The 72,089-nt window shown below is 41.7% G+C and overlaps 1 protein-coding gene across 2 annotated transcripts; it reads right to left on the bottom strand.

Annotated features, from left to right (window-relative positions):
- Positions 1 to 49,436: 49,436 nt before the first annotated feature.
- Positions 49,437 to 58,972, bottom strand: LOC135546740 (mucin-15-like). Of its 2 annotated transcripts, none has more exons than XM_064975402.1 (4): positions 58,847 to 58,972; positions 56,624 to 57,447; positions 51,055 to 51,228; positions 49,437 to 50,914 (listed from the first exon to the last, which is right to left on the bottom strand). In XM_064975402.1, the coding sequence occupies exons 2-4, from the start codon at positions 57,429 to 57,431 to the stop codon at positions 50,793 to 50,795; spliced, it is 1,104 nt and encodes a 367-aa protein (XP_064831474.1). In that variant the 5' UTR covers positions 57,432 to 57,447; positions 58,847 to 58,972; the 3' UTR covers positions 49,437 to 50,792. The 2 variants fall into 2 exon arrangements, with proteins under 2 accessions (XP_064831474.1, XP_064831468.1); XM_064975396.1 differs by having other exon boundaries at positions 56,624 to 57,452; positions 58,847 to 58,970.
- Between the last annotated feature and the right edge of the window lie 13,117 nt (positions 58,973 to 72,089).

Below are 72,089 nucleotides of genomic sequence, written 5' to 3'. Positions count from 1 at the left end.
TATTGAGCTGTTTGTCAGTGTCAGCAGAGTAGGCTAGCCTGTAATTTTTGTAGTATTCAAACAAATGCGTGCGCGCACTTGGGTGTCCCGTACGCGTAATAAATTCAATATACTTTCACCCCTGATAACACCAGTATGCCATGGTCAGCCAGTGCATGACAAAGTATTGGTTGGTGAAATTGGAAGGAACCGTCAACTGCGCCGTGATTCTAAAGAAGCTAAATCTACAGTGGACGATAGGGATTTATGCTTCAAAGATTGTCCATGTATTTGCTTAAAATTTCCAAAGCAAAATGGTAATTTCACAATAATAACGTATTATTTACTTGTCTTTCGTCAGAAATGTGCCTTTGAGATATTTGACCAAAAAGTCATTATCTGGAGAATAGTATGAATTTGAGGTCAATATATGACTGATTACAAGACATGAGACCAGGTAGAACTTAATGTATTTCAATACCTTAGAATAAGTGCTATAATTAAAGACATGCAGTAGTGAAATGTCAATTATGTTCTCAAATCAAAATTAGTCCATAGGGTGGAAGACACCACAACGTCTCCTTTATTTGAGTCATTTTCTTTCCCCTCTGTTGTCCAATTACCTTTGATCAGCCTCCATCCTTCAGTAGCAAAAAGCACATGTCTAGATACTTGCTCAACCCTGGAGCCAGCATATCATAATCTAGGCATGTTGATAGTGCTTTGATAGTGGTGTACATTTACAGACACATCAATCAGAAATTGATCTAACATTGAAAAGGGAGTGTGTAAAAAAAAAACAAGCCTTTATTGATCACTTGCAAAACCTGCTGTAATAGATTGTCCATATTCCCTAGAGCACAGTGTAAACTGATTCTGGGAACATTTTTGATGATATAATTAGCCTGCATCCAAATCACAATTCATTGCTGAGCCAACACAAAGGGAGTGTATCAGCAGTAGCAGAAATCTAGCCTCAGCACTTCCATATTTTCCCTGGAAGCCTGCATCCTACAACACAGCAGGGCATTCAGGTGTGGTTAAGCATTTGTGCCCAACCCTAAAGCTCCTGTACCCTGAAATTCAGAGCACCCAGATAAAGCACTTTCAGTGGAGATTCTCCATTGTGTATGCTGCCATCTCAGGAGCAGGCTCAATCTGGGTTCGGGAAACCGAACACTAAGTGTTTTTCCATTAAACTATTCCTTAACTTGACAATGTCACAGCTGCGTATGTAGTCAGTAGTGGAGTTTTCAGAGTGAGTGGCAAGTAGGGAATGTTTAATTAGGGATCAAGAGGTTTGGATCAGGGGTGCAGGGAGCCATCATTCATTCAATAGATGTACCATACTCAATGGAAAGGACTGTGAGCTGCAGGGATTACATGCATTCAGATGAAAACCACCACAGTAGTCAACCAAAAGCCTTTCCAAAAGCCTCTCCATGGCGCATAGCAATGAATGTCTTGCCTCCTTCCATGTTGTGGGGGCTATGGACACAGAGAACCTCTCGCTCAAAATTGTGCAACGACTCTCCTTGAAAATATGTTCAGTATATAGTTCAAGTTTGACAATGCGAGAAGGTGTGCGTTGTGGGGGACTTAAGCACGGTTGTGATGCAGTCAAAGACACAGGGTGAAGCTAAAATAATACTGTTGACCAGCACAGCCACGATAAAATCCCCATAATGCATATAACTATTTAATGTTATCCATTATTCGTTATCCATTGTAATATGGCTCTACACTGAAAGCAGGTATTCTGATTATAAATGAATTATTTAAATAAGATTCCCTACATAGATCGCATACCAAGATTTAAACAAACGCAGATAAAGAACCTGTGCACTGCAATTGCTTTGAAGGTGATTTCTACTTGAGCCAGCAACCGCAATATTTACATTGAGGGTAATCTCTACAAACATGTGGGAAATTGCCTTTAAAAGTCTACTGCGCGTTAATCTGTGTTGGATTGAATCACAGCCTGTATTTGTTTCAGCCCTCCACAAATAAAAATTGTTTGGGGGTCCGAAATATGCGAGGGTTGTCATTTTTTTTTATTGCTTTGTGGAGTTTTTTTTTATTTGGCACACGGAGGGTAGTGAGTTTTTTCCCTGGTTTATAGTAGCTCTTTTTCAGGTTTTACTAGGCTATAACATTTCTTCCATCCTAACCAAATTTCCTCATTTGCTTGCATGCACCTCCCCTATATCAAGGTGTTTTGGTATTTCCCTTATGCACTAGGCTTTTCCATATTTAATATATCACAGGTCAGTATAGTCTACCAGTCTAACAGTTTATCCTGCCCAATATCCACCATTCAGAGTGACAACAGTGGGAGGTGGATCGTTTGTCCAGATCTGCAATACGCTAACTAGCAATCATACCACACATAAAAACATTCAAAGCTGCATTCATTTTGAATATGAATTGACAAGAACAAATAGGAATAGCTGATAGGCAGTGGAGAGGCCAGGTGCATCATTGCGCATGAAAGAACAGTGAAGACATGAGACACACAGCTATAAAATGTACCTTATTGATCTTGTTTCGGGACAATACAATTATCCTACCTAGACTACCTACAACACCACAATGCAATGAATAATTGCATTATTGTTTTCAAGTGAGTACAACATTCTACTCTAGACTGCAGTGAAAATGTCATTTGAATAACAATGCAAAACATTTGAATGTTTAATTTGATTTGGATCAGTTGTGGGTCTACATCCAACCTTTTATGTGATTAAAGTAGCCTACATGTCTGATAAAAAATGGCACCACATCATGGGAAAGCATACAGTTTATTAGACTACAGATTAAATAAGTTACGATGAATTTCACAGGGTGGTGAAAGTGCACAGTGATAAGGTTGATGCTCCTTTCAATAAATTTTGAGGGTCATATTCTGGTGACATGATGATCCATGCTTGGCTGCCATTTCACAAATATAAAGAATCGGTTGATGAGTGAACAGCGTTTGCCAGCAGCAGGTTTGGCAGCTAGAAGGCCGGCTGCGCCGAACAGCTGAACTGGACAGAAGGGGGAGCCAAAGCGAAGGCTTATGTGACAGTACACCCCGAAGCGCTGCTCCAGCAGCAGGGTGCCGCCGACCTTGGGAATGACCCCGGAGATGCTGTGCGGGTCGGTTGGGACGACTCCTGTGGATGTCCCGAATGAGAGAACGGTCCAGGACGTTCCGCGCCAGTACCCAGCACCACTCTTCGGGACCGTGCCCGAAGCCAGACACTGTCACCGGGGTGAAATACCGGGGCCACACTGTGGTGACGATAGGCCTGCACCTTCTGCCAGAGGACGACGCGATGGAGACGGGTGTGCGTTGTGTTCCATACCTCCTTGGCACACCGGAACCAATTGTCCACCGCAGGAGCCTCGATCTCACACCGGTGCCAGGGCTGGCTGATAGCCTAGAACACACTGAAAAGGTGTTAAGTTAGTGGAAGGTGTTAATTTTGTGCAGAAATCCAGCCCACTCCCCTGGCCGGTCCTGACAGTAACTACGAAGGTACCTACCCAGTTCATGATTTACCGTTTCCACCTACCCATTAGATTGGGGACGGTACCCGGAGGTGAGGCTGACCGTGACCCCCAGGCGTTCCATGAAGGCTTGCTCTGTGCGCAGCTGGAGCAGGAAGAGACCTAAACCCGGAGATCCTGGGCCAAGGTGGGCCACCAGTACTTGTCGGAGAAACAGTTGATAGTACAGGCTATACCCGGGTGCCCCGACACAGGTGCTGTGTGTGCCCAGGTAAGGTCACATCCAGCACCTGTGTCTGGGCACCCGGGTATAGCCCGCACATCAGAGGAAATGTAGGTATGTCCCTCGGGACAGTGGGCAGGTGAGGGCTCCTGTCTCAGGGCTCAATGGATGTCATCGTCCACATTCCACATGGCAGGAGCTGGGACAAGGGATTAACGGGTGTCAACTCAAGATCCCCCACGTCGTAATTCCGCTCCACAGGCGACAGCTTCCGTGAGTAGAAGGCGAATGGATGGAGTTTAGGCAGTGATCCAGTGCGTTGGGAGAGAACAGCCACTACTCCAACCTCGGAGACATCAACCGCCACGATGAAGGGCAGAGACGGGTCAGGATGAGCCAGAACAGGTGCGTTTGTAAAACGTTCCTTGAGCGCACGGAAGGCTTCGTTGGCCTCCTCAGTTGAGCACAGCTGTTGAGGACCTCCCTTCAGGAGGGAGGTGAGAGGGGCCACCGCTGTGCTGAAACCCCTAATGAAGTGCCTGAAATAATTGGCAAAACGTAGTAAGCGCTGCACCGCCTTTATGTTGGATGGAACAGGCCACAACCATACTGTGCTGACCCTCTGCTCTTCCATCTCCACTCCCACGGTGGATATCCAATAGCCCAGGAAGGAGACCCCTGCTGGAAGAAAAGGCATTTCTCCGCCTTGGCGTACAGCCTCTCAAAACGGACTTGACATGAAAGACATGTTGTAAGACATGCGTGTAGTAGAGTACACCAAGATGTTGGTTATGTACACCACTACACAGCGACCCAACATGTCTCTAAACACCTTGTTAATGAAGGATTTAATACACCCTGTATTCGTAGTGCCTGGTACGCACCAGGTTGTAGGCATTGCGTAAATCCAATTTGGTAAAGTACTGAGCACCGTGCATCTGTTCGATAACAGTGGATATGAGACGCAGGGGATAACTGAATTTAACAGTTGCCTTATTCAGTGTCTGGTAATCGATACAGAGGCGGAGACCTCCATCCTTCTTCTTCACAAAAAAGAAGCTGGAGGAGGCCAGAGAGGTAGTCGCATGGAGGAATACTTGGGCCAGCGCCTCCTGGACGTAAACCTCCATGGCTTCATAAACCTCCATGCATACGAGAGAGGGTAGATGTGCACCCGCAGGAGGGTAGAACCAGGGAGTAGGTCGTGGCATGTGGCACGAGTCTTCAAAAAAGCAACCTGTAGGTCCCGGTATTCCTCCGGGATAGGGACGTGGGTGGCCTGGTCCGGACTTTCCACGGGGGTGATACAGATAGACACAGAGATACACCTCCCCTGACACTCCTGCGACCAACCCAACAACCTCCTCTCTGTCCACGATATCCTGGGGTTATGCAACTGTAACCAGGGGAAACCTAAAACTATGGGGTGTTTTCATGGTCTGGCATACCAGTCCCGTTCCTAAGGGCATGGACTGGGATAGGGGGTTGTGAAGCGACTAGAGGAATGATAAGGCTACTGACCGGTCTAGGAAATTGCCTGCCGAACCTGAGTTCACTAGGGCACGACTCAGTGGGGGGCCAGGATAGTCCAGGAAGGTGACAGGAAGGAGGACGGGCTGGGTAGACAGAGAGGAGCAAGGCAAGTCCTCGCCTACCTGAGAAGGTGCAGGTGCGCTGCTCGGCTTGTCGCCTGGTTCTCCTTCTGGGACAGGTGTTCCAGGGGTGGTCCGACTCCCCGCAGTAGGATCAGAGACCCTGTTGACTCGACGTTGACGTTCCTTTGAGGGAAGGTGCGTCGTGCCTACCTCCATGGGCTCAGTCTCGCTGGAGGTTCCTGGGTGAGACCCAAACACCCGGGATGGGCGACGACGGGCATTCAGGAGATTATCCAGGTGGATGACCAAGGCGATGAGCTGGTCCAGCGTGAGCCCATCATGACAGGCCAGCTTGCTCTGGACGTCTGCCTGTAGCCCGCTGCGGAAAACCGTCAACAGGGCCTAGTTGTTCCAGCCAGTGGGCGCAGCCACCGTCTGGAAATCCAGAGCGTACTCAGACACTGTCCTGGACCTCTGGCATAGACGGAGGAGACGCTCACCTCCCTCTCGGCCCTCTGTAGGGTGGTCGAATACGGCACGGAAGAGTTGGGTGAAGTGCTCACAGGACTGCACTTTTGGACTGTCCTTCTCACAGACGGCGTGCACCCACTCCAGAGCCCCGCCTGTCAGCACCGAGATCACCAATGCCACCTTGTCCCCCTCGCAGGCCGTCCCGGCATGTCGGGCAAGGCGGAGGTCACACTGCAGGAGAAACCCCCTACAGTTAGCTGGGGTGCAGTATAACCGCTCCGGGAGGGGCAGGTGGACGTTGCTGATTGGATCGGTGATGTTGATGGTGGTGGGGTGGCTGGAAAGACCGTGGGGAGTTGGGAAGGTGATGGTGTAGCCAGCAGCTGGCGTGCAGTCGGGAGCACCTCCTCCATGGCAGTCCCAAGGTGCTGCAGGCACGAGTCGTAGTATAGGAACTTTCTAAAGCGGAGAGGTCGGGATGTCCTGCTACTTCTTGTTCTCTTGGCTCGGTCATTCAGTCACAAGTGTAGAGAGGAGTAGGCAGGAGGCAGTCACAGGTTTAAAACTACTGAATTTGTTAAAGCACCATATATAAAAGCGGGGCGAATCCCAAAGTGCAAAATAATAAAGCACTCAGAAAATAGTAGGAGAGATTTCTCTCTGGAAAACAAGCAACATCAACAATGACGACAAAGACAAATGACAGAGGGAGTATATATACAGTGATAGAGTGGGGATTGGGACCAGGTGTGTGTAATGATGACGAGACAAGTCCAGGGTTGATGGGTGAAGGGCGTCTGCCAGCAGCAGGTTCGGCAGCAGCTAGAAGTCCCGTGACGTCGAATGCCTGAGCTGGGGGGAGCCAAAGCGAAGGTTGGTGTGACAGCCCGTGCCAATACCAGAGTTTGCACATTCACTATACCTTCGCAAAAATGTTTGTGACAAAACCTTCAGTAGACCTCGACTTGAAAATGGGATGGAAACCCATTTAACTTTTATTTGGGAATTTAACCTTAAAAGTTGTTTTTATGTGCACTACCTATTCACAGTACCCCTCCCCAGATCTGTGCCTCGACACAATCCTGTCTCTATGGACAATTCCTTTGACCTCATGGATTGGTTTTTGCTCTGACATGCACTGTCAACTGTGGGTCCATATATAGACAGGTGTGTGCCTTTCCAAATTATCTCCAATCAATTGAATTTACCACAGGTGGATGCCAGTCAAGGTGTAGAAACATCTCAAGGATGATCAATGGAAACAGGATGCACCTGAGCTCAATTTCGAGTGTCATAGCGAAGGGTCTTAATACTTACGTAAATAAGGTATTTCTGTTTTTATTTTTACTAAATGTGCAACAATTTCTAAAAACCTGTTTTCGCTTTGTCATTATGGGGTATTGTGTGTAGATTGCTGAGGATTTTCTTTTTTTAATCCATTTTAGAATAAGGCTGTAACATAACAAAATGTGGAAAAAGTCAAGGGGACTGAATACTTTCTGAAGGCCATGTATGTATTTTTCCCCCGGACAAATAGAATTAATCAATCCAAGCTGCAGCAGCAATTTGATGAATGGAAAGAGACATCTGTTACAAATACCAAAACATTTAATGACATTCAAGAATGTCAATCCAAGCCTTCAATACTGGGTAAGCCTACAAGGTAGGGATGGATGTGTTTTCTGTTTGTCGAGATTGACACAGTATATTCATTGTGGTGTTGAAAATACAAACCATGATATTGAAGTGCCCAAAGTTGGTATGTTTTGTTTATTTGTTGTGTGATGCATTGGCAATGAAACCTGTTGCTTAATAATTTGTTGCATGTATTTTATATAATTCTAAATATGGCATCAAAATGTTAAAAATCAGACGTCCTCCTAGCTCATCATTGTCTGCAACTGGCTCTGATGTGAAGTAGGCTAATATAACAGGCAGGGAGCGTGAGTGAGCTCCTCTGTGGTGGTCGGCGAACCCTCAACCTCCTGGCCCATAGCCCTGCGTGGCATCGACTGTGCCACAAAAGAAAAGTAGATATAGACGTTTATAAACACAGGGTCACTGTGTTTATAAACGGGGTGAGGGTGTTCAATGTATTTTACAGTCCAAGGGGAGGGTCATGTGAAAATATTTGTAACGTTGGGGGGGGGACTGTTCTAGTGGTTGTTGTGCCTACAGAGCCTTTTTTTCCCAGTCCTTCAGCCATCTAATCCTATTTTATAAATATTATTGTGTCATGTTTTTCGTTGGCTTTGAGTTCATGAAGTTTAAACAAACATAGTAAACCTGGATGAATTAAAGTCAGTAAAATAACATAATGCTGAAAATAGTAAGTCAGCCAGTCAGTTAGTTAGTTAGTCGCTAGTTAGTTAGTTATTTCATTTGTTAGCTAGTTAGTTTTAGTTTGTATGTTAACAGTTTGTTAGTTCACTAGTTATTTAGTGTAGCTTCCAACTCCCTGCCCTTTTCCAAAGTGTAGCTTGGAGAAAATGCCCTTTATTTAAATGAGGGCATTCTTTCTGTCCATCTTTGTGGGGCAACAGATGCTCTACCATGCCGGAACAAAAATGATAGAAATGAAAAGCCTGATGCCATCAAAGTTAATATATAAAGAATATAAATATATTTTCAAGTGATCTTAACCCATAATGATGAGGAATGTTGTGCTTGCCAGTAAGAATGGGACTCAGGAGGCTCTAGCCAGGTCTCTGGCGAGGAAACACATAATATGACAGTTAACTATGGATTTTTTGATTTTTTTCATCTGCAGTAGAGCAGAGAAAATGGCTAAATTAATGAAGGAATGGAGCAGACTGGCAGATAAGCAAACAGGCAACCCAGAGAGATGGAAAAATGCAAATGTTGGTGCTTAACTAAGCTCCCTATTAATATGTACATTAGATGATCACACAAATAAAAGATATGAATTTAATACTTTAATCGTTCTTAATACTTAAATGGGTTCTTTGATCATGATGTAGGATAAATCTCATATGGGGTTTTACAATGAAATAATTGTTATACTAATGTACATTTAGTTATGTATATTTTTTGCAACTTGTTTGTATGCCAAAAATATGTTCCTCCAAAAGCTATCCCACTATCCACACGCTTTTTGGTTCACTTGTGTTTTACTTGAAAATAAGTAATTATTTTTGTTAAATGCTTGTCATTACAAATAATTTTTTCACCTAATTTCACTGAGCATCAACAAAACGATGAACAAAAACAGTTTAACAAGCAGCTCATGCTGAAGACAACCATGCTTCCCATCACCAGATTGAACAAAAATATGTCATTACGTTTATTGTACCTGGGCAACCAATGTCAACCATTGGCAACCTGATATAAACCGTTTTTTACATCAAACATTCACCGTATCAGTTATATAATGCTGCTGTAATAGGTACTCTGTATTGATGGGCTTTATGGTTTTTATTTAGCCTTGTTCCCAGTTGTAAGGTAATAGTAATTATAATATTTTGCATTACTGGTGTGTTTTAACAGGTAAACTACATTCAATAAACTCAATGGATACCATGTGAAGAGTTAAAAGATATTTCCTCAAGACAGGTGAACAATGAGACTAATGAATAAAAACTAACCCTTAGGCCTCCCGAGTGGCACAGCAGTCTAAGGCACTGCATTGGTGTGTTGTGGCATCACTACAGCCTGGGGTTTGATCACAGGCTGTGTCATTACCAGCCATGAGTCCCATAGCGCAGCACACAATTGGCCTAGCGTCATCTGGGTTAGGGGAAGGTTTGGTCGGGGATTCTTTACTTGGCTCATCGCACTCTAGCGACTCATTGTGGCAGGCCGGGTGCCTGCAGGCTGACTTTCGGACGTCAGTTGAACAGTGTTTCCTCCGACACATTGGTGAAAGGAGGGAAAAGGGCTACCTAAGTATGGTTCCCAATCAGAGACAACGATAGACAGCTGTCCCTGATTGAGAACCATACCCGGCCAAAACATGGAGATGCAAAATCATAGAAAACAAAACATAGAATGCCCACCCCAAATCACACCCTGACCAAACGAAATAGAGACATAAAAAGGCTCTCTAAGGTCAGGGCGTGACAATAGGAGAGGAAAAAGAGGGTAAAAATTACACAAAAATAATAATAATAATTTTAAAGAACTAACCCTTGGCCTTGCAGCCATAGAGCTTTACATGGGTTTTTGTTCTAAATTATGAATAACAGACATATTTTTACTTTCCAGGAGTGGGCTGTCAGATCAGAAGGGTCTGTTATCTTGTATTCTCTTTTGTATGAAACAAAGAAAATTAATGATTGCTGTTGTGAAGAGTCACACTTTATTGTTTTATTCCCTTAAAGTATAGGAACCAAGATGTCGTGACACATTGTGAAGTGTAGGTCACGAAGGTACCCGGAGTAATGTTGTGGGAGATGAAGTGTCCTGCTTTGTGGAAGCCCTATTTCACATAAAGTCACATTAGTATTCTGCTGGCTGGTTGCATCGTGGCCTGCTAGCTTGTGTAGAGTGGAAGAGAGGCCTATCCAAGGGGCCTCTTGCGAGAGGGGGCAGCATGGTTGACTCTCCGGGTTAATTGTTGCGTTGTGTTTCCTCATGAGAACGGCTTGCAATTACCGGGGAGAAGTTAACCCATTTCATATTCAGAGGATAAACTCTCAGTGTAAGTCTGGAACTCAGAGCCATGCAGCAGCCCCCACAATTAATCTGACCAGGAATCTGGGTTTAAAATGCTGTGTGTTTCTTTGAAGGGTTGTAGATTGGATGTGCATCCCTTCCACTATGCAGTTATAGTTCTTAATTCCAGCACTTTGGTCAGGGAGTCCACCAACCCATTATTAATGACAAATCAGTCTTTAGCAATGTGGAAAGCAGTCTACTGTACTGGCAATGAGAGAGAGAGGAGAGGACACAGGAGGAACTCAGCGGGTGGTGGCAAGGTAGTGACTGGATAAGTAGGTATTGTTCTGGCTCAGCTGTCTATACAGTGTTGGTGGAGACAATTTATGATTTTCTCATATACCATGGCCTTCAGCCAATCAGCATTCAGGACTCGATCCACCCCTTTTATAATTATATGATTTTGTCATGGGTTATATAGCTCAGGACTGGTTTGGAGGTAGCCAGGTTGCAGTAACTACTTTATCTATTGTCTTGATGTCTTCATTCACAATCATGGATTTTAATTAACAGCTTGACAGCCCAATAGTTTTTTCTTTGGCTTTTATCTCCATAGCAACCAAAACAGAATTTTGGGATTTGGTGCTAATACACATTATTGTGGGGGCGATACCATCATATCTAAGCCAATATGATACCAATCTCGATTAAAAATCAACTTAATTGGAGGTATACGGCACACTCCCCGCCTCTCGTCATGAGCCGTATGTCCGTTACCTAGAACCATTACCTGATTTTTAACCGTTTTTTTTTCTCTCCCAGAACTACCTCAAATATTTAGGCACCGGATAAGAACGAGACCTTTAGACTTGTGTGACCTTTAGACTTGCCACCTTTCGAACTGAATACGTTTGTATAATTTACTGCTCTCACATGATTGTTTCTGTTCATTAAGAACCAACGATGTGGTACCTTGTTGTATCATTTTCAACAATGTTAACATATTTTTTGCCAAAGCTCAGAGTTCTAACACCGGGTCGGTTGCTCAGCAACAACACAGCTGCTTGCACCAGGCTGCCAGTCATAAGAAGTGTATGGGAACAAACCTAGGCTGTTAGCAAGCTATATGGTGGTATTCTAGCCGAGTTTATTAAATGAATGCAAACAAGCTAGCTAGCTAACAAACAGGCAAAGAAAGGTAGCTAGCCAATTAATGTGGCTTGGTTTTGATTAGCTAGCTAACATGATGTTATACCAATCAGATGAGAACTAACATTGGCTAGGTAGTTAACCAACAACCAAGGAAAGCTAGCTATATAGCTAGCTATATTTAGCCAAGTAAGGTTTTTCATATAAGGCCAAAGACACCATGTGTAAACTACTGACCTAGACACTTGCATGTGATCAGAGCACAAACAAATTTGCACAAAGCGTAAAAAGGAGAACATGTTTCTGAGAGAAGTCTTACTTGAAATACAGACTAGATCTATGCGAGAAAAAAAACTGGTATTTACCGGTATTAAAGAAAATTAGGGTGAAGATCCTGAGAGAGTGGTGAAAGAATTCCTTCTAGCAGATCCCAGGCTATACTGTCGACAAAGTCAAACTCAAACATGTACACCGTTTTGGACAGAGAGGACAGCGATACGAGCGCCCAATCATTGCCAAATGTGCATTCTTTAAAGATAAAATAATGATAAAAAGCCTGGGCAAAAGACTCACGTGCACGAAAATTGGTGTGAATGATCAGTTCCCGAAGGAAATTGCAGAAGTTCTTGTAACTCCCGCAGTCTGTAAACTGTACCTTGATAACCAACTGTTTCGAGATCCCAAGACTACTCCATGACTATTCTGAATAGTACAAAGTTCCCATAGAGGAGTTGAATAACAAAACTCCCAATACTATCCATGTAGGGATTGTAATAAAAAAACAGGAAAACATTTAAATACAACAATTAATGAAGAAATAATCTACAAATACGCTATACCATTCACAATAGGGAATGTTGTAAAATAATCAGTATCTGACTTTGTATTTATAGTATTTATAAATAGATAAAAGACAGCATTAGAAGAAAGGATAATTATTTAAATAATACATCTTCAAATATATGGAAATAGAACACAAAATTACTCAAAATCCCCAAGTTAGGTAGGAATCTACACGGTAGGCATAAAAACACAGCAAACAGAGGACAATAGAAGACACAGTATGTGGGTAATTAATCTTAATGGTTGTACAGTCGTCTCAAATAAAACTGTGAAGGACCTCGGCGTTACTCTGGACCCTGATCTCTCTTTTGAAGAACAAATCAAGACCATTTCAAGGACAGCTTCTTTCCATCTACGTAACATTGCAAAAATCAGAAACTTTCTGTCCAAAAATGATGCAGAAAAATGGATCCATGCTTTTGTCACTTCTAGGTTAGACTACTGCAATGCTCTACTTTCCGGCTACCCGGATAAAGCACTAAATAAACTTCAGTTAGTGCTAAATACGGCTGCTAGATTCCTGACTAGAACCAAAATATTTGATCATAATACTCCAGTGCTAGTCTCCCTACACTGGCTTCCTGTCAAAGCAAGGGCTGATTTCAAGGTTTTACTGCTAACCTACAAAGCATTACAAAGCTTGCTCCTACCTATCTATCTGATTTGGTCCTGCCGTACATACCTACACATACGCTACGGTCACAAGACGCAGGCCTCCTAATTGTCCCTAGAATTTCTAAGCAAACAGCTGGTGGCAGGGCTTTCTCCTATAGAGCTCCATTTTTATGGAACGCTCTGCCTACCCATATCAGAGACGCAAACTCGGTCTCAACCTTTAAGTCTTTACTGAAGACTCATCTCTTCAGTGGGCCATATGATTGAGTGTAGTCTGGCCCAGGAGTGGGAAGGTGAATGGAAAGGCTCTGGAGCAACGAACCGCCCTTGCTGTCTCTGCCTGGCCGGTTCCCCTCTTTCCACTGGGATTCTCTGCCTCTAACCCTATTACAGGGGCTGAGTCACTGGCTTACTGGGGCTCTCTCATGCCGTCCCTGGAAGGGGTGCATCACCTGAGTGGGTTGATTCACTGATGTGGTCATCCTGTCTGGGTTGGCGTCCCCCCTTGGGTTGTGCCGTGGCAGAGATCTTTGTGGGCTATACTCGGCCTTGTCTCAGGATGGTAGGTTGGTGGTTGAAGATATCCCTCTAGTGGTGTGGGGGCTGTGCCTTGGCAAAGTGGGTGGGGTTATATCCTTCCTGTTTGGCCCTGTCCGGGGGTGTCCTCGGATGGGGCCACAGTGTCTCCTGACCCCTCCTGTCTCAGCCTCCAGTATTTATGCTGCAGTAGTTTATGTGTCGGGGGGCTAGGGTCAGTTTTTTTTATATCTGGAGTACTTCTTCTGTCCTATTCGGTGTCCTGTGTGAATTTAAGTGTGCTTTCTCTAATTCTCTCTTTCTCTCTTTCTTTCTCTCTCTCGGAGGACCTGAGCCCTAGGACCATCTGACATGATGACTCCTTGCTGTCCCCAGTCCACCTGGCTGTGCTGCTGCTCCAGTTTCAACTGTTCTGCCTTATTATTATTCGACCATGCTGGTCATTTATGAACATTTGAACATCTTGGCCATGTTCTGTTATAATCTCCATCCGGCACAGCCTGAAGAGGACTGGCCACCCCACATGTGCTCTCTCTAATTCTCTCTTTCTTTCTTTCTCTCTCTCTGAGGACCTGAGCCCTAGGACCATGCCCCAGGACCACCTGACATGATGACTCCTTGCTGTCCCCAGTCCACCTGGCCGTGCTGCTGCTCCAGTTTCAACTGTTCTGCCTTATTATTATTCGACCATGCTGGTCATTTATGAACATTTGAACATCTTGGACATGTTCTGTTATAATCTCCACCCGGCACAGCCAGAAGAGGACTGGCCACCCCACATAGCCTGGTTCCTCTTTAGGTTTCTTCCTAGGTTTTGGCCTTTCGAGGGTGTTTTTCCTAGCCATCGTGCTTCTACACCTGCATTGCTTGCTGTTTGGGGTTTTAGGCTGGGTTTCTGTACAGCACTTTGAGATATCAGCTGATGTACGAAGGGCTATATTAAATTAATTTAATTTAATATGTGAGGGTGTATTGTAATGGAAGATGGGGTGTTTTTTTGTGTTTTGAAAATTGTGGAGTTAAGTGAGTGAAAATGGATGCAAATGCCAGAGCCCATGTGTGTCTGCGAGTAGGAGTTATGACAGACAGAGCCTTCAATTTTTTGCAGATATGGGATATACATTTTAAAATAAATAATAAATATGTGACACGTTTCAAAAACTTGGCGTATGTCGCGGGTCGCGGGTTTACGTGCACATGAGTGAACATAAACTTTTTTATCAAAATGCATTTTTTGGCAGAAATGCCTTTTCGAACATGTGAACTTTCATGTGCCTTAATAACAAACTTGTATGCCGTCTGTAAATACAAATAAATGTGTTAAATTACGAGCCTAGTTTGTTTAGCCACATAAAAAGGGAGCCATCTTCCCGCTAGCCATGATTGGCTGAGATAGTGAGTGGGCTGCACATGCCAAGAGAGGAGTTTGGATTGGTCTGCCATATAGCATGCTTCTGTCTATTTGAGCTGGTCAGTATGTGTAGGTTATCTTGTCTAATGGGGCTTTTTTTAATGCATTGCGTAGTAAAACTTAACAAAATTGTCAACTAAGCAAGTATCCATTTCAATAGAATTTCACTGTAAGAACTGTTTCAGAGCACTCTCGTCTGAGTGTGCCAGAGCGCAGAATAACTGATGAATTTACGAGCGCTCATCACCCGATGGATATGGCCGGTGTCCGTAAACGTAGTCAAAAAAAGTATAATTAAGTTGTTGCCAGGAGCACAGTTACAGTCACCAACACTCTAGATATCATGAAAACAGCCTAACCAGCTCTGCTATGGCGAGTAAAATGGTCAGAGTTTGGGTGGGGGCTAAAGCTTAAGATGACTCTAATAGCATTGTACACGGTTAGTGTGAACCAGAGTGACTTGACACAACACTGGGCCAAGCAAGCTGTACAAACAAAACAGAAATGACACAGGATGTCTTATTTAATGAAAGGGGCTGCAGTCTGCAGTGAAGCGTTCATCCATGTATACAGGTAAGAGTCTATCTACAGTTTCAGATATTATACATTTCTAATTTTATCAGAAAGTTGTTTTCATTACAAATTAAAGTTTACTGTTAACTAGCTAGCTGACTTTAGATGGCTTGCTCGCTAGCTAACATTATGTTTATGATCTGTGTGTAGAATATGATCTCAGAATGCCATTTCGCATTGCTAGTTATAGCCTAATGTTAGCTAGCTAACTAGCTAACGTTGAACCTATTTGGTTATGGATTAGGATTATGGTTCATTGTTTAGCTAATATGTCTATACAAAAGACTCCACTTTGCCAGATGATTACATGACCCATCAAGTTGGCCAGGTGTGTCTGACAGTGATTACGGCTATCTATTTCATAATAATGCCAAAATGTTGGTATCAGGAATTTGTCTTTCAGCATCTGTAGAACAGGCTTGACTCTCCTCCACCAGTCATACAAGGATGATGGTCAAATGCCTCCCATCAAAAATAGAGCTGGACCAAACAAGAAGAGGACACACCTGAAGCATGAGGACTTGCAGCGAGTTGAGAACATCAACAACTACGCAGAGGATAATGCAATAGTATTACCAGGACACAAACACTTTGTGGAAAGTTGCTGCCATCCCATGTGACAAAAGTAGCGGTGTGGCATCTCTACAAGGAATCGATGACAACACTTGGTATGAAAGGCATAAACAACAGGTTTTGATTATTTAATTTAGCTCCAACATGACTGGCACTACTTTTATTGATCTCACATCAGTTTTTTTGTTATTTCCTGTTTTATAGATTTGTTGCTCTGGAGCCTGGTGTTGTTGTTGTCAAGGAGTGTTCGGACTCAGCCAAGACCAGGTTTCATCTGCTGCGCAACGCTGACATCCTTCCTCCCATAGATGGTCTGCCTGTACAATCACCACCAGAACTGGACACAGCTAGACAAATTTATATTTTTGAGAAGATCAGGGAGTTTTGCGACGAAGAGGCTATGGACATCACATGCCCTGCACCAAAGTCAAGGACAGAAACAGACTCTGCGAATATAGATTCCTTTGTTCATTCATGGTTCAGATGGACTAGTTCATCACTGGGGGCAAGTTCCCAGTCATCAGCACTATCTGCAGTGTCTCTATTCGAATGACTCTCTCCTAACACACACGTCATACGTTGCTACTACTATTTTTTTTCATCCTGCTGCTCAGCCACTTTACCCCTGATTGTATGCATATAACTACCTCATCTATCACTGATATCGTTATCGTTATTGATATTGTTCTTGTTCTTGTACATACTGTATGTTGTATTATTTATATTGACACTCTCTATTTCTGATATTGCTACTATGCAAGTAACCATTTCACTGTACTGTTTACACCTTCTGTAGAGACCCATCCACTTAGCAAGATGTGGCTTGGGGTTATAGCATTTATTTCACATGACCCATCAATTTAGACAAGTGTGTCTGGGTAAGAATCATCTAATATTTAGAACATATTTTTTATCTGCATACTTTCAGTTTACCTGGAATTTTTCCTTATTGCACAATGCTTCCTCAATTAAAAGTTATGAGATTATGAAGTAATTTAGAAGTCATTTGTGGTTTAGTACGTTACCCCACATCACTGCTTCATTGCTCCAGACCACAGCAAGGGGAAGATAGAGCACTGATTATGTTTTTGGGTTCAAAGGCCTAATGTGTCTCTACCTGACAATGAATGGGCGATATAAACCAAATAGAAACTGATAATTGTGCACGACTTCAAAATTGAATTTCAATTAACTGAATGAGGAGGATGAAGAAGGTGATTGAATTTAGGAATGGAAATGTTAAATTATATTCCATGATATATGTGTTGACTGAAAAAAAGCAAGTGATGCTGGCTAAATAATCAAGTTGATGGTCCAGTTATATAGCCATGAGTGACTCACTCATGGCTTTGGATCAAAATAAATTAGTACCAACATTCTTTCTGAAAGTCTTTAATAAAAAAATGTTTTGGTTATCCTGACCGGGATGCCATGTATTATAGTCTCTAAAAGGAAAAATATTACCACCATCACTTACGCATGTCATTTTCCAGATTTGCCCTGTTTGATTGCCAGGCGGCATTGGCGGAGTCAGGTGGAGAGCGACCTGTTTAAATTATATGACCAAGAAATATTCTATTTGATTTGGAATGGCAAGCCAGACAAAATTAAAAGGGCCTATTATCTCACCCCATCTTCAAGAATTGCCTTTTTCCCTTTATTCAGATTACAACCACTCACTTTCGGTTATTTTAAAATGAAATCATCTCCAAAATATAGTTATTTTTTAAACAAGGACTTGAAAATGAGATTGTGAACTATGCAAACGACACTTCCAGTTTTCAGTTGATGCCGAACAAGTTCGATGCATGTAGAGATTTAAAAAATGTTTTTAGATATACTGTAGGTCTACCATAGGTGCTGTAGGTCTTTAATTAATTAATTTTTATTTAACCTTTATTTTACTACATAAAGGTCTACTTACTCTGCTGGCGTCTTGACACAGTTTATGCCCTCATTTGTAATGCAAACCCGGGCGGCAGTGTGTTTCGGTCCGAGCAGACCCTTTTCCGGCTTACAGACAGTTTTCATCAAGCGAGCTTCTTTCTATGGTGCTACCCATTGCAGGGTTAGGACTGGAGTCTCACGTGCGCATTGTTCCACACTTCCTCAGCATGTCGGAATCACTTATCTACCGCAGGAGCCGTGGTGTGGGCCGGAGTCCATGGGGCTAGGACCGGCTGGAAACCCAAAACACACTGGCAGGGGGTCAATCCAGTGGAGGAGTGACGTAGAGAGTTCTGGGCGTACTCTCCCCAAGGAAGGAAACGTGCCCACTCATCCTACCGGTCCTGACAGTGACTCCTCAGGAACCTCCCCTGCTCCTGATTCATCCTCTCCATCTGCCCGTTAGACTGAGGCCGATACCCGGATGTGAGGCTAACTGTGACCCCGAGTTTCTCCAAGAAGGCCCTCCATACTCAGGATGTGAATTGGGGGCCACGGTCCAAGACGATGTCCACCGTAAGGCCATAATGCCGGAAGACCTGCTGGAAGAGTGCCTCAGCGACCTGGAGAGCAGTGGGGAGACCAGAAAGAGGGTTTAAACAAAATTACCTGGAAAATCTATCCACTACCACCAGAATGTTGGTGAGACCATCAGATCAGTAACAAAGTCAACGGATAGATGGAACCAAGATGGCTGAGGCACGGGAAGTGGCAGGAGCTTCCCTGCTGGAGCATTCTGCGGGGACTTGGTTTGAGCACACACGGAACAGGAGTTGACATACCGCGTAACATCCTGCACCAAGGTGGGCCACCAGTATTTCTCAGTGAGGGAATGGACGGTGCGTGAAATACCTGGATGGCCAGCGACGCCAGCTGTGTGTGCCCAGGTCAGCAGCTGATCCCTTATCCCTGTGAGAATGTAGATGCGCACGGGAGGACAATTCCAGCGTGCAGGCTCCCTCTCTAGAGCCTGGTGAATGTCCACATCTACACGTCCACATCCCAAACCACTGGACCCATGACTTGGGAGGATGGGATTATGGGTTCCCTCTGAACAGGACCCTCTCCCGAATCGTAGATACAGGACAGGGCATCAGCCTTGATGTTCTTAGAAACTGGGCGATAGGTCAGCGTGAAGTTGAACCTGGTGAAGAAGAAGGCCCACCTGGCTTGGCACGGATTCAGTCTCCTCGCTGTCCATATGTACTCAAGGTTCCGATGGTTGGTGAGGATGACGAATGGTTCCTTGGTGCCCTCCAGTCAGTGTCTCCACTCCTCTAGTGCCAACTTTACCTCCAAGTGCTCCCGATTCCCGACGTCGTAATTCCTCTGCGGGGGACAGTTTCTTGGAGAAGGAAGCACAAGGATACAATTTGAATGGGTTCCCCTGTCTTTGTGACAAAACTTCCCCCACACCCACCTTCCAATGCATCTACCTCAACCACAAATGTGGCATGGGATCCTGGTGTTTGAGCAAGGGGGAGAAGGTGAACACCCCCCTTGAGGAGATGAAATCCCTAGGTGGCTGCTGGAGGCCAGCCCAACCGACGCGGCCCACCCTCGAGGGAGGTGAGAGGGGCGTCAACGCCGCAGAAGTTCCTGATGAAGCGGCAGTAAGAGTTGGAAAACCGGTGGTTGGGACTGGCCATGACCTTACCACATCTACCTTGTCCTCCATCCTCACCCCCTGCAGGCTGATTTGATAGTCCAGGAAGGAGACTGCCCTCTGGTGGAATTGGCACTTCTCCGCCTTGACGAACAGGTGGTTAGACAAGAGGCGTTCTAGGACTGCTCGAACGTGAGTGATGTGATCTTCCAGGTTGGTCGAGAAGATCAGGATGTCATTGATGTACACAATCACCTGACATCCGAGCATGTCCCTGAACAACGTGTTGACGAATACCTGAAACACTGACAGAGCATTGGCTATATCAACATAACCAAGTACTTGTAGTGACCAGACATCGTGCTGAACGCCGTCTTCCACTCATCCCCCTCCCGGATGCAAATGAGATTGTAGGCACTCCGCAGGTAATCAATACAAGTGCGTAATCCTCCCTCCTTCATGGCCACGAAGAGGAAACCAGCGGATGCAGGGACGTGGACCTGCTGATGAAACCCTGTTGGAGCGCCTCTTGAATGTAGTCCTCCATGGCCTGGGTCTCAGCCACTGACAGAGGTTAGATGCGTCTGTGCGGAGGTGTAGCACCAGAAAACAGGTCAATGGCACAGTCTCAGGGGCGATGAGGAGGGAGAGGTAGCGTGGGTCTTGGAGAATACCTCCCTTAGATCCTGATATTCCTCCGGGATGTGGGCTGGAGGGCAACCACAGGACTCTCAACCAATGTGGAACCACAGGGAACAAGGAAGCAGGCCATCCGGCATTCAGGTGACCAGTCGGTGATTCTCATCCTCGACCTTGAGATGGTAGGTTTATGGCGCTGAAGCCAATGTTGGCCAGTTTATTTTTATTTCACCTTTATTTAACCAGGTAGGCCAGTTGAGAACTAGTTCTCATTTACAACTGCGACCCGATGTGTGTGATGGTTCTGGATCCTAGTCGAGATCTTGAAACGGAAAAGGAGAGGAGAGCAGGTAGGTAGTAATATTGAGAGAGGGGGCAAAGTTTCCCACGGTGCCGGAATCCACTAAAGCTGTAGATACAGGGCATGAGGGACAGTCAGACTTCTCGGTGGAAGGAGGAAGCCACGGCATTTGGATGATGTTGCGTCATATTTCTCCGGGAGGGATAGACGGACATTGCTGACCTGAGCGGGTTGCTGGATGGGCTGGTGTGCTAACTCGTTGTATAGACTGACTCTAGAATATCCTCCGCTGTTGAAACGCTGTAGACTGCGGAGAACATCTTCCATGGCCGTCCCCAGTTGAGCCAGCTGATCATGGTGTTGTTCATCGATCGTCTGGGAGATGTCCGGTTGTCCTGCTGCTTCCATATTTTAAGTTGGTATTCTGTAATGATGGGGCGGTGAGTCGGAAGCAGGTACAGGTGAAACATTTTAATAAAACAACAAAACCAAGAACACGACACTGACATAACGCAGAACACTGATACACAAGAACAATGCCAACTGGTGAGTGAACATGGGAGAGTGACATATAAAGTGGAGGAAATGATGATGGTAATGGAGTCCAGGTATGAATCATAATGATTAACAGGTGTGCGTAATGATGAGTACCAAGTGTGCGTAATCATGAATCCCAGGATCGCTGGTCAGTACTCTGGCGATGTCGTACGCCGGAGGGGAGGAGCAGGAGCAGACATGACATAAATATTAAAGTATTAGACCTCTCACTAAAAGGCGTCAGTCCTGCAAAACATTCATAGATGACCAACAGGGTCAAATAATATAAACAGTGGTTATAGTGGGTGCAACCGTTCAGCACCTTAGGAGTAAATGCCAGTTGGCTTTTCATAGCCGAGCATTCAGAGGTCAAGACATCAAGTGTGTGCACATGTGCGAGAGAGAGAGAGGATCAAAACACACACAGTAACGTGGAATATAGCAATAAGAATGTCAGTTTAATATGCAGATCACCTCCTATTACCCTTCTCAAAGTTATACGAATTGTGTGGGTTCAATTATTTGTGACATTGTTGCATTTAAAGCGTATTGAAGATAGAAGCAATAGGATTTGATGCAATAGCCTACCGGCGTGTGGTCAACTATTTCAGCACCGTTTCGCGCTACTCTGTGACAAGCATGGGGACTGGTCTTGGTAGATCAATTCGATTTCTTATTTTAACTGGGTATTGGTTAGCCTACAATTAGGGAGTAAAAATGTTAGGATTATTTTGCTCTTACTAACCTACTCCCGACCGGTCATGAGTAAACCTGAGGGTTTCATTTTCCGTGTAATAGAAACACCATAATATTCAATCAAATTAATTAAACTACATTTCTTAAAATCAATCCCATATACTATGTTCTTACAAAAAAGGTTTTAAATTCTCTAGTACAGCCAATATTACAAAAATTTGCTTCTCAAAGATGCACTCTGGTAGTCAAACTAGCACTAACTAGCATTAATGGTAACAATGGTTGACACTATAATTTGCCATATAATTCTGCGGCAGCAAGCAAGGTGTACTGCAGTATGACACCTTTTACAGGAAGAACCACTGTAGGCTACTACTTTTTATTCTTAATCTTTACTACACTACTCATTGTTTAGCACATGACCTCACGTATGAATTCTTAAAGAGATGGGTGGGGCTGGCTTAAAAGGGTGTGAACAATGCTGGATGGGTATAGACAAAGGAGAGCTCTCCAGAAAGTACCAAAACATTCAAAGGCCATTTTCCAAAAGTGAGGTTACAAGTTTATCAACTCTCAAAGCAGAATTACTTTCCCATTGTTCCTCAGATGCAGTGTATGATAAACCATTTTGTAGCTCTGTGTCTCTGCTTTTATCCAACGTAAAAAACACAATTTCAAATTTTGCGACATAAGACCAAATCAAGGCGGTCGGTCACATATAGTTTATTTATTTATTGTCCTATCATGATGGAATAGTCCCCACACCTGTATCCCTGACACTCATCTGAGCGACCCACACACTAAGGAAAAGTCCTTATCTGTTTTATAGGCCTACTGCAAGTATCCTACATGCAGCCAAGACAGAAAGATAAACGTAATAAGATATCCACTAAAGAAACACCGCCCCCTCAAGAGTTTGAGCCTTTCTGGCAGGGTTGGTCCAACAAAGCCAAAGCCCACGGATGGGTGAGCATAATATGCAAGACATTTCTCAAAGCTGCTAATGAGAACCTTGACGACCTTGTACCTAGGGAATTCTGGTGGGGTGCCCCCACTCAGGTAGTGGCAGTGCTGACAACACTAGCTGTAGTAACCCATGGGGAGGTGGTCACACTTGGACAATCAGAGAGGGGGCAAATTATTGTGGACCTGCCCTGGTGGCACAAAATAATCAAAAGGTCCAACTGCACAGAGATGCTTGAGTAAAGGCTCACAATGGGGGACCAGCATGTTTCAGGGGAAAGGGGTGTATCTGAGTTCTATCAGCTAGGACTTGACATTGGTTAATCAAATCTCCCCATTCTCGCAAAATTGTGCATGCCTTCTCAAACAGCTACAACTGTATATGCATTCGCACATTAAGTCTTCTCTTGAGTTGGGCTCTGGGGTGGAACAACTCTTGAACATCTGTATACGTGTGTGTGTGTGTGTGTGTGTGTGTGTGTGTGTGTGTGTGTGTGTGTGTGTGTGTGTGTGTGTGTGTGTGTGTGTGTGTGTGTGTGTGTGTGTGTGTGTACAAACCATGGAAATTAAAAACAAAAAACTATGTTTTAAGTGAGAACTAGGTATTGGTCTGAAGCCGAAAAAGAAAGGAAATTTACATGAGCACTACAATGCTTATTCCACCCATGCTCTACCAAGGTTTTCCAGCACACAGCTTTGACCTACTATAGTCGCTCGGTTGGTATTGTACTTCAACCTATGTGTAGGCAGGTTGCTTAGGATCCAAACCTTCTCAAACAGCCTAATTCATATAAGGATAATGGACTTTACAGTGTCCTGCTATAAAAAACAATGATGTATACCGGTATATATATATATATATAACATTTGGCTGTATGTATTTTTAGATATAGTAAATGTGTATTATTATCTTGTGTATTGTTATATTGTAATTGTGTGTTATTGTTGCATCTTCAACATAATTGCAAAAATAAATAGAAGTAGAAACATAACTTTAAGCTACATATTATTTTGACAGAGGTAATAAGCTTGATCAGCACAGCAACTGATGAAACAGGTTCTGTGGTTCTGATCTTATGTCAATAATACACAGGTAAGCTAACAGTTACAGAAATCTATCTGAGATGTTGTGTCCAACACAACACCACCTGTCATATATTGCTAAAGTAAAGGTTTAAGGAAATATAGGCACGCACCATATTAATACAAGACAAAACAGCTCAGTCAAGCCTGATGGTCTTGTAAGCATAAAAGCAAGGTAGAGTAATGGGTTAATGTCTTACTCTGGTGCGTGAAGAATCCAATACTTTACCTTGTATCTGGTACAAATCACATTATTGTGTAAGCACCTCCTCTAAGAGTATGAGTTAGCCTGTTTTGAGAAGGTTTGAATCCCAAGCAACCAACCTACACATACAGTAGTTTGAAGTACAATAACAACATAGCTACTGTAGTAGGTCAAAGCTGTGTGCTGGAAAACCTTGGTAGAGCATGGGTGGAATAGGCATGGTGGTGCTCGTGAATTGTTTGGCTTCAGACCAATGCCCACTTCTCACTTAAAACATTGTTTTTTGTTTTTAATATAATTAGGAATTAGAATACTTCTCAGTGATACACATATTCCCATCACTAATTCAGTAACAGTTCGTGATTCGTTATTGCTTGATGGATTTGTCACGGCTTTCGTCTGTAGAAGGAGGAGTGGACCAAAATGCAGCGTGGTTGTTATTCATTTTAATAAAGAAACTATACATGATAAACTAACAAAAGTGCGAAAACCGAAAACAGCCTATACTGGTGCAAACTAACACAGAGACAGGAACAATCACCCACAAACACACAGTGAAACCCAGGCTACCTAAATATGGTTCCCAATCAGAGACAATGACTAACACCTGCCTCTGATTGAGAACCATATCAGGCCAGACATAGAAATAGACAAACAAGACATCCAACATTGAATGCCCACTCAGATCACACCCTGACCAACCAAACATAGAAACATACAAAGTAAACTATGGTCAGGGTGTGACAGGATTAGACAGAGGAAACTACAAGGGAAATGTGACCATAAAAAGACATGCATCTTTGTTGGTCCTTTGGGTTCTGTCAGAGGATGTGGCTGTCAGAAAATTGTTATTTTAGCATGAAAAGCATTTTCGGGAACCATTTCATTAGCAAATATCAATAGGTACATTTAAAACAAAATGCTGCTGTTTCTAGAACCATAGCCTTAGATTCAGGAAAATGCCAGTCTACACAAGGATTGTAGACCTGCGGCTATTTCTCAGATAAGATTTGAGGTGAAACTTGTCTTGCAGGTGATTGCAGGTCTTGCAGGTGACAAAATGACAAAGGGTGCAATTTATTAACGTGGAAATTAATTTAAGTCACACAAACGAGTCCATGGGATGCTGAATTCGGAAGTTTCCATCTTTCATGACATGAAAAACACACATTTTCAAAACGATCTCTGCACACACTACGCTGCATCAGCAAAAAAACCTGTGTAATTTTCCTCATATCTAGAAATTCCCACACTGATTTACTCCTTGCTGTTTAATCTACACCCCTAGGAAGCAGGGGAAGATTTTTCCATTGGAAACATCATAATTTAGATGGATTCTCATTAGAGAAAGGATAGATTTAATACTGCCGTGTCCCCCAGTGCTTATTAAATCAGGCCAGTTTGAGATAATGGATCTTTAAAATTCCACAAGCAGCTCCAGTGATCTCCTCCCCCTGGACTGTGTTTCTTCTCGCCATATTTATTACGGGATGATTCAGGTTTGGAGAGAGACAGAGGGAAAGAGATTTCCAATAGATTACGTGTTTATAATTTTAACAAAGAGTCGTATATCCCGGGAAAGAGCTGCAGGTGTCAGAACTGCTGATGATTTGAAAAAGCAACCGGGGGGGGATTAGAAGAGAATTGAAAAGCCAGTTTACACTAGCAGTCACAGTCAATAGTGTCTTAGTGGAGGGCTCCACACTGGAACAAACTAAGTGGGCTACTGAAGTGAACTTTCTCTTTAAGGAGGGGAGAAGTTGCTAAATCTATAGCTGTCACATTTGATGTTGCTATTGATTTACAAAGCTGGCAGTCTCTAACCACTGTCAGCTTCAAGGGATCTAGTTGTTTAGCTATGCAAAGCTTGCTTTTAATCCCACTGTAGGTTTTAGGCGGTTCCTGCTTTACTTTCCAATCCAGCACAGCAGAGCATGTGTGCAATGATTGGATATATCGAGCCCGGCACATGACTCGAAACTACAAAAATGGTCCCTCTCAAAAAACTTCTCAAGGGCTGCGGTTATCGCTCGAGGAAAATAATGAAATACTATTGGCTGAATTGGAGATAAGTCCCAATTTTATTGCCCAAATGGGTTCCTATTGAAAGAAAATGTGCAGTCAAATGGAAAATAAATGAAGGTGTAGCTGCATGCAGAAATTATACCACGCTTTGTCAATTGACCAGGAGGGTGCAATGTTTACCAGCATGCCATAATGAGACTATAACAAATAATTAGGTAGGCCCCAATTCAATAAAATGCAGATAAAGTCAAGTAAGAACAAATTCTTATTTTCAATGTTGACCTGGGAACAGTGGGTTAACTGCCTGTTCAGGGGCAGGACGACAGATTTGTACCTTGTCAGCTCAGTGGTTTGAACTTGCAACCTTCTGGTTACTAGTCCAACACTCTAACCACCAGGCTACCCAATAGGACTATGAATTTGATTGATTTTTTAACCTATTTTAACAAGTCTATTAGGAACACATTCTTATTTGCAATGATGGCCTAGCAAGAGACAAAAGGCCTCCTGTGGGGACAGAGTCTGGGATAAAAAAGAAAAAAAGACACTACATCACTACATGAAGAGAGACCTATTACAACAATGCAACATGACAGCAACACAACATGACAACAGCACAACGTGGAAGCAACACAACATGACAACAGCACAACATGGAAGCAACACAACATGACAACAGCACAACATGGCAGCAACACAACATGACAACAACACAGCATAACGAAGGTTACGTATGTAACCATGGTTATGAGAGCTGTATGGATAACTCCAATATATTGGTATTACTCCGCGGTGGAGGGATACATCCGAGGTGAGGATTTACAGATTGACTCCCGTGTACACCTGTGTACACCCTATATATAGACCCCATGGCCGAAGTACGTTCTCTACATAATTTTTGAGGCGCCTCTAGCACCGTAGAGGATTGGAGTGATCCATATAGCTCACATAACCATGGTTAAATACATAACCTTCGTTATGTTTCACTATATTGGATCACTCCAATATATTGGTATACACGTACCAGATTAGTCGGTGCTAGAGGGACCTGGCCAGCCAGCGGCGAAGTCCCAGCGCGGGACTGAGACGCAGGGGCCGTCAATGTGGAAGCGGGTCCCGGCACAGTCCCACGGAATGGGAGGTGACGCCCAGGACTGCTGAACCAACCGCAGAGGGAGGTGCCACTTTTACCCGATAGTACCTAGCAAAGGTGCAAGAGGAAGCCCAGCTGTCCGCAGCACAGATCTCAGCGAGGGGCACTCCTCTCAGTAGAGCCCAGGATGCAGCCACACCTCGTGTTGAACGTGCCACCACAGATCCCAGCACTGGCATGCCAGCCAAGTGGTATGCTGTCGTAATCCTGTCCATAATCCAGTGAAAGAGCATGGAAGAGCATGGAGCTCACCCACCCTTTTCAAGAAAGCCACCTTCATAGAGAGGTGTTTCAGGGAGGCAGACTCCAAAGGTTCGAAAGGCGGCTTTGCCAAAGCTGCCAAGACCACATCCAGATCCCAGCACTCCATTGAGCGGGTCCTAGCTGGACGCAGGCAACAAACCCCCTTCATAAACCTGGAGACCAAGCGGTGGTGCCCGACTGGCCTGTCCATCCACCCCACGTGACAGGCAGATATAGCAACCAAATACCCGCTCAGTGTAGAGACTGCCAAGCCCTCATCCAAGCGAGACTGCAGGTATTGGAGGACATACAGAACCCCGCATGACTCGTGCATGACTCGTGCACAACCTCAGTACCAGTGCACCAAGAGCAGAACAACCACCAGCAGTACTGGTATGTCGCGGTTGCAGCCGTCACCCTTGCGCTCTGCATGGTGTTCATTACACCCTCCTGTAGTCCAAAAATTGATAATTTGTGCCGTTCAGTGACCAAGCCCACAGCCTTGCGGCCTCAGATGCCACAGTTCCCCCGGGCCTGAGACAGCAAGTCCAGACTCAGGGAAGTTGCCAAGATGTCCCAGACAACAGGAGAAGGCTGAACCAGGGTCATCTGGGCCAGTGTGGGGCCACCAGAAGCAGAGGATGCTCTGCCATCCTGGTCCTGTCCAGCACAGCCTGGATCAGGGGAAAAGGGGGGAATGCATAAAGCTCCAGCCCTGGCCACACGTGAGCCAGAGCATCCAAGCCCAGAGGCCCTGGTGGCTCCGACATGGAGTACCACAGGGGGCGTGTTCTGTTATAATCTCCACCCGGCACAGCCAGAAGAGGACTGGCCACCCCACATAGCCTGGTTCCTCTCTAGGTTTTTCATAGGTTTTGGCCTTTCTAGGGAGTTTTTCCTAGCCATCGTGCTTCTACACCCGCATTGCTTGCTGTTCGGGGTTTTAGGCTGGGTTTCTGTACAGCACTTTGAGATATCAGCTGATGTATGAAGGGCTATATAAATACATTTGATTTGATTGTCCAGGGAGGCAAACAGGTCCACCTGCGCCCTCCTGAACGTGTCCCACAGGTGCTGCACCACCTGGGAATGTAGGCTTCAGTCCCAAGGTAGGGAACCCTCCCTTGAGAGCATATCCACTGCCACTGGATGTTAGGTACGTGTGCTGCACGTAGAAACGCTAGACAGCCCAGAGCCCATAGAAGGAGCTCCTGTACTATAAGATTGAGGTGGTGGGACCTCAGTCCACCCTGACGGTTGATGTAAGCCACCACTGTGGTGTTGTCCGTTCTCACCAGGACATACTGTGTACGTACATGGGAATAAATCTGTAAATCCTCACCTCGGATGTATCCCTCCACCGCGGAGTGATACCAATCTATTGGAGTGATCCAATATAGTGAAACATAACAACACAGCATGGTAGCAATACAAACATGGCACAAACATTGTTAAGCACAGACATTACCACAAAGGACAACATGTTAGAGGCAATGCACATCATACAAAGCAGCTACAAGTGTCAATAAGAGTGTCCATGATTGAGTCTTTCAATGTAGATGGAGCTAAAACTGTCCAGTGTAAGTGTTTTTTTTTAGCTCGTTCCTGAAAAGAGGGGTTACCCAGGTGTGTGCTGTAGGGATGTTTAACAGAATGGAAATGTCAGAACGGGTGCTGTATGTGGAGGATGATGGTTGCAGTAGGTACAGTATTTCAGATAGGGAGAAGTGAGGCCTCTGAGGGTTTTAAGCATCAACCAGTGGATCTTGCGTCAGGTATACAGAGAGGGCTAGTTTACAGAGGAGTACAGAGTGTGTCCTCATAGTGTATGCCTCTCTATTATGTATGGGAATACTTTGGAACTGATTTTCAAAATTAAAATAGCTTGGAGCTGATTTGCTTGTGTTTTTACAGTCTTTTATGTCCAACAATAAAATAATGTTTAATTCTATATATATATATATATATATATATATATATAAAAGTTTGGACACACCTACTCATTCAAGGGTTTTTCTATATTTATACTATTTTCTACATTGTAGAATCATGAAGACATCAAAACTATGAAATAACACATATGGAATCATGTGGTAACTAAAAGACAGTAAACAAATCAAAATATTTTTTAGATTCTTCAAAGCAGCCACCCTTTGCCTTGATGACAGCTCTGCAAGTCATGGCATTCTCTCAACCAGCTTCATGTGGTAGTCCAGGTGACTAGCTCATGAAGCTGGTTGAGAGAATGCCAAGAGTGTGCAAAGCTGTCATCAAGGCTAAGGGTGGCTACTTTGAAGAATCTCAAATGTTAAATATATATATATTTTTTCAACACTTTTTTGGCTACTACATGATTCCATATGGGTTATTTCATTGTTTTTTGTCTTCACTATTATTCTACAATGTAGAAAATTTGTAAAAATAAAGAAAAACCTTTGAATGAGTAGTTGTGTCCAAAACTTTTGACTGGTATATTTTGTATTAGAAACTGGGTGACTTGAACCCTGAATGCTGACAGCCACGGTATATCAGACCAGTGGATGGAAATCCCGGATTGAACCCGCAATCTGGGAAACTCTCAGCCAAACCACTCCCTTCCTCTAAATGTTTGTTTTCATACATTTTTACGATGTAGTCAATGTTGTCTTTGTGATTGTGGAATCTAGAGGAAACCGTTTATCATCCGCACATGGGCTTAAAAATCACTGTCCCAGTTTAAACACGGCCTTCGTCCAAACACGTTTGTCCAAATCTTCAATGATGAAAACTCAAAACCAGGAACTACTGCTGCTTGTAATCATATAACTATACGTGAGCCTTGACAGGCGGTGAGAAGAGAAGGAGTGAGTAGTGTTGACGATTCGCTGGTCTCTCAGTCTCTACTACCATTGTATGTTTCTCAGCAACCGAGGGATCCCGATATAATGCATGTTAAAAAGGTGGACTTTGTATAATTTATTGGTCATAAACTGTACAGAGTAAACAGAAGAAAGAGAAAATTGGCATCATTGTGAGAGCATCTGAACTTTTTCGGGACTCAGGGATTTTACAGCCGAGGCCTTGCAAGGAACCCTGTCTGTAGGGATGTGATTCAAATTTCTGTGAAGGAGTGGGATGTTTTTTTGTGTCTGCTTTTGCATTTTGTATGAGGTTGTTCATTCCCCCCCTTTCCTGCAATGTTTACTACCCCGTACAATAGGTGGCAGGCAACAATACACCTTATTGGTTGTAGTCTGCCAATAAACCTCAAAGATTTCGAAGATTCCCCGGGAGAATTTCAACCAAAGCACTTCCGACATGCTCCCAACATGCTCAGAATTTCATTCACTTAAACGACGGTACTTAACTCTTCAGAGTAGCCCAGGTTTGAATTCAACTTACTTTACAAATCAGCCTCTCTCAACCTGGCCCATACAGAATCTAGGTTAGCTTCACCAGCTTGCCATCTTGTTCCCGTTTGGAGAAGCTCTCGGGAATGGCTGTCACAGCTGCTCCTGTGTCCAGCTTGAAACGAATCACTTCCTCATGACTGCACAGGTACATGTAGGCTGCTAGCCATTGTCATACATTGTGACATACGGTGCATTCAGAAAGTATTCACACCCCTTGACTTTTTCCACATGTTGTCTTACAAAGTGGGGTTAAAATAAATGTCATTGTATTTTTGTCAACAATCTACACGAAAATACTACGTAATGTCAAAATATATGAACAATAAAAAAAACAAATATATCTTGATTAAAGGATTCAACCCCCTGATTCTAGACATTTTAGAATCACCTTTGGCAGTGATTACAGCGATAAGTCTTTCTGGGTAAGTCTATAAGTCCTCACCTGAATTATGCAACATTTGCACATTGTTTTTGAAATTCTTCTAGCTCTGTCAAAATGGTTGATGATCATTGCTAGGCAACCATTTACAGTTATTGCCATAGATGTTCAAGCAGGTTTAAGTCACTAACTCGCCCACTCAGGAACATTCACTGTCTTGGTAAGCAACTCCAGTGTATATTTGGCCTTGTGTTTTAGGTTATTGCCCTGCAGATGTAATGAATACTCAGGGAGAAAAAGGTGTAGAATCACTCTCAGAGTGTGACAGATGTTTATTAAGCCTTTATTAAGAAATAATACCTCAACCATACAAACAGAAAGAACTGAACTAAATAGGGAGCTGATGAGACCAGGTGAGAAACAAAAACAGGTGAAATCAATGAACTAAAATGAAAGACAGGGCTACGTTCCAGAACACAAAGAAACAGGGCTACGTTCAAGAACACAAAGAGGTTGGTTGACTAAGAAAATAAAAGCAGAACCTTACACATAACCATAACATGATGCAGCCACCACTATGCTTGAAAATATGGAAAGTGATACTCAGTACTGTGTGATATTGGATTTGCCTTAAAAATAACACTTTGCAGCTTAGTTAATTGCTTTGCCACATTTTTTCAGTATTACTTTAGTGCCTTGTTGCTAACAGGGTGCATTTTTTTAAATATTTTTATTCTGTACTGGCTTCCTTCTTTTCAATTTGTCAATTAGGTTAGTATTGTGGAGTAGCTACAATGTTGTTGATCCATCCTCATCTTTCTATCACAGACATTAAACTCTAACATTAAACTCTGTAACTGTTTAAAGTCACCATTGTCCTAATGGTGAAATCCCTGAGCAGTTCCCTTCCTCTCTGGCAACTGAGTTAGGAAGGAGGCCAGTATCTTTGTAGTGACTGGGTGTAATGATACAACATCAAAAGTGTAATTAATAACTTCACCATGCTCAAAGGGATATTCAATGTCTGCTTTTTATTTTTACCCATCTACCAATAGGTGCCCTTCTTTGCCAGGCATTAGAAAACCTCCCTGGTCTATGGTTTTGAAATACAAATACAAATCAAATCAAATTTTATTTGTCACATGCACATGGTTAGCAGATGTTAATGCAAGTGTATCGAAATGCTTGTGCTTCTAGTTCCGACCATGCAATAATATCTAACAAGTAATGAAACACTTTCACAACTACACACAAATGTAAAGGAATGAATAAGAATATGTACATAAAAATATATATGGATGAGCGAAGGCCGAACGCCAAAGGCCGAATGCAAAAGATGGTATAGAGTACAGTATATACATATGCGATGAGTAATGTATGGTAGGTAAACATAATATATAGTGGCATTGTTTAAAGTGGCTAGTGATAAAGTGATTATATCCAAATTTGAATTATTAAAGTGGCTAGAGATTTGAGTCAGTATGTTGGCTGCAGCCACTTTATGTTAGTGATGGCTGTTTAACTGATGGCCTTGAGATAGAAGCTGTTTTTCAGTCTCTCGGTCCCAGCTTTGATGCACCTGTACTGACCTCGTCTTCTGGATAATAGAGGGGTGAACAGGCAGTGGCTCGGGAGGTTGTTGTCCTTGATTATCTTTTTGGCCTTCCTGTGACATCGGGTAGTGTAGGTGTCCTGGAGGGAAGGTAGTTTGCCCCCTGTGATGCGTTGTGCAGACCTCACTACCCTCTGGAGAGCTTTACGGTTGTGGGCATAGCAGTTGCCGTACCAGGCGGCGATACAGCCCGACAGGATGCTCTCGATTGTGTATCTGTAAAAGTGTTTTTGGTGACAAGCCGAATTTCTTCAGCCTCCTGAGGTTGAAGAGGCACTGTTGCGTATTCGTCAAATCAAATCAAATGTATTTATATAGCCCTTCTTACATCAGCTGATATATCAAAGTCCTGTACAGAAACCCAGCCTAAAACCCCAATCAGCAAGCAATGCAGGTGTAGAAGCACGGTGGCAAGGAAAAACTCCCTAGAAAGGCCAAAACCTAGGAAGAAACCTAGAGAGGAACCAGGCTATGAGGAGGAACCAGTCCTCTTTTGGCTGTGCCGGGTGTTGATTATAACAGAACATGGCCAAGATGTTCAAATGTTCATAAATGACCAGCATGGTCAAATAATAATAATCACAGTAGTTGTCGAGGGTGCAACAAGTCAGCACCTTAGAAGTAAATGTCAGTTGGCTTTCATAGCCGATCATTGAGAGTATCTCTACCGCTCCTGCTGTCTCTAGAGAGTTGAAAACAGCAAGTCTGGGACAGGTAGCACTTCCAGTGAACAGGCCAGGGTTCCATAGCCGCAGGTAGAACAATTGAAACTGGAGCAGCAGCACGGCCAGGTGGACTGTTGACAGCAAGGAGTCATCAGGCCAGGTAGTCCTGAGGCATGGTCCTAGGGCTCAGGTCCTCTGAGTGAGGGAAAGAAAGAAAGAAAGAAAGAAAGAAAGAAAGAAAGAAAGAAAGAAAGAAAGAAAGAAAGAAAGAAAGAAAGAAAGAAAGAAAGAAAGAAAGAAAGAAAGAAAGAAAGAAAGAAAGAAAGAAAGAAAGAAAGAGAGAAAGAGAGAAAGAGAGAATTAGAGAGAGCATACTTAAATTCACACAGGACACCGGATAAGACAGGAGAAATACTCTAGCCCCCCAACACATAAACTAATGCAGCATAAACACTGGTGGCTGAGACAGGAGGGGTCAGGAGACACTGTTGCCCCACGATGATACCCCCGGACAGGGCCAAACAGGTAGGATATAACCCCACCCACTTTGCCAAAGCACAGCCCCCACAGCACTAGAAGGATATCTTCAACCACCAACTTACCATCCTGAGACAAGGCCGAGTATAGCCCACAAAGATCTCCGCCACGGCACAACCCAAGGGGGGGGGGCGCCAACCCAGACAGGAAGACCACATCAGCGACTCAACCCACTCAAGTGATTCACCCCTCCTAGGGATGGCATGGAAGAGCACCAGTAAGCCAGTGACTCAGCCCCTGTAACAGGGTTAGAGGCAGAGAATCCCAGTGGAGAGAGGGGACCACACTGTCTGTGTGGGGGGACCATTTCAGTTTTCCCGTGATGTGTACGCTGAGGAACTTAAAACTTTCCACCTTCTCCACTACTGTCCCGTTGATGTGGATAGGGGCTGCTCCCTCTGCTGTTTCCTGTAGTCCACAATCATCTCCTTTGTTTTGTTGACATTGAGTGTGAGGTTATTTTCATCCTCCTCCCTGTAGTCCATCTCATCATTGTTGGTAATCAAGCCTACCACTGTAGTGTCGCATGCAAACTTGATCATTGAGTTGGAGGCGTGCATGGCCACACAGTCATGGGTGAACAGGGAGTACAGGAGAGGGCTGAGAACGCACCCTTGTGGGGCCCCAGTGTTGAGGATCAGCGGGGTGGAGATGTTGTTTCCTACCCTCACCACCTGGGGGCGGCCTGTCAGGAAGTCCAGGACCCAGTTTCACAGGGCGGGGTTCAGACCCAGGGTCTCGAGCTTAATGACGAGTTTGGAGGGTACATTGGTGTTAAATGTTAAGCTGTAGTCGATGAACAGCATTCTCACATAAGTAGTCCTCTTGTCCAGGTGGGTTAGGGCAGTGTGCAGTGTGATTGCGATTGTTTTGTCTGTGGACCTATTGGGGCGGTAAGCAAATTGGAGTGGGTCTAGGGTGTCAGGTAGGGTGGAGGTGATATGGTCCTTGGTTAGTCTCTCAAAGCACTTCATGATGACGGAAGTGAGTGCTATGGGGCAATAGTCATTTAGCTCAGTTACCTTAGCTTTCTTGGGAACACATGCCCTCTTGAAGCATGTGGGAACAGCAGACTGGGATAAGGATTATTGAATATGTCCGTAAACACACCAGCCAGCTGGTCTGCGCATGCTCTGAGGACGCAGCTAGGGATGTCGTCTGTGCCGGCAGCCTTGCGAGGGTTAACACGTTTAAATGTTTTACACATTGGCTGCAGGAGAGCCCGCGGGTTTTGGTAGCGGGCCGTGTTGGTGGAACTCTATTGTCCTCAAATCGAGCAAAGAAGTTGTTTGTCTGGGAGAAAGACATTGTGGTCCGCGGCGGGGCTGGTTTCCTTTTTGTAGTGTCTGAGCCGTTGAAATGCGACTCTACTTTGTCTCTATACTGACACTTAGCTTGTTTGATTGCCTTGCGGAGGGAATAGCTAAAAATCAAATCAAATCAAAATCAAATCAAATTTTATTTGTCACATACACATGGTTAGCAGATGTTAATGCGAGTGTAGCGAAATGCTTGTGCTTCTAGTTCCGACAATGCAGTAATAACCAACACGTAATCTAACTAACAATTCCAAAACTACTGTCTTATACACAAGTGTGATGGGATAAAGTATATGTACATAAAGATATATGAATGAGTGATGGTACAGAGCAGCATAGGCAAGATACAGTAGATGGTATCGAGTACAGTATATACATATGAGATGAGTATGTAAACAAAGTGGCATAGTTAAAGTGGCTAGTGATACATGTATTACATAAAGATGCAGTAGATGATATAGAGTACAGTATATACGTATACATATGAGATGAATAATGTACACTGACCGAATACACTGTTTGTATTCGGTCATGTTTCCGGTAGCCTTGCCCTGATTAAAAGCAGTGGCTAGTTGCTTGAAAGCTGCCATCAATCCACTGCTCGACTGAGGGACCTTACAAATAATTGTATGTGTTGGGTACAGAGATGAGGTACTCAACAGAAAATGATGTTAAACACTATTATTGCACACATAATGAGTCCATACAACTTATTATGTGACTTGTAAGTACATTTTGACTCCTGAACTTATTTAGGTTTGCATAACAAAGGGGTTGAACACTTATTGACTCAAGACATTTCAACTTTTCATTTTTAATACATTTTCTAACGTTTAGAAAAACACAATTTTACTTTGACATTATTGGGTATTGTGTGTAGACCAGTGGCAACAAATCTCAATTTAATACATTTTTTAATTCAGGCTGTAACACAACAAAATGTGGAAAAAGTCAAGGGGTCTAAATACTTTCTGAAGGCACTGTAAATGGTTAGTGGGTTGGGTTGGTGTTGAGTTTGACAAGGTTTGGGTCTGGTTGGGAGAGCAACGTTTTAATAGTCTTCCAGCCACACAGTTATTGAATGATGGAATTGTGGCCACAAGATGAATTATCTGTGATTTCAGGAACTTACAACAATTATTTGGATTGATAATACTATGGCTACTACTACTACAACTATAAGCCATTTAGCAGAGCAATGTACAAATATTTTACTTATGGGTGTTCCCGTGAATCAAAACCACTATCCTGGCATTGCAAATACCATGCTCTATCGACTGAGCTACATAGTACTGCTGCTGCTGCTGCTGTAGCTGCAACTAAAGAAAAACAGGCCCTTTGATTTGTGTTCTAAAAGCTTAGTGTGTTATGTACTGTGTGTCCTTGCTCTGAGACATAGATTCAGATCCTTCAACATTGCTTTGAAGTGAAGAGTCTGTCTTTCTTCCACTTTTGTGGGGAAGTGAATGAGTAAAATGGCATGAAGGAAGGTACAATTGGTTTGATGACAGTATGTCATCTGAAAGAGTATCATCCTCTGCATTGCAGGGCTCCGAATAGCTTTCAGTGTCCTCTGTGCACTCAGATGTAGCCGATTTTAATCAGCTTCCTGCCTTCGCCACAGCATGATACACACTATGGGAGATTGGGGACCTGGAAACACACAGGAACCAGTGGCTGACACTGAGGAGCACTTATGCAAAAGGAAGGGGCTAATAATGCAGGACATAAATTACTGACAGCAGAATATGCCACTTAATTGGTGCACAACTGTCATGCAGGACACTATAATTCACTAGAGCACAAAAACAATCATTTTTACATTTAGACTTAGTTTATTTCTGAGCTTATACAAAAATTATTTTGAAGCAGGAGTGACAGTAATCAATGGGAACAGACCACTGTAGCATGATATGTCTGGGCCTCATAGAGAGACAGAGCTAAAACAAATAGTCAATTCAAAATGGCTACCACTGGAAAAACGTGGCGACTGGGAAAACCTTGACCACTAACCTTAACCCCTAGCCGAGCTAACGTTAGTCATCTAGCTAATGTAGCATTAGCCACCTAGCCACCTAGCTAACGTTAGCTACAACAAGTTGTAATTTGTAATATATCATACGTATTGCAAATTTGTAACATATTGTACGAATTGCAATTCATGACATATCATATGAATTGTAATTTGTAACGTACTATACATCCTACAACCGCTATTATATTGGTAGGCTAATGTAATGTAACCTAACATAAAGTTACATCCTGTGTCATACTAAATGGAGTTAGTAAAATACAATACGTTTTACTCTGAGACCAGGTTACGCAGTGTAGCCCTCCAGTGAGTCACCTAATCAGCTGTAATAAAGGTGGCAACTGAGAAGCGCTAGTAGTTAGCTGCTTTTCACAGCTACATTTACAGCTACTAATTTAGCTGTTTATGCATGCTGTGGTAAAAGTGTGAGGCTATCATTCCTTAATTTCAAAAGTGCTTTTATTTAGTTAAACGTCTTTCGTGGAACACTCACTTCGTCATGCTAATTTCGTAGGGCTGACAAGATTTCTGAACCTTTTATTAACAATGTTCAAAAGAACATTGACAGTACAGGATGACTCAATCTCATGTGTGATGTTATGAAGTAGTAGGTGTGTGTTGTTGTCAATGGAGTAGAGTACAGTGATGGGCTACATATAAGACTTTATGCATCTGCCTATTTATTATCTCGGCAACATACATCTCCTCTCCCAGGGTCCTTAATTCTCATAACCATGAACAAATTAAGTGACCAGTTGCACTTAAGCCACCATTACTGTACTGTAGCTTCTCCCTGCAGATTTACTAGAGCAATAGCTTTCATAGGCACAATGGTATCCGGAAGCAGGAAAGTCCATTTCACATATGGAGCACAAAATCGTTCAATACTACACTTTATTTTGCTATGTGAATTCTGTCACTGCATATCGATTATCGCATCGAATCTACTTGTTTTTGTTTGGACTTTTATAGATTGGATTTTGTTTCTAAATCTCACGTACAGTACAAACCTAGAGGTCCTCGCGGGTGGATAATAGTTGTAATAATGAGCAGTGCGCCGAGAGAGCTGCAGCATGCACGGTGCATCTCAAAGCATGGCATATGGTGTGAGATCTTGCTTTGTTTCCTCACTTTTGCTGACCTTGGTATTAGCCTCCTTCCCATTTCAAATTAGGCAGGTGTTAATTCACTCATTCCTCCTCAGTCATAACTCAAACCAAGTGAAATGTGGCAGGCTTAACTAGCAACGCTCTGCTTCGGCGGATAGCGTTGAGTTGTGTGGCTAGCTGGTTGCCTGTACTGCTGGCTCACTTAGCTGATCGATAGCTAATTCCCTTACATAATCAAGGGGCCACAGCAAAGGGAATGCAGTGAAAGGTGTGATAATTGATTACGTTTGCTCTACATTTTCCCCAGTGGTTCCGTTGGTGCGTTAACCCCTAATTTTTAACTGAGCTGTTGAGCGGAGGTGCTGAGGTGGGCTCCTTGCCCACATCGCATTTAGTTAGAAGCGATATGAGGATATAATGCACATTCGGAGAAGACTGTGTTGATTTTGTTGTGGGGGTTGTCTTACACAGTAGGCCTCCTATTGGGCCAAAATCATAATTTATTTATTTAGTCTTACTTACTTTCAGATATACAGTGCCTTGCGAAAGTATTCGGCCCCCTTGAACTTTGTGACCTTTTGCCACATTTCAGGCTTCAAACATAAAGATATAAAACTGTATTTTTTTGTGAAGAATCAACAACAAGTGGGACACAATCATGAAGTGGAACGACATTTATTGGATATTTCAAACTTTTTTAACAAATCAAAAACTGAAAAATTGGGCGTGCAAAATTATTCAGCCCCTTTACTTTCAGTGCAGCAAACTCTCTCCAGAAGTTCAGTGAGGATCTCTGAATGATCCAATGTTGACCTAAATGACTAATGATGATAAATACAATCCACCTGTGTGTAATCAAGTCTCCGTATAAATGCACCTGCACTGTGATAGTCTCAGAGGTCCGTTAAAAGCGCAGAGAGCATCATGAAGAACAAGGAACACACCAGGCACGTCCGAGATACTGTTGTGAAGAAGTTTAAAGCCGGATTTGGATACAAAAAGATTTCCCAAGCTTTAAACATCCCAAGGAGCACTGTGCAAGCAATAATATTGAAATGAAGGAGTATCAGACCACTGCAAATCTACCAAGACCTGGCCGTCCCTCTAAACGTTCAGCTCATACAAGGAGAAGACTGATCAGAGATGCAGCCAAGAGGCCCATGATCACTCTGGATGAAATGCAGAGATCTACAGCTGAGGTGGGAGACTCTGTCCATAGGACAACAATCAGTCGTATATTGCACAAATCTGGCCTTTATGGAAGAGTGGCAAGAAGAAAGCCATTTCTTAAAGATATCCATAAAAAGTGTTGTTTAAAGTTTGCCACAAGCCACCTGGGAGACACACCAAACATGTGGATGAAGGTGCTCTGGTCAGCTGAAACCAAAATTGAACTTTTTGGCAACAATGCAAAACATTATGTTTGGCGTAAAAGCAACACAGCTCATCACCCTGAACACACCATCCCCACTGTCAAACATGGTGGTGGCAGCATCATGGTTTGGGCCAGCTTTTCTTCAGCAGGGACAGGGAAGATGGTTAAAATTGATGGGAAGATGGATGGAGCCAAATACAGGACCATTCTGGAAGAAAACCTGATGGAGTCTGCAAAAGACCTGAGACTGGGACGGAGATTTGTCTTCCAACAAGACAATGATCCAAAACATAAAGCAAAATCTACAATGGAATGGTTCAAAAATAAACATATCCAGGTGTTAGAATGGCCAAGTCAAAGTCCAGACCTGAATCCAATCGAGAATCTGTGGAAAGAACTGAAAACTGCTGTTCACAAATGCTCTCCATCCAACCTCACTGAGCTCGAGCTGTTTTGCAAGGAGGAATGGGAAAAAAATGTCAGTCTCTCGATGTGCAAAACTGATAGAGACATACCCCAAGTGACTTACAGCTGTAATCGCAGCAAAAGGTGGCGCTACAAAGTATTAAATTAAGGGGGCTGAATAATTTTGCACGCCCAATTTTTCAGTTTTTGATTTGTTAAAAAAGTTTGAAATATCCAATAAATTTCGTTCCACTTCATGATTGTGTCCCACTTGTTGTTGATTCTTCACAAAAAAATACAGTTTTATATCTTTATGTTTGAAGACTGAAATATGGCAAAAGGTCGCAAAGTTCAAGGGGGCCGAATACTTTCGCAAGGCACTGTACCTACTGTATGTATGTGTCGGGCCCACTGGCTTAAAATGCAGCACACATTTATTTTTATGTAAAATATTGGTATTCATGGGGTCGTCAAACTATTTTGTTATCGCCAGCTTTTGCCTGAACCAACTGTCAGTCTAGAATTAAGAAGGCCTTTCTTTCACTGAAGTGGTTATAAAATAAAAAGCTGTCTGTCGACAAGGCCTCAGGTGTCGTCTCCAGGAGAACTGTCCGAGACACTGTCAATAGTCTAAGTACATCCAGCTGTGGTGCTGAGGAGAGGGCAATGTGAGATGTGAGAAACCGTGGCAGAATTTTGCCTGCCTTGCACATCTAAAGGCGACCGAGCTTAGAGGAGAAATGAGGACTCCCACAATGGGAGCAGCATGAAGTCGAATGAACTCCTTCCCAACAGAGAAGCCATGAACAACCCTGGGCTGTCTCAAAATGTTACTAGCCGTCGAATCCTTGCTTCCACCGTCCTTGTTTACCTTCATTTCCTCAACTCCTTTTCAAGCGTATTGGAAGGGAAGGTCGAAGGCCTCGTCCCTAAGACCTCCTTTTCCTCCACTGTGCTTTGAGAGAAGGGTGAGAAATTGACAAAATCAGAATGAAACGGCTAGTAATTTGACAGCTGGTAATGATTTCAGACACAGCACTAAACTGTCTTGTTTGTTTGGGAATCCAATTTTATAAACAGTGAAATTCTCTCCAAAAACCAGTCTGGTTTTCATTGGTTTCTGATTATGCTGCCAGACAGTGAATAGGGCCTAATTTTTTCTAGATTGTGTATTGTGTGTGTGGATGCATGTGATTCAATATTATTAGTATTTCATAATAGCAGTTGTTCATTGTCTTCTTACTTTTGAAGGGCAATAATTGTTCAGTTCAACACTTATTTTGGCAAAGAAATATAATTAATCAAAAACTCTTTACAAATCAGTCTTTTTACCTCTAGTATGAAATTAAATTTTAGCCAAGTGTACGAACAAATTAATTAATTGTGTGGATGCCTTTGTACTCAGAGGGAAATCTGCTCAAGGAACTATACATAAACCATTCCCCACTGGTCGACATGAGTTCGGAGGTATAGGGAAAAACAACACTCATTTTTATTTCATAACTACAGTACATCAAAAAGGACATCTAAAGTCTAGAAGACAGGTGTCAAACTCCTTCCACAGAGGGCCTGCAGGTTTTCGCTCCTACCTTGTACTTGAATGATGAGAATTAAGGTCACTAATTAGTAAGGAACTCCCCACACCTGGTTGTCTAGGGCTTAATTGAAAGGAAAAAACCCAGAACCTGAAGATACTAGGCCCTCCATGGAATGAGTTTGACACTTCTGGTCTAGAAGGATTATTGGGCTAGTAAAGGACAGTCTGTTTTGAGGGTTAATTTGTGTGCAGAAGTACATCACTTTGATATTGTATGAAATATAAATATGATGAAAATTGTATAAAATATATACACTACCGTTCAAAAGTTTGGGTTCACATAGAAATGTCCTTGTTTTTAAAAGAAAAGCAATTTTTTGTCCATTAAAATAACATCAAATTGATCAGACATACAGTGTAGACATGGTAATGTTGTAAATTACTATTGTAGCTGGAAACTGCAAATTTTTATGGAATATCTACACAGGCGTACAGAGGCCCATTATCAGCAACCATCACTCTTGTGTTCCAATGGCACGTTGTGTTAGCTTATCCAAGTTTGTCATTTTAGAAGTCTAATAGATCATTAGAAAACCCTTTTGCAATGATGTTAGCACAACTGAAAACTGTCCTGATAAAATAAGCAATAAAACTGGCCTTCTTTAGACTAGTTGAGTATCTGGAGCATCAGCATTTGTGGGTTCAATTACAGGCTCAAATTGGCCAGAAACAAAGAAATGTATTCTGAAACTCACCACTCTATTCTTGTTCTGAGAAATGAAGGCTATTCCATGAGATAAGATGCCAAGAAACGGAAGATTTGGTACAACGCTGTGTACTACTCCCTTCACAGAACAGCGCAAACTGGCACCAACCAGAATAGAAAGAAGAGTGGGAGGCCCCGGTGCACAACTGAGCAAGAGGACAAGTACATTAAAGTTTATTGTTTGAGAAACAGATGCCTCACAAGTCCTCAAATGACAGCTTCATCAAATAGTACCTGCAAAACACCAGTCTCAAAGTCAACAGTGAAGAGGCGACTCCGGGATGCTGGCCTTATAGGCAGAGTTCCTCTGTCCAGTGTCTGTGTTCTTTTGCCCATCTTAATCTTTTCTGTTTATTGCAACTCTGCCTAGAAGGCCAGCATCCCGGAGTCGCCTCTTCAGTGGAGTCGCCTCTTCACTGTTGACGTTGAGACTGGTGTTTTGCGGGTACTATTTAATGTATCCAGGCACTCCGCTTTGCGTCATGCGTAAGAACAGCCCTTAGACATGGTATATTGGCCATATACCTCACCCCCCATGCCTTATTGCTTAAATATCCTGTAGTCATGGGAGTAGAGACTGCACAATACACCCAGTGTGCCAGTTTCGTATTTATCTGTCTATGCAAACAGGAAACCTACCATTTTCCTCTGGAACGTGATTGTTAATTTCACTCTGTCTCAATGGATGTGCTATGGGCTTTCAGGCTGCCTTTGTGCAATATGTCTCTAGCAGGGTGAATAAGGCATGCAAGCCTTTTGTTGACGGCTGCTTGGTTTCCTTACAAGCGAAGGGAATTTAGCTGACCTCATCAATGCTGACAAGTGTTTTGTTCTCCTCCGTCCTGTGCTGTCTGGCCTGCAACTAGCAGCTACCCAGGCATGTCTAACACCTAGGGCTCTTTTCAATCCACATTGCGGAAGTTCAGCTTTACAGCAGAGACTGCATTTACGGTCAATTCTGCATATATCAGCTCAATTGTAAATTACCTTAACATTTCTATCACATAATCTGTAACGCTAGAGCCCCTACTGAACTGTAAGAAGCAGGTAGGCAGCTGCCAAACCAGATCTCTTACGCACTAGCAGGATTGTAGTATTACCTATGCTATGGCGCCCCCTTTTGAAAAGGAGCTGCAATACACTGCCAGGAAGCAGTTATTGTTTTTAAGAAAACAGTTCTCTCTTCATCAAAAACAACAGAGCAGGTTGGTGGGGGTGTTAGGAGGTGACGTGTGAGAAAAGCCGCTTCCTGAAAACCCTCTGTGACAGCAGCTGCACCTTGCACCCCCATATGTCCCATTTTGCCACCGATCCTCTCTAATCTCTCAGCTCTATCAGGACTGATCCAAATTGCAGTTAGAGAGTAATGGCATGCTTGCCATTCCTCTCAGTGTTTCATCGAGATCCACGAGCTGGATCACTGTGGATCTGGAGTATACATTCAAACCTATTACAACTGTCCTTCGCAGCTCGTTCAGTCAATTTTGTTAAAGAAGCTATACAGAACTTTTTCCCGTATGGGTGCTCTTAAGCCAAAGCGGTCCCCTAAATATTATCAAGAAATGACATCAATGGACATAGAGTCACACCTTCCCACACCCACGAGCAAAACCGTATATTGTTTGCCTAAAATGAAACATTTTTGTGCTTTCATGAGATAACAATTGGTTATAAAATCAAATTTATAAAGCCCTTCTTACATCAGCTGATATCTCAAAGTGCTGAACCAGGCTATGAGGGGTGGCCAGTCCTCTTCCGGCTGGGCCGGGTGGAGATTATAACAGAACATGGCCAAGATGTTTAAATGTTCATAGATGACCAGCAGGGTTGAATAATAATAATCACAGTGGTTGTCAAGGGTGCAACAGGTCAGCACCTCAGGAGTAAATGTCAGTTGGCTTTTCATAGCCGATCATTGAGATTATCTCTACCGCTCCTGCTGTCTCTAGAGAGTTGAAAACAGCAGGTCTGGGACAAGTAGCACGTTCGGTGAACAGGTCAGGGTTCCACAGCCGCAGGCAGAACAGCTGAAACCGGAGCAGCAGCACGGCCAGGTGGACTGGGGACAGCAAGGAGTCATCAGGCAAGGCAGTCCCGAGGCATGGTCCAAGGGCTTAGAGAGAGCATACCACTAGAGGATGTCTTCAACCACCAACTTACCATCCTGAGACAAAGCCGAGTATAGACCACAAAGATCTCCGCCACGGCACAACCCAAGGGGGGACGCCAACCCAGACAGGAAGACCACATCAGCGACTCAACCCACTCAAGTGACGCACCCCTCCTAGGGACGGCATGGAAGAGCACCAGTAAGCCAGTGACTCAGCCCCTGTAATAGGGTTAGAGGAAGAGAATCCCAGTGGAGAGAGGGGAACCGGCCAGGCAGAGACATCAAGGACGGTTCGTTGCTCCAGTGCCTTTCCATTCACCTTCACACACCTGGGCCAGACTACACCCAATCATACTGAAGAGATAAGTCTTCAATAAAGACTTAAAGGTTGAGACCGAGTTTGCGTCTCTGACATGGGTAGGCAGACCATTCCATAAAAATGGAGCTCTATATGAGAAAGCCCTTCCTCCAACTGTTTGCTTAGAAATTCTAGGGATAGTTAGGAGGCCTGCATCTTGTGACCGTAGCGCACGTGTAGGTATGTATGGAAGGGCCTAATCGGAAAGATACTGTAGGTAGGAGCAAGCCCATGTAATGATTTGTAGGTTAGCAGTAAAACCATCAAATCAGCCCTTGCCTTAACAGGAAGCCAGTGTAGAGAGGCTAGCACTGGAGTAATATGATCACATTTTTCAGCCATATTTGGCACTAACTGAAGTTTATTTAGTGCTTTATCCAGGTAGAGGGAAAGTAGAGCATTGCAGTAGTCTAACCTAGAAGTGACAAAAGCATGGATACATTTTTTTGCATCATTTTTGGACAGAAAGTTTCTGATTTTTGCAATGTTACTTAGATGGAAAAACGTTGTCCTTGAAACAGTCTTGATATGTTTATCAAAAGAGAAATCTGATATCTGATATCTTTCCGACAGATAATATCTAAACCAAGCCAGAACTTGTCCATGTAGACCAATTTGAGTTTCCAATCTCTCCAAAAGAATGTGGTGATCGATGGTATCAAAAGCAGCACTAAGGTCTAGGAGCACGAGGACATATGCAGAGCCTCGGTCTGACGCCATTAAAGGGTAATTTACCACATTCACAAGTGGAATCTCAGTGCTATGAGGGGGTCTAAAACCAGACTGAAGCATTTCGTATACATTGTTTGTCTTCAGGAAGGCAGTGAGTTGCTGTGCAACAGCTTTTTCAATTTGTCTTGCGAGGAATGGGAGATTCGATATAGGCCGATAGTTTTTTATATTTTCTGGGTTAAGTTTGGCTTTTTCAAGAGCGGCTGTATTACTGCCACTTTTAGTGAGTTTGGTACACATCTGGTGGATAGAGAGCCGTTTATTATGGTCAACATAGGAGGGCGAAGCACATGAAGCAACCCTTTCAGTAGTTTAGTTGGACTTAGGGTCCAGTATGCAGCTTGAAGGTTTAGAGGCCATGATTATTTTCATCATTGTGTCAAGAGATATAGTACTAAAACACTTGAGTGTCTCCCTTGATCTAAGGTTCAGAATTGTGCAGACTCAGGACAACTGAACTTTGGAGGAATACGCAGATGTAAAGAGGAGACCGTAATTTGCTGTCTAATGAGCATGATCTTTTCCTCAAAGAAGTTCATGAATGTATCACTGCTGAAGTGAATGCCATCCTCCTCCTTATCTCACGAAAGCACAAAACTCTTTCATTTGAGGAAAACAATATATGTTGATCTGAATACAGCCGACATTCAACCCATAAACAATTAGCAACTAAACTTCCATAGTGTTCCTTCAAGTGGCCTTTCCTGTTTGGGAGGAAAAGCATAGAACAGTCCATTAGGAATAAAGGTATACAAATTCAGGCACTGTTGTAAAATTCATGAAAATAAGTTAGACATATAAAACAACCTAGACGAAGACAAACAGAACACAAACTGTCTTGATGTAATGATTACTGTAACTGATTATGAGCTGTCACATCTGAATGTGTCTTTTGTAAGTTGATAAACTCCAGGCGGTAATGTGGTTTGGTGCAGATGACATAAAAATAGAGCTCTTTGGCCACACACACCAGTGATATGCTTGGCATTGAAAAACAGAAGCATTTGCCGAAAAGTACCTCATACTTACGGTAAAATATGGTGGTGGATCTTTGATGTTTTGGGGTATTTTGCTTCCACTGGTCATGTGGTTCTTTTTAAGTCAACGACATCATGAATTTTTCCAAGTACCAGGACATTTTAGCCAAAAACCTGGTTGCCTCCGTAAGTGGCATTCCAGCAAGAACATATCCACAAGCACTAATCAAAATCCACAAATAAATTATTAAACCACAAAATCAACATTTTGCAATGGCCATCTCAGTCTCCAGACTTGAACTCCATTGAAAACCTGTGGTTTGTATTGAAGAGGGCAGTCCATAAGTGCAGAAAAAGGATATCAAGGAACTGGAAAGATTCTGTATGGAGGAATGGTCTAAGGTCCCTCCAGGCCCGGTCCTGGCCGTTCTACCACCCCTGGTGAGACAAAACTAGAATAGTCCCAGTAAGCAAAATTACGTTGAAAATATGTCTAAAATACATATTTTGCACACACTGAGGTCAGGTTCAATTTATAGGTTCTGAATGAAAGGTAAAAAAAATATGTACTTTCCAGACATTTAAAATACGTATTTTCTGGGACGTTGAAAAGACATCATTTATAGACATCTATGTTTGGGCCCTATCAAGGCTGGACTAGACCGGACAAAATCTGAGCCAAACATAGATGTCTATGAAATGTTCATATCTGGACCGGACTGCACCAAATCTGAACCAAACAAAGACGTCTATGTTTGGGCCAAATCAAGGCTGGTCCAGATCGGACAAAGTCTGAGCCAATCATAGACATCTATGATTGGTTCAGATTTGTTCCGGACCAGACCAAAAACCAAGATCCGTGGGTGTGGAAATCAAGACAGATCAAGACTGCACCAAAAAATACATTTAGGTTAGGCTACTTGATCGAAGAAACCTGCATGATGTAAAAAGTGTTTGTCTCATTACATTGTCATTTAATTTATATCCAGCCTGTAGGCTACAGAAAAAGCCACATCCTCTTCTACCGTAGGCTATATCTGTTACATGATTTATGTTAGATTATTTTTGGGGGACGGAACATTGGTGGAGTGCCGCAGCGATGCGTCTCTCCATCAGCACCCTGGAGAGGCGCGCTGGGAGTGAACCATAAATATTTTGTGCCCCTGCCTTTGACAAAGTGGGCACTGCTAATTACAGGTTGGCATCAGCGCTCACCTAAAAACCATATGCTACTGGTCAGTGGAGGCTCCTTGGAGGAGAAAGGGGGGAGGGCTCATCCTCAGTGAACTTCATTTTTTTTTAAGTGAAACATTTAAAAAAATCATTTTTAGATTAAACTATACTAAATATATTCACGTCACCAAATAATTGATTAAAACACACTGTTTAGCATTGAAGGTCTACAGTATCCTCAGCAACACTGTAGATTAGCACCATGGTGTAGACAGCTAGCTTCTGTCCTCCTCTGGGTACATTGACATCAAAGCAAAACCTAGGAGGCTCATTGTTCTCACCTACTTTTATAGACTAACACAGTAATTATGACAACTTCCGGAGGACATCCTCCAACCTATCAGAGCTCTTGCAGCATGAACTGACATGTTGTCCACCCAATAAAAATATCAGGGAATTAATCTAGTACTGAAAGCATAAGCTACAGCAAGCTAGCACTGCAGTGCATAAAATATCATGAGTAATTGACTCAAAGAGAAAGAAAAACAATAGTTGAACAAATTAATTTCTTCTAAAATTAAGGAGAAGCAAGAGAGAGAGAGAGAGATTTGGTTGTATTTTGTTTTACTTTCACTTTCACAAATTGTCATTGTTTTTGTGCAGAATTTTACAAAAATATAAACACAACATATGAAGTGCTGGTCCCATGTTTCATGAGCTGAAATAAAATATCCCAGAAATGTCCATACGCACAAAAAGCTTATTTCTCTCAAATTTTGTGCACAAATTTGTTTACATCTCTGTAGTGAACATTTCTCATTTGTCAAAGTAATCTGTCCACCTGACAGATGTGGCATATCAAGAAGCTGATTACACTGCATGATCATTACACAGGCACACCTTGTGCTAGGGACAATAAAAAGCCACTTTAAAATGTGAAGTTTTGTCACACAACACAATGCCACAGATGTCTCAAATTTTGATGGAGCGTGCAATTTGCATGCTGACTACAGGAATGTCCACCAGAGCTGTTGCCAGAGAATTTAATGTTAATTTCTCTACAATAAGCCACCTCCAACGTAATTTTAGAGAATTTGGCAGTACGCACAACTTGCCTCACAACCGCAGACCACGTGTTACCACACCCGGTGGGCCCACCCCCCACCCATTTTGTTCAGTATCTATGAGGTTTTATGTCTTGTTGGAGGTGTGTCTTCCACCATAGGTGGCCTCCGAATGAGAGGGCCGGCCCTGAATCCGTCCCAATGTGTTCTCCAATCTCATTAAACATTTTAGAAAAAGCAGTGGTGGAAAAAGTACCCAATTGTCGTACTTCAGTAAAAGTATAGATACCTTCACAGAAAATGACTCAAGTATTAGTGAGTCACCCAGTAAAAGTCTAAAAGTATTTGGTTTTAAATATACTTAAGTATCAAAACTAAATGTAATTGTTAAAAAGTAAAAGTATAAGTCAATCAATTTAATTTAGTCTTTTATTTAAGGATAGCCAGGGGCACACTCCAAACATAATTGACAAACCAAACATTTGTGTTTAGTGAGTACGTCAGATCACAGACAGTATGACCAGGGATGTCCTCTTGATAAGTGCGTGTATCGGACCATTTTCCTGTACTGCTAAGCATTCAAAATGTAACGAGTACTTTTGGGTGTCAGGGAAAATGTATGGAGTAAAAAGTACATTGTTTTATTTAGGAATATAGTGAAGTAAAAGTAAAAGTATTCAAAAAATATAAATAGTAAAGTACAGATACCCCTCAAAATTACTTAAGTAGTACTTCAAGTATTTTTTTACTTAAGTACTTTACACCACTGGGAAAAAGGGTGTCATTATACTCATAGGGGGAGGGTGCTAGAGTTTTGAAAACAGGGGTGCCAATAATTTTGAACCCTCTCTATATTTTAGTCATTTAGTAGACACTTTATCCAGAGTGACTTTTAGGAGCTATAATGGTCTTGCTCAAGGGCAGATCAACACATTTTTTTACCTAGTCAGCATGGAGATTCAAACCAACGACCTTTCAGTTATTGGTCCAACACTCTTAACCGCTAGGCTACCTGCTGCCCTGCTATCTTTTTTGATGTATTTTTATTACTTTTTAAACAAAATCTCTTTCTCTGAGCAATTGTATTAGCATAAAATAACCAAATTTCCCCATTGATTTATGCAATATAGCTCAGTATTTGATATTTTTTATTTTATACAGTCTTTTTTGCTCATCTTTATCAAGGGTGCCAATAATTATGGACATGATTATAACCTTATTTGAGTGTAGGTCTTCATGTCTAAGAAATGTTTAATTACCTTTGTCGAACCATCTTGGAAATATAGCAGACAATTAAGACTTCATTTTTGGCTTTTAGTACTTCTATAATAGACTGTGCTGAAGTGTCTAGAATCCTAAATTGAGATCCATGCATGACGTTTTCTCCCATTGAGATCAATGCGATAATTATGTGGAAGTCTAAGTTATGTAAAGGTAGTATTCGTCCTAGGCGTAACAACGAATGGGAATATTTCCAGCAAATGTAAAAACTTTCCTTCCAAACCAATGTAATTTTAGAAATAAAAACATATTATTCAAATGTTCCAAAATAATAATAAATTCCTATTACAGTTCCAAAATCTCAAAGTTTCCTGGAATTTAGAAAAATGTACAAACCCACATAACCAATGCATTAGGGTGCAGTAAATCCATGACTTGACATTCTGCTATATAGAGACTTATGCACGTTAATGTGTATGTCGTGTCTCAATAAGTATTTTGTATATGAAAGTCTCCTTTAAAGTGTTTAAGGTTAGTCTTGGAGTCCTTCTCAATTTTGATGTCCTTGTGGAAAGTGGTCCATTGGGATATTTTCCATTTGGAGTCCACGATTGTAGTAGGCGGAACCATCATATTTCAAGTCCACAGGCTCAGGGTTGTTCAGTCGTAGAACTAGGAGTGAGAAACAGAGATGTGACATTTTGCATGGCCGATAGGATAACAGAAGCTTTCCTATTATTTATCCAGTTCTATCAGATAGAAAATATGCCAGGAAATGCTAAAAGGGAAATATCTCTAAGGGAACTTCCTACCTGGGTCTGAGGGGATTTCCTCAACAAGCTTCCTGTGTGTGAAATCCCGTCGGTCTCTCCTTCTCAGGATGACGTAAACCACCATCGCCACGAAGCACACTGCCACTCCTATGCCCAGGATGGCAGCCCATGCCTCACTCCTCTTCTTGTTCTGCACTGCATCTGAGGCCAAGCCTTTAGAAAATGTATCAAAAAGAATACATAAAAAAATAGGGAAATACATTGCAAATACAACATTCTAATATCGGTGCAATTCTAATATATGGTGCAATAAAATGTTGTCTGGGATGATATATCTCTGTATTTCAAAATATTCATCCAGTTACACTTTATTTGGATAGTTTCATATACTGTAGATTATATACAGATGGTCAAACTATCAACAAAGTGGCTGTTGATAAGCAAATACTTCCTAAGGTTACGTTTAGGGTTAGGGATAGGTTTATAATCAGGGTTAGGGTAAGAGTTAAGGTTAGGGTTAGTGGATAGTAAGTTGAAATGTTGTTGACAGTTATTGAACATCGACAAATCATATACAGTACAAACCATCTACTTGTGACTATTCAAATAAAGTACCATTCTTCCTGTAATTGAGGAGCAAAATGTGTGTTTAAAAATAAATGTGCATAAAGAGCACCCTTTTGCATGAGTAGTCTCAACTCAATAGATAGTACTATTTCCCAGCCGTGTAATAACGCCACCACAATCAGTGCAAAAACCATGCGTGAAAATAACAGGTTTTATTACAATTCAGTAAAAGTTTCCCATCTATTTTACCATTTTGAACCAATTAGTGAAACCAATAATTAACCAATGTCAGTCAAATGAAGTGTAAAGTGTATCAGTATTTCATTGCCATTTCATGTCATTTGTGAAATTACCACGGAAGTGATACAGTGCTTTCAGAAAGTATTCACACCCCTTGACTTTTTCCACATTTTGTCCTCTTACAGCCTGAATTTAAATTGGATTACATTGAGATTTTGATTCACTGATCTACACACAATACCCATAATGTCAAAGTGGAATTTAGTTTTTACAATTTAGTTTTTTACAAATGAATAACTTATTTAAAGCTGAAATGTCTTGAGTGAATATTCAACCTATGTTATGGAAAGCCTAATAAATAAATTGCTGCATTTTGCATTTATATTTCTGTTCAGTGTAGTTACTCCACAATACTAACTTAAATGACAAAGCAAAAAGTAGGAAGCCTGTGCAGAATAAAAAATAATCCAAACATGCATCCTGTTTCCAATAAGGCACTAAAGTAATAGTGCTAAAAATGTGGTAAAGAAATTAACTTTTGTTCTGAATACAAAGCATTATGTTTGGGGCAAATCCAAAATAACACATCACTGGGTACCACACTTCATATTTTCAAGCATGGTGGTGGCTGCATAATTTTATGGGTATGCTTGTCATCGGCAAGGACTAGGGAGTTATTTAGGATAAAAATAAATGGAATTTAGCTAAACACAGACAAAATCCTAGAAGAAACCTGTTTCAGTCTGCTTTCCACCAGACACTGGGAGACAAATTCACCTATCAGCAGGACAAGAACCTAAAACACAAGGCCAAAATACTGGAGTTGCTTGCCAAGATGACATGTAATTTTTTCTGAGTGGCCTGATTACAGTTTTGACTTAAATTGGCTTGAAAATCTATGGCAAGACTTGAAAACAGCAGTCTAGCAATGATCAGCAATCAACTTGACAGCGCTTGAAGAATTTTACAAAGAGCATTTTTTAAGAGCAATGCTCTGAGAGACTTACCCAGAAAGACTCACAGCTGTCATTGCTTCCAAAGGTTATTCTAATACGTATTGAATCAGGGGGGTTGAACTAGTGTTTCATTTTGCATATATATTTTTGGGATCAGATTTTTTTCCACCTTGAGTATTGTGTGTGGATCGTTGACTAAATTGACAATTAAATACATTTTTTCCCCACTTTGCAACATAACAAAATATGTAAAAAAGTGAAGGTGTGTGAATTCTTTAAAACATTTGACCAACATGATTTATTAAATTATGCTCTCCCTGAATCTCTGATTGAATTACGTTAACCAACCACGTAAGAGGAAAAGCATTATGGCTGAAATGCATTTACAGGCTGTGTTAGTTCTGCTAATGTATTGATAAAAATTCAGTTCCTTATGCCTTGGATCCAGCACCTAGGTTGTACTCATTAATTTTGTGACTTTTATTGATAAAAATGCCACGAAAAGATAAAGCAAGGAGGACTATGGATTGTTTGTGTTACCCATGGAAACCTGTTTACCATAATACTACTGTCTTCTTGGGCATAATGTGGTTTGTGGTATACAAAGATGAGATCTAACTATTCCAAGGGCAGTTTTGATAAAACTTTATACAACTAAATGAAAAGTACCAGACTAGTCAATATGTTAATAAGATTAACAACATGTTTACTATGAACAACAGTTTCCCCTCTTCGAAAAAACTTTCACAATCTCAGTCATCACATTTGGAAATTCAAATGTTTACTTCCCTGACATCTCCTTATCTGAAAACCAAGCTTGTTAACCTCACTTGCGTTTCTATTTTCTTTTATTTGATAAAAAGGAGCACACCCTGCATTTACATTAGAGGAAAGGGGGGTGTTTATATTCATGTGTTACACTTTTCGTCAAAATATTGTTTTGGCTGTTTAAGCCTGACTCCTGACTAAACACAATGTCGATTGGCACTGATGAAGAAGTGCATTATAGTTGCTTGGGAAAACATTGCCATTTCTAAAGGAGGAACATAATTAGTAGGAAAACCTTTTGTCATCATTGTGATGTTTTCAGATTGACATTAGATGTAGTATTACGTTAGCTAGCTAGCTAAGATTGAGGGGAGAGCAACTGATTTTATCTAGCTAACTCTAAAACTGCTAGCTATTTTTTTATGAACTGCTAGCTAATGGCAACATTGCCATCTGTCTAAAGTAAATTTAGTATTTGGTATTTTTTGGTATTTTATTAGGATCCCCATTAGCTGTTGCTGAAGTAGCAGCTCCTCTTACCTGTGTTCACACAAAACATGACATAATACAGAACATCAATAGAAAATAACAGCTCAAGGACTGAACTACACAATTTTGAAATAAGAAAATAAGAACAAAATAAGAACCCGTTTTGGTTCCAGGTAGAACCCTCTGTGGAAAGGGTTTTACATGGATGCCCAAAAGGAATTCTTCAAAGGGTTCTCCTATGGGGACAGCCAAAGAATCCTTTTAGGTTCTAGATAGCACCTTTTTTCCCCCAAGAATGTAGTGTAATTTAGACTAAAAAGTCACCATTTGGAATGACTGGGCACCACTTTTTTGGGGGCCACTATGGCTGAGGTCTTTTTAGAATGTAGACTCAAAAAAGTGCATCAAGGGTTCTTCTAAGATCCTCAAAGTTCATCGGAGAACCTTATGGTTCTTGGTACTGAAAAATACCAACAAAAAGGTTCTTCCAAGAACCACATAGGAGGTTGGGTTCATAGAGGAACCGCTTTAGTTCTTGGGGGTTCTTGCAGGAACCTAACTACCCAATTGAAACATTTGTAATTGAATTTGAGACGACAGCAGGTGCAGGCATTTAACTGAAAAATTGAAAGATCTCCTCAATTTAAGGTAAGGTTTTTCCCTAGTATGATCTAAATTGATATTATTTTATGATTATACTGTCTATCTTTCATATTTGTGCAAATGGCTGCTTGACACTTTGTCCCTTTTTACAATTCTTTCTATGACAGAAAATGAACACAATTCAATGGATATCAATCAACAAAAAGGTAAGAATATGTTAAAGGATATAGCAGCATTGGGCAAAGATTACTGAACTGCGTAGTTATTTGTGTTTGTCTTTGTATGTACAATTAGTAGTGGTTTGCATCATAATGTTATGCACATCACATGTATCATCTACAGTTTTAATTTTAATTCATGGTTTCTATAAAATCATATAGGACTGTCACAACAGCCATCTTCCTCATCCTTTACCTCTTCAATAAAGATCCCAGAGCCCTCTACATTATGGACAAGGTATGTGTATGAAAACCTTTGTCAAAGATGAACCGTTTTTTTCACATTTACCACAAAAACCAAGGTATGTTGTGTTAATCATCTGTAGAATTACATGTATTTTTAGTATTCACAAACTTCACCCTACACCTCTGATGAATATAACAGGAAACCTGTCCGATCATTCTGGCTATGGATAACCTACAGAGGACACCAACATCAACATGCCAGAGTCGTTTTAAAGGGTTCTTCGAATAACTTAGGGGTTAATTAATCAATTTGAAGAACACCTAAAGGATCCTCCAGGAACCTTTTATGTTTAGTGTATCAATGGCGTGATGCTACCAAGTGACGGCGGGTCAATCCAGGAATAGAGAAGATATGATCTACATCCGGATATTGTCTACTTTTGTGTGACATGGTTGTGGGAAACTCTACACCTTTTCACTCCATGTTCCCTGGAGTAATTAGCCAGTATTGGTTGTTAGTAGATTAATAAACATTGCCTATAAAGACTGCGATGCATAACTAGTAAGCTGTACTAACCATGGAAAATCTGTAAAGCAACATGCAAATGAGGTAAACAAACAGGTCAAACCAGCCACAGTCTAAACAAATCACTGGCTGAAATGTATGATGAGGTCTTCTCAAAGGTAACACTGTTTTTCGTTAAACATTTCCAAGTTTTTACAGTTTGATAGATGTAGTTACTACATATTCAAATCCATGATTGGACTTGGCAAATAATGTGTAAGTGTTTGAAAAGGATACAATTGAGTGTGAGTTACAAGAGGTTCTATTCGTACATCATTTATAACATGTCAAAATTGGAGATATCCTCCTTTAATGAATGTCTCCAATCACCCACTCAAATAAACCCTTGTTTGGTATGTTAGAAACTGGAGAGCAGTACTCTCACGCCCTGTATGGCAGCAACGAACCTCAGCTACTGACCCCCTCCTTCCTGTAGCCAGGCTAGCATAGGGGTCTTTTGTCCCCTGAAGAAGGTGTTTGTAATGGAAGCCTCCACTCACTGTGGGCATGCAAGTATTTTCTGAAAGTCAACCCTACCCAGCCGGTTAAGGAAGGGGAGTTTGTGCTTTGACTTTAATTTTTACAAGTAACAAAAAAGAAAACAGATACGTCAAATGTGGGTCAGGGAGAGACTGGAAAGAAAGCGTTGTGTAAAAAAGACGATGATGATATATCATAAGTGCCCTTTGAGTGTTGTTGTGTATTGTGTAACTCTCTAACTAGGTCGCTCCTATGTTCAAATCTGATACTGTGTGGTTATTTGTAACATTTTGACTGCTCTGTCTGGTTGCTGACTCATGCAGTAATGCCTCTCCCAAAACATTTAAAACAATGTCACAATGGTTAAATTAAGTGAACACACCCAACTTTAAATTGTTGTGATCTCTTGGTATCTCCCTAAAAGTTGTTACAGGCTCACTTGAACAAGCAAGTAAGTAGGTTATAGGCGCACACAGCAGTACCCTCGAGACAAAGAATGTACCAGATATTTAGACACTGGAACACTGTCTCCTCACCTCTCACAGAGTTGCTTCCTGAAGCGGCACCAGTTTCCATCATGGCTGTTATTGTGCTGGGACCTGTGGTTGTTGTAGTTTCTGGGATGATTTTGGCAGTTGTAGTCCCAGGGGAGTCCAAGGGAAGCTTTGTGGAGGGGGAAGCTGTGGATGGTTCACTGGATGGCTCTGGTACTGCAGTCGTTACATTATGGAAGTCCTCTGTACTGTTGGTTACCCTGTTCTCAACACCAGGATCTGGACCAATCTGCTCTGTGCTATTGGTGTCTGGAGCTGTGGTTGTCTCATTTAATTCAGTGTAATTGGACATGGAATTAGAGCCATTTGAGTTTTCTGTGATTGCAGTAGTGGTGGTAGTTTGGAATCCACTGTCCTCTCCGGTTGCATTGGAAACTTGGCTTGAGTTTAAGGCAACACTCACTGGGGGTTCTGGTGCAACAGTGGTTTCTGGAGGTTCCTCTGCTGTAGCATTTGGCAACCCTGGTGGCATTGTGGTGCCAATTGTCACACCACCTGAAGTCTCATTTGTGTCCTCGATGTTGTCCTGTTCCCCACTAAATGACACAGAGCCATTTGCAATAACCCCTTCAGAGTCATCTGTTGACTCAGTACCCTCCAGGGTCATATCAACAATGTCATTGGACTGAGCTTGTGATGTTGTCTTGTTTAGCTTGGATTTGGCCAATTGACGAAGCCAACTTTGATTAATCGTTTGTCCTGGAGAGTCTGTTGGTGCCTGGAGCAAGGCCACATGAAAACCTTGCAGTTGCAGAAGCAAAACAGCACTGATAATTGTGTAAAGATCCATATCCTGTCTCTTGTTCCTATTCTGAACAACAATCAACACGTAAACAAAATATTTTTGTTAGATACATTGAGTCAAGGTTGGTTCTCCACAAATGTCAAATTTGTTTTCTTAATTATCCCATTTTGGCCCAAATGTCCCATGGTCTGCAGGCCACTATTGATTATAAATAAAGAATATACAGTAATGTAGATCATTTTTCTTAAGCAACCAGTCACCAACAATTAAAGTATGTATGAATAGTTCAACTGATTAAGGCCAGATAAGGACTTTATGAATTCCCAAGATTCTCATATGGTATTTCATATTCCCCATGTTCTGGAACAATTGCTCACCCTACACTACAAAAAAAAGCAAGCTCTCTATGGGTGGAAGATTGATTTGACTTTATGGTTATCTTTTAATAGAATTATTATCTATTCATACCAATCCAGGAGATAAAATGTTGATGCTATCAGTTTAGCTCTGATTTCAATTTTGTTAAGGCTGACTCAGGGTCAGAAGGACAATTATTTCCCCTGAATAGAAGCAAATGTTTTTCTAATCAAATCTCCCAGAACTTGTATTTTTGAGTGTCTGCCAACTCAGTTATGGGGACAATAGACTAAAGGAATGCCAATGCAATAATCATTCAGGGTGTAACTATGGGGAGACTCCCATGTACTTTAGTTGAGTCAATCTGGGATGAACAGCGATATTGCCTGTTGGCATGTTAAATAAGCATTCAGCAGCGTTTTCAAAGCACACATGAATGTCTACCTAGCATTTCCCCTTCAGAAATATCCTTAAAGCCAAGGGTTGATTAGGTTTTGATAGCATGATAGAAATAAAATAACATATCTGAAATCATGTGTTCTGTCTGTTGGGGTTACTTACTTTATTTTATTTACATTTAAGCATAGAGAAAGTGTCATGATTAACTCAGTCACTGTAGACCATCTTTTTGCCGAAATGTTATCCTCCTTCAATCACTCTGAGTATCTTTGTGTTAGGTTCGTGTGCTCTTCCAACTTTACATATTTGGTTTGGTAAAAATAAAGTTGGTTTAACAACATTTGAGTCCCCTCAGCAAATTATGCAAGAAAAATATATACACTTGACAATTACCTTAATCTGCATAAAACAATAGTCTGGAGGCGATGACACATGGACATTGGTTTGCCTGACTCGTGGACAACTATTAAGTACAACTTTAACCCACCAACACCTCAATATGATCATTCTGTTTCATTTGAAAGTGGTATGGCATTTGCAATCAGACGGATTTTCCTCATTCGTTTTGGTGGCGTTATCATTTTACTAATCAAACTGTACCAGACACATATATTGGTCACACAATTCAATGTCTACCATACATCTTCCATACAGAAGAAATTGTGAAATAGCTCTACATTACTAAAATCACGATCACCACGTACCTTTTTCTGGTGCTTGGTCAGGTGGTTACAGCTAACAGGTGTGCGGAATGCAGTGAGATCTCTCAGTGAAACAGCCAGCGTATGAGAGAGAGGGAACAATAAGCTAGGGAAGGGGGAGGGCAGTGCAGGGTATTCAGATCAGAACAACCAGGAACCTGTTCTACCTGATTTTACACCTGACACAAACACACCCTGACATCCAGACAATCCCTAAATGGTAATATAGAACTGGCTATAGGGTAACTAAGGTTATTTAGACATGTCATGGTTTTACGGCTTATCTTCTGTGTTCCTGAGATGTACACTACACATCAGTTTATTTCAGTTCAGTTTGGTTTCCAGGTGTGCAGCACCTGAATTCCCCCTTTGGGCGGAGCATCTGCCCCCAGGAACATTCCTCCCTTGTGATCGTGGAATAACTTCTGTCGTCATGGCAACAAAAGGGCAGTACAGCGTCCATCAAATCAAATCAAATGTTATAAGTCACATGCGCCACATACAACAAGTGTAGACATTACAGTGAAATACTTATGAGCCCCTAACCAATAATGCAGTTTAAAAAAAAAACATGAGTAAGAATAAGAAATAAAAGTAACAAGTAATTAAAGAGCAGCAGTAAAATAATACTAGCGAGACTATATACAGGGTGCACTGGTACAGAGTCAATGTGCGGAGGCCCCGGTTAGTTGAGGTAGTATGTACATGTTGATGAACATATTAAAGTGACTATACATAGATGATAACAACAGAGTAGCAGCGGTGTAGCCATTTGATTAGCTGTTCAGGAGTCACATGGCTTGGGCTAGAAGCTATTTAGAAACCTCTTGGACCCAGACTTGGAGCACCGGTACCGCTTGTCAAGCGGTAGCAGAGAGAACAGTCTATGACTAGGGTGGCTGGAGTCTTTGACAATTTTTTGGGCCTTCCTCTGGCATCGCTTGGTGTTCACAAAGGCCATCGTGCCAACAGAAGAGCAGCATGACCATGAAAGTCCATATAATATGTAAAGGCCATAAACTTCCCAAATCCAAGATATAAAATAAATGTCTGGCCAGAAAATAAAACCCTGAGCAGCCTTCCTCTGACACTGCCTGGTGTAGAGGTCCTGGATGGCAGGAAGCTTGGCCCCAGTGATGTACTGGGCCGTGTGCACTACCCTCTGTAGTGCCTTGCGGTCAGAGGCCAAATATTTTCAGTCTCCTGAGGGGGAATAGGTTTTGTCGTGCCCTTTTCACAACTGTCTCGGTGTGCTTGGACCATGTTAGTTTGTTGGTGATGTGGACACCAAGGAACTTGAAGCTCTCAACCTGCTCCGCTACAGCCCTGTCGATGAGAATGAGGTCCTGCTAGGTCCTCTTTTTCCTGTAGTCCACAATCATCTCCTTTGTCTTGCTCATATTGAGGGAGAGGTTGTTCTCCTGGCACCATATGGCCAGGCCTCTGACCTCCTCCCTATAGGTTGTCTCGTCGTTGTCGGTGGTCAGGCCTACCACTGTTGTGTCATCTGCAAACTTAATGAGGAGTTGTGCCTGGCTGTGCAGTCATGAGTGAACAGGGAGTGCAGGAGGGGACTGAGCATACACCCGAGGGGCCCATGTGTTGAGGAACAGTGTGGCAGATGTGTTGTTACCTACCCTTACCACCTGGGGGTGGCCCGTCAGGAATTCCAGGATCTAGTTTCAGAGGGAGGGGTTTAGTCCCAGGGTCCTTAGCTTATTGATGAGCTTTGAGGGCACTATGGTGTTAAACGCTGCGCTGTAGTCAATGAATAGAATTCTCACATAGGTGTTCCTTCTGTCCAGGTGGGAAAGAGAAGTGTGGAGTGCAATAGAGATTGCATCACCTGTGCATCTGTTGTGGTATGCAAATTGGAGTGGGCCTAAGGTTTCTGGGATAATGGTGCATATGTGAGCCCTGGCCAGCATTTCAAAGCACTTCATGACTACAGACGCTACGGGTCGGTAGTCATTTATGCAGCTTACCTTAGTGTTCTTGGGCACAGGCACTATTGTGGTCTGCTTAAAACATGTTGGTATTACAGACTCGGACAGGGAGAGGTTGAAAATGTCAGTGAAGACACTTACCAGTTGGTCAACGTATGCTCGCAGTACATGTCCTGGTAATCCGTCTGGCCCTGCGGCCTTGAAAATGTTCACCTGTTTAAAGGTCTCACTCACATCGGCTGCGGAGAGCATGATCACACAGTCTTCCAGAACAGCTGGTGTGCTCCTGCATGTTTCAGTACTATTTGCCTTGAAGCAAGCATAGAAGTAGTTTAGCTCGTCTGGTTGGCTCATGTCACTGGGCAGCTCTTGGCTGTGCTTCCCTTTGTAGTCCTGTATTGACGTTTTGCCTGTTTGATGGTTCGTCGGAGGGATTTCTTATAAGCTTCCGGGTTAGAGTCCCGCTCCTTGAAAGCAGCAGCTCTAGCCTTTAGCAGCACTGCCCCCTCAAGATTCTGAGCCTGCTTGGCAGCGTTGATCCTGCAAAGCCAAAGCCCCCTAAAGGGAGAGCATACTACACAAGGAAATTCTCAAAGCTGCTAATGAGAACCTTGATGACCTTGTACCTAGCCGGTGGGGATTCCGGTGGGGTGCCCCCACCCAGGCAGTGGCAGTGCTGGCAACACTAGCTGCAGTAACCCTTGGGGAGGGGGTCACACTAGGACATTCAGAGAGGGGGTATATTATTGTGACCCTAGTGGCACAGAATCAAAGTTGGACTGCATGGAGATGCTTGGGAATATGGTCAATACGGGTGACTGTATTGTGGGTGTTTCAGGGAAAAGGTGTACATTTGACCTCCATCGTCTAGGATGTGACAATGGTAAATAAAATCTCTTAATTTTTGCCTATTTTTTGTGCGGTCTTGCAGGCCTTCTCGTGCAGCTGCAACTGCAAGTACATTTGTAAATCAAGACCAATCTTGAGTTGGGCTCTGGGGTGGTGCAATTGTTGAGTAAGTGAGCTTATGGTTGTGTGGGGGTATGGGTTGAGTGTGTGTGGGTGTATGTGTCTATCCCACAACTGTTGTGAAGAAGTAAAAGATGTTATTTTCCATCATAATTTGCAAATAAATTCATTCAAAATCCTACAATGTGATTTTATGGATTTTTTTCCCTCATTTTGTCTGTCATAGTTGAAGTGTACCTAGGATGAAAATGACAGGCCTCTCTCATATTTTTAAGTGGGATAACTTGCACAATTGGTGGCTGACTAAATACTTTTTTGCCCCACTGTATATAAGAATCTATCAACTCTACAAGCAACACTAGACCCTATTATTATGGTGGGAGATTTTAATACGGTCTTAAATACCTCTATGGACCGGAAAGGAAATCACACTACAAACTATCACCCTCGGGCACTTAAGGAAATCATGAATGTCATGGATATATTGGAATTAGTGGATATATGGAGACTTAAATAACCTGACCTAGTGAGATATACATGGCGGACACTTATTCAAGCTAGTCGCCTTGACTACTTTCTTATACCATTCTCTCTGGCACCAAAAGTTTAAAAAGTGTTCATAGGGGACAGAATGCGGTCAGATTATCACATAATTGGCATATATATTACTCTTACAGAATTTCCACGTGGGCGAGGATATTGAAAATGTAATCAAAGCCTACTAGATGATAAATTGTTTAGAACTAGGACAGAAGAATTTATAACTGACTTTTTCAGACATAACATAGGTACAGCAGATCCCCTTACTGTATGGGACACTTTTAAATGTGCCTTGAGAGGCAATGCAATTCAGTACTCTTCTATAAAACAAAGCAATGTAGATCAAAAGAGTCCATATTAACAAAGGAAATTGAAGGATTAACAGTACAGTTAGATAGCAATAAAAACGGTACTATAGAGGCACAGAATAAGTCAGAGGAAAAACAAAAAGAAATGGAGGAACTTATTCAAGAAAGATCTAGTGCAATATATTATAAAAATAAAGCGAACTGGATGGAATACGGGGAAAAATGCCCCAAATTCTTTTTCAATCTTCAATATGGAAATGCTACCAAAAAAATGTATTAAAACTTGTTACAAATGATGGAGTCACGCATGATTCACCAAATTATATTTTGAAAGAGGAAGTAAAGTACTTTAAAAATATGTTTTCATTTCAGACTCCTCCATCTCCACTAACTGAAACCAATTGTATGGATTTTTTTCCTAATAATAATGTAAAATTAATATCTGTACAGAAAGACTCATGTGAAGGCCAAATTACAGAGGAGGAACTGCTTGAGGCAATTGGGGCCTTTAAAGATGGGAAAACTCCAGGGCTGGATGGCATACCAGTGGAAGTATACAAAACTTTTTTTGGTATACTCAAAGGACCATTATTGGCTTGTTTTAACCACTCCTATATAAATGGTAGATTATCAGACACGCAACAAGAAGGTCTGATATCATTATTACTGAAACAGGACCCAAGTGGTATATATAAAGATCCAGTCCATTAAAAAAAATGGAGACCTCTTACACTTCAGTGTTTTGATGCAAAAATCCTAGCAAAATGCTTGGCACATAGAATTTAAAAAGTATTGTCAGATATTATTCATCCTAATCAGACAGGTTTTTTACATTGACGATACATTGGAGATAATATAAGACAAGTACTGGAAACAATAGAACACTATGAAATATCGGGACACCAGGCCTGGTTTTCATAGGTGATTTTGAAAAGGCTTTTGATAAAGTACGACTGGAGTTTATATATAAATGCCTAGAATATTTGAATTTTGGGGAATCTCTTATAAAATGGGTTAAGGTTATGTATAGTAACCCTAGGTGTAAAATAGTAAATAATGGCTACATCTCAGAAAGTTTTAAACTATCTAGAGGAGTAAAACAAGGTTGTCCATTATCGGCATATCTATTTATTATTGCCATCGAAATGTTAGCTGCAAAGATTAGATCAAACAATAATATTAAGGGATTAGAAATCCGTGGCTTAAAAACTAAGGTGTCATTGTACGCTGATGATTCATGTTTGCTTTTAAAACCACAATTGGAGTCTCTCCACGGCCTCTTAGAGGATCCAGAGACTTGTTCTTATTCTGCTATGCTCCAGAGAGGATAGCAGAATAAGAACAAGTCTCTGGATTAAAACCAAATTATGATAAATGTACCATATTACGTATAGGATCACTAAAAAAATGCACATTTTACATTACCATGTAGTTTACCAATTAAATGGTCTGACAGAGATGTGGACATACTCGGTATACAAATCCCAAAAGAAAGAAATGATCTCACTCCAATACATTTTTATAGAAAGTTAACAAAAATAGATAAGATCTTGCTACCATGGAAAGGAAAATGCCTGTCTATTTGTGGAAAAATCACCCTGATTAACTCCTTAGTTATATCACAGTTTATCTATTTGCTTATGGTTTTGCCTACACCTAGTGACCTGCTTTTTAAATTATATGAACAAAAAATATTTAATTTTATTTGGAACGGCAAACCAGATCAAATTAAAAGGGCCTATTTATATAACGAATATGAATTCGGTGGGCAGAAATTATGAAATATTAAAGGATTAGACCTCTCACTAAAGGCATCAGTCATACAAAAGTTATACTTAAATCCAAACTGGTTCTCTAGTCAATTGGTACGAATGTCTCATCCTATATTCAGGAAGGGCCTTTTCCCCTTCATTCAGATTACACATGCTCACTTTCGGTTGTTTGAATAGGAAATAATCTCCAAAATATCTTTATTTTTTAAACATGCCTTAGAAAATTGGTTGCAATTTCAGTTTAATCCACCTGAAAGGACAGAACAAATAGTACAACAAATATAGTGGTTAAATTCAAATATACTAATTGATTAAAAAAACTGTATTTATCGAATAAATGTTTAAAAAAGGTATAATTGTAGTGAATTATATCATAAATAGGACTGGTGGAGTTATGTCACACATGCAGCTAACACAGACATATGGAAATGTCTGCTCTACCCAAAATTACAACCAATTAATTGCAGCATTACCACAAAAATGGAAGAGGCAAGTAGAAGTGGAAAAAAGTAAGGAACTTGCATGTCGGCCCTGTATTAAAGAACATAAATGGTTAAAGAAAAGTGTGATAATTAAAAACATATACCAATTTCATTTAAGGACCAAAAAACTGACAGCTGTGCCATGTAAATTGCAAAATAGTTGGGAGGAGATTTTCGATGTGCCCACTCCATGGCACATGGTTTATGAATTGATACGCAAAACAACGCCGGATTCAAAACGTAGAATTTTTCAATATAAATTACTATACAAAATTATTGCAACTAATAGAATGTTATATATATATATGGGGGATACAATCTTTTCAGCACAGCATATTCTGCTGTGAAGAGGCAGAGTCATTAGATCATTTATTTTGGTATTGTCCATATGTAGCTCATTTTTGGGCACAGGTCCAGGAATGGCTGAAGAATTGCAAAATGTGCCTGGAACTAATACTACAGATAGCAATACTGGGTGATTTGAAAAGCCATAGTCAATCAATCAATAATATAATAATTATTTTAGCAAAAATGTTTATTTTTAATTTACAATCTGTAGAAGCTATGAGAATAGGAAGGTTCAATTATTTTGTGAAGCATCAAAGCACAGTTGAAAAATATATGGCAAGTAGAAATCCAAAATGGATGATGTTTAGAGAAATATGTGAGGGAATTAATGGAGCTGAAGAGTGGGACTAATAACAAGATAAACAATGTAAAGCATAAGGTATCTGTAAAATATATATATGTTCGGAACTTTTGTGAAATAGCATAGTTACAAATAGACCTTACCTCAATTACGAGATGGCTAAAGGTTGCAAACCATGTTTTTCTCCATTAGGGGAGACAAAGGTTGTAGACCATTGCTGAATCTTTTAACCATACCACGTGGTTAAACTCTTAGACTATCGATACCGACAGAATAAGAACAAGTCTTTGATATTAATTACTAGTCTGCAGCGAGGAATTCTGTATCGTTGAACACGAAGAACGACAACCGCCGAAACAACCATTCTATAACGAAACTAATGAATGTCACTCTGAACTACTTTGTTTAAGAAATTGATGTATGGATGACTCATAGTGAAGACTGGGTTCATGCAGATAACCAACAATTTACGTTTGGAATGAGTCTAACGTGAGGTAAAGTAAATAATTCATTAGTTCAAAGACTAATTGATCAGAAAAAATATCTGAAAAGTTATTTTAGAAATTATAACTTTGTAATCTGAATATTTTTCCTTGGTGCCCCGAATTCCTAGTTAATTAGTTACATGATTAATCAGTTGATCGCATAATACTAATTATAGAGAATCTTTGATAAAAACTATGTCTTCAATTCAATGATAGTAAACACACGACAGGTCATTGTGGGAACTGACGAATTGTGGGCCCGATGAATTTTTGAAGAAGCCAATGACTAATGTGGTGTGCTCCTCAATGCCATCGGAGGAATCCTGAAACATATTCCAGTCTGTGCTAGCAAAACAGTCCTGTAGCTTAGCATATGTTTCATCTGACACTTTTTTATTGATCGAGTCACTGGTGCTTCCTGCTTTAATTTTTGTTTGTAAGCAGGAATCAGGAGGATAGAATTATGGTCAGATTTGCCAAATGGAGGGGAAGGGAGAGCTTTGAATGTGTCTCTGTGTGTGGAGTAAAGGTGGTCCAGAGTTTTTTCCCCCTCTGGTTGCACATTTAACATGCTGATAGAAACTTGGTAAGACGGATTTAAGTTTCCCTGCAATAAAGTCCCCGGCTACTAGGAGCACCGCCTCTGGTTGAACATTTTCCTGTTTGCTTATTACGGAATACAGCTCATTCAGTGCGGTATTAGTGCCTGCATCAATACTCTACCTCAGGCAAGCAAAACTTTGAGACTTGGAGGGAAAAGGTTGGAGGGATGGATTTTTCAGCCTTGTCTCACCTAAATAGAAAGATAAGATAAGATTAACTGTATTGTCCCTGAGGGGTATTTTATCTTTGTGCTGCTGCTTCCACATTAAATATATCACATAATACAAATCATATAATACCACAATATTGCAATAGGTTAAGAACACTCATCAGATAAACTGTAAATGGCATGCATTCACATACATAGAGTACACACACACCCACCCACCCACACTAAAGTCAATGAGTCAATGGAAGGGACACTGACCCTGTGTTCAATTTCCACATGATTTCAGACGATTTCCTACTGTGCAGGTTCCAGTTATTCCCATCTCTCCTTATCCTACATCTAACCTCTCTATCTTGATGCTCAGCAATGTCACTTTGGTGATGCTCATTTTGATGGAAATCGCAATTTTTTAAGATAGGGCCTTTAATTATAAGGTGTCCTGAAATACTGGCTTGCTCTATTGCACAGTTTTTAAGTGTTACCTGCTTTCCACATAGTCACTTTGAATAATAATCATCATCATTTTCCATGTCCTCCGCGGTATGAATTCCTACTTTTCCTAAGTCTCAACAGTATGAAATTCTATCCTGCCACCAGATGTCAGCACTAACCAACGTACTAATAGGCAAGGGAAATATCAGTAAGCTGGACTTCAGTATACACTTTTCAAATGTGTTTATGCGTCTCATTTTCTATTCACAGTTCAAAGGAAAACAAATCACTTTTCGGTTCGATTCATGTCTTTGAGGAGATAAATAATTTATCACCCAATATTTTTTTGTAGAACTGTTCGCTTGTGGTCTACCCTTGCTTATGGCTCTCTAGAAGTAAAATACTAGCGCTATTAGTAAGTCAATCATGCACAAATGTTTTATTCAGTTGAATGATATTCCTAGTAGAAGCACGCTGTGAATTCCTTTTTAAACCTATTTCAGTCTAAAATAGGCTGATGTTACATCTAACATTTAAGTCTTCTTATTAAATAATAGTTATTGTTGCTGTAAGACTCATTTGTTATCCTCATATAACATAATTCAACTTTCTATGGGTAATTATATTGAAACATCATAGGCTAAGTATTAAGCTCTACAAGTCCCCAATATGCTATTAACTATAGCATAAGGAACATGTTGAGTTACGATCATTATAATCATCTAAATATCATTGTAAAATAAACATAATTGTTAAGGTCCATAAGCCTTGCAATAACTGATTTGTAATTGATTTAGTTAGATCATCTTAGATGAATATCCTGTTTATTGTGTTCTGGAGTGTCTCCTGGGATGTCTTCATAAAACAGATAATGGCTTGTGGTGATATTTGAGCAGCTGAAACTGGGTCGTATTCATAAGGGCATGCGATGGAAAACGCTTTGAAACGTTTTGCAACGGGAAACAAAATTAGTGTTTCAGTCCATTTTCTTCAATATGGTGCCTTATGAATACAACCCAGGATTCTCCAGAAGGACTTTAGCAGACAGAGCAGGCCTGTCAACATGTTTAGAACAGACCACTGTGCAGCAACAACATGCGGAGTGGAGCAGCAAGGTCTGGAGAGAGAGGCCTGGAGAGAGAGAGAGACACAGAGAAGGAGAGGAATTCCTCTGTGATGACATCACTGCCTAGCCATTATCAGAGATCAGACCGTTTGAGAGGAGAGAGAGAGATGGGAAAGATGACAAAATATCCAACAAAGGATTTCAGTGGCCCAATTTCCTCATTTTTGTGAAGATATTTATTAGAACAATATTTCAGTTAATCTTGTTGTGGAAGTGGGTCTCTGGGACTGCTTCCCTATTCTACTCCTCACCACATGTTCAAATTATGTTTTCTCAATGACATTCAAATCAGCATTGGAAAAAGGTGCAAATTTAAATTTGTTCCCCCTGAGCGAGTCTGACCACAAGTCAGAGAACACTATGATGACACATGAAATGTGTTTGACGGATCACGGGAAACAGCAGGAATAGGCTTTAGTCGGCTACAATCCAAGCTATGTCTTCCAATGGTGTGACTGCTCTCGCCATCCAAAGATTATACAGGCAGTAGTGGTGGAGTCTACAGCGATACGGATATCACTTATTATTGCTATCTACTGTACATAGAGCGTTGATGTGAATCACACTGCTGCTCTCTCATTTAGCTATTTGCGCCTTACGGATTGTGGTTGTTGTGGATGGCTGTTCACACATCTAAATGTGTATTTGAACCCAACAATGGTTGAATTCAAGAAGTTTAAGCTGCCAATAATCATTGTTTTCACAGCTGCATAGTGCGGATCCAAGACCATGGAATGAAAGTGGGGCTTTCATTGCTCAATCTAATTGATGATAATACATTTTTTAAAATCCATAGGCCTAATGGACACATGCTCAAACTTGCACACTTTTGATAGACTTAAAGGGGCAATCCGTAGTTACTTATATACAGTACCAGTCAAAAGTTTGGACACACCTACTCATTCAAGGTTTTTTATTTTTTTTTCACTATTTTCTACATTGAAAAATAATAGTGAATACATCAAAACTATGAAATAACACATGAGGAATCATGTAGTAACCAAAAAAGTGTTAAACAAATCAAAATAGATTTTAGATTCTTCAATGTAGCCAGCCTTTGCCTTGATTACAGCTTTGCACACTCTTGTTTGGAGAGCCAGAATTTATTTTTCAACTCGAATCAATGAGCCCAATCAGTCCTCCATGAACAACAAAATCATGAACAACAGAGTATGGCTGTCTAATAAGTCCTTAGTTTTGGGATCATGCTCAGGTGTAACAAGCCATTTTAAAAATGATCTGCTGAAATTGTTGCAACCCCACTAGCCTGTTCAACCTCTCTTTCCTATCGTCTGAGATTCCCAAAGATTGGAAAGCTGCCGCGGTCATCCCCCTCTTCAAAGGGGGAGACACTCTAGGCCCAAATTGCTACAGACCTATATCTATCCTACCCTGCCTTTCTAAGTTCTTCGAAAGCCAAGTCAACAAACAGACCACTCCAAATCCCACCTTACCTTCTCCGCTATGCAATCTAGTTTCAGAGCTGGTCATGGGTGCACCTCAACCACGCTCAAGGTCCTAAACGATATCATAACCGCCATTAGAGACATTACTGTGCAGCCATATTCATCAACCTGGCCAAGTCTTTCGACTCTGTCAATCACCACATTCTATTGGCAGACTCAACAGCCTTGGTTTCTCAAATGATTGCCTTGCCTGGTTCACCAACTACTTCTCTGATAGAGTTCAGTGTGTCAAATCGGAGGGCCTGTTGTCCGGACCTCTTGCAGTCTCTATGGGGGTGCCACAGGGTTCAATTCTCAGGCCGACTCTCTTCTCTGTATACATCAATGATGTCGCTGTCGTTGCGGGTGAGTCTCTGATCCACCTCTACGCAGACGACACCATTCCGTATACTTCTGGCCCCTCTTTGGACACTGTGTTAACTAACCTCCAGACGAGCTTCAGTGCCATACAACTCTCCTTCCATGGCCTCCAACTGCTCTCAGCCGATCACTGCCCACACCTGCCCGCCCGTCCAGCATAACTACTCTGGACAATTCTGACTTAGAATATGTGGACAACTACAAATACCTAGGTGTCTGGTTAGACTGTAAACTCTCCTTCCAGACTCATATTAAGCATCTCCAATCCAAAATGAAATCTAGAATTGGCTTCCTATTTTGTAACAAAGCATCCTTCACTCATGCAACTAAACATGCCCTCATAAAACTAACCATCCTACAGATCCTCGGCTTCGGCTATGTCATCTATAAAATAGCCTCCAACACTCTACTCAACAAATTGGATGCAGTTTATCACAGTGCCATCCATTTTGTCACCAAAGCCCCATATATTACCCACCACTGCGACCTGTACGCTCTCATTGGCTGGCCACCGCTTCATACTCGTTGCCAAACCCACTGGCTCCAGGTCATCTACAAGTCTCTAGGTAAAGCCCCACCTTATCTCAGCTCACTGGTCACCATAGCAGCTCCCACCCGTAGCACGCGCTCCAGCAGGTATATCTCACTGGTCACCCCCAAAGCCAATTCCTCCTTTGGCCTCTCCTTCCAGTTCTCTGCTGCCAACGACTGGAACGATCTGCAAAAATCTCTGAAGCTGGTGACTCTTACCTCCCTCACTAGCTTTAAGCACCAGCTGTCAGAGCAGCTCACATATCACTGTACCTGTACATAGCTCATCCTATAATTTGCCCATCCAATATACCTCATCCCCATACTGTATTTATTTATTTATCTTGCTCCTTTGCACCCCAGTATCTCTACTTGCACATGCATCTTCTGTACATCCTACCATTATTACTTCGCCACCATGGCCTATTTATTGCCTTACCTCTCTTATCCTACCTCATTTGCACATGCTGTATATAGATTTGTCTACTGTATTTTTTATTGTATGTTTGTTTATTCCATGTGTAACTCTTTGTTGTTGTATGTGTCAAACTGCTTTGCTTTATCTTGGCCAGGTCGCAGTTGCAAATGAGAACTTGTTCTCAACTAGCCTACCTGGTTAAATAAAAAAATATAAATAAAAATAACAATTTGGTTAATCTATACTTCCATATTTCTAATTCCTATTCTTGAAGATCAAGGGGTATAAACATTTATTGTGTAATACTCCAGGTGTCGTGGGTGTGGAGTCAAACGCAGGAGACAGAGAGTACAATGCTGTGCTCTTTAATTGCACCAACGCACCACAGGGTGCTCACAATAATAACGGCCCCAAAACACAGGGAATGAAAAATGACTACTGAACAATTTACGACCAGGAACTAACATGTTCCTCTACTACAGAGCCGAAGGTTACAATGAATAATCCCGCACAACAACCAGGTGGGCCGGCTGTCTAATAAAGACAAGCTAATCATCACAAACAGGTGCTACCAATAAACATACAAGGAGGGGGAGGAAAGACAATCAGTGGCAGCTAATAGGCCGGGGACGACGACCGCCGAGCGCCACCCGACCGGGAAGGGAAACCACCCTCAGTCGGACTCGTGACATATTGGAATGACTGGAATTCTGATTTTTAATCTGAATTCTGATTTTTAATGGTTTTCTGGTTTTTAATGTAAATATATAATTTAATTGTATTATTATATGTAGTAGAAAGCAATGGGTTAGAAGAAGCCTACATAATCAACCAATAAAGTAACATTTAACATCCATATATGGCCAGCTATGTAAACTTTAACTTTGATTTATCCTGCAATAGATGTCATTCAATTGGTAACATACATTTTTTGTCTTCTTCTAAAGACTCTTAAGGGGAAAGTAATCTAAAAGTAATGTAATTAGATTA

The sequence above is a fragment of the Oncorhynchus masou genome, chromosome 1, assembly GCF_036934945.1.
Source record: "Oncorhynchus masou masou isolate Uvic2021 chromosome 1, UVic_Omas_1.1, whole genome shotgun sequence".
Lineage (NCBI taxonomy): Eukaryota > Metazoa > Chordata > Actinopteri > Salmoniformes > Salmonidae > Oncorhynchus > Oncorhynchus masou.
This window is presented reverse-complemented; position numbering and strand designations above follow the sequence as displayed.

Bases quoted from the DNA above. Each gene is read 5' to 3' on its own strand.
- LOC135546740 (XM_064975402.1), bottom strand. From the start codon at position 57,431: ATGGATCTTTACACAATTATCAGTGCTGTTTTGCTTCTGCAACTGCAA. The intron at 51,229-56,623 runs GTGAGGAGACAG...CATTTTCTAAAG, and splicing joins AGGAAGCAACTCTGTGAGAG to GCTTGGCCTCAGATGCAGTG. The intron at 50,915-51,054 runs GTAGGAAGTTCC...TCTCACTCCTAG, and splicing joins GGAAATCCCCTCAGACCCAG to TTCTACGACTGAACAACCCT.